General features: G+C 45.1%; 2 protein-coding genes and 2 pseudogenes across 3 annotated transcripts; all 4 read right to left on the bottom strand.

Annotated features, from left to right (window-relative positions):
- The window catches only part of LOC123067881 (tRNA (guanine(26)-N(2))-dimethyltransferase-like), a 17,788-nt pseudogene extending 10,212 nt beyond the window's left edge, over nt 1-7,576 (bottom strand).
- A 3,597-nt stretch (nt 7,577-11,173) lies between these two features.
- On the bottom strand, nt 11,174-13,020 carry LOC123067880 (uncharacterized). Its single transcript, XM_044490480.1, is given in 6 exon segments — nt 11,174-11,281; nt 11,493-11,555; nt 11,646-11,849; nt 12,431-12,604; nt 12,606-12,650; nt 12,946-13,020. Coding segments are annotated over 6 exon segments (669 nt in total).
- An 11,411-nt stretch (nt 13,021-24,431) lies between these two features.
- LOC123067879 (tRNA (guanine(26)-N(2))-dimethyltransferase-like) lies at nt 24,432-29,329 on the bottom strand (annotated as a pseudogene).
- Nucleotides 29,330-56,173: 26,844 nt separating this feature from the next.
- On the bottom strand, nt 56,174-59,240 carry LOC123072361 (tRNA (guanine(26)-N(2))-dimethyltransferase). 2 transcript variants are annotated; one of them, XM_044495922.1, is made up of 6 exons: nt 58,543-59,240; nt 57,816-58,016; nt 57,621-57,720; nt 57,080-57,283; nt 56,925-56,987; nt 56,174-56,692 (listed from the first exon to the last, which is right to left on the bottom strand). In XM_044495922.1, exons 1-6 carry the CDS (start codon nt 59,115-59,117, stop codon nt 56,489-56,491), a joined length of 1,347 nt encoding a protein of 448 aa, XP_044351857.1. In that variant the 5' UTR covers nt 59,118-59,240; the 3' UTR covers nt 56,174-56,488. The 2 variants fall into 2 exon arrangements, with proteins under 2 accessions (XP_044351857.1, XP_044351858.1); XM_044495923.1 differs by having other exon boundaries at nt 56,174-56,712; nt 58,543-59,234.
- Between the last annotated feature and the right edge of the window lie 12,849 nt (nt 59,241-72,089).

Below are 72,089 nucleotides of genomic sequence, written 5' to 3'. Positions count from 1 at the left end.
CTGTTTCGCAGGCAGCCCCACCTAAAAGCATTCGCAAACCGATGTCAGTCCGATATGGCACTGGACGGACATAAGCTCGATATGAGGACAGTGAGCTAAGGGAAACAAAATGTTATGTGGCTGACGTTTACAAACAGAGTTGATTGAGTCTTTCAAAAGGCAAACAAATGTGAGAGTATACAGTTTCGTAAAACAAATTTGCTGAATTTATTTGCCTAATTATAAAAAGAAGCGTGTATATAGAGAGAGAACAAAAAGATGCAACTATAACAATAAAAGTGCAGAGATACTTTCTATGATTTAAAATAGTGGGTGATATACACAACTGGGATTTAGGATAACATAAGCAATCTGTTTGACTTATACTCGGCATGGGATAATCTTATTACAGAACAAGCAACAATGCGAACATCCTGGTTTTGTATTTCAGTAATATACCAAAAATTTAATATGTTAAGGCAAATGTGTCACGAATTTCTTTCAAAAAAAATGTGTCACGAATCTAGGAGCGCCAAAGTTCTCCGGCTCAACATTAAGCAGTCGGAGCACGAGGCAACGGCGGAGGCGGTGGCAAGGCGAAGGCTACCCGGCTGGCCGAGGAGGAGGACCGTGTTGTTGGGTTTCCAAGGAGGAAGGTGGAAGAATACACACACGAACTGGAGCTTGAAGAACACACACACACACACACACACACACACACACACACACACACGAAGTTGGCATCGCACACAACTTGTGCCATTTTCTCGTGTATTCTTTCAACGCAAATGAACTGAGTACATGTCTTTTAAGTACCAGACCTACACAGCACACATGCACCCACTAACCCCACTATGTTGCATGCAGACCCGCCGGCCAAGCCAGCTGCTTGATCCGATTATTACTGTACGTACATGCTTGAGTCAAATCCAAGTTTGCAATAGACATGAGCTTACACACAACGGCACACTTGACGCACGCCTCAACTGATTGCGTCCGCTTCTAGCTCCACGCCGATCTGCAGCACGACTCGGCCGCTTTGACTCCGGTGAGCTGTACTTGCTAACCAACACATCCATGCAAACTACACGTACCTGCATCGTACTCAGCTGATGCTAACTCAACTATCTAACTAGCCACTATTAGCTTGGATGTGTACTCGTCCCCACACTTCTACGAGCACGCTCACTACCGTGCCGTAGCCTCAAGCCTCTAACTCAACAACATGCATGAACGAACTAATGCAACGAAATAAACATGATGAACACCTAGAGAACAAGGTTAACTCTCGCGCGCGTGACCCGGAGGATGACCGGACAAATCTCCTCCAATGACGACTCGGACCTCATCAACGGCTCCAGCTCCGACGACGACTCAGACCTCACCAACGGCTCCAGCTCCAACGACGATGAGGACACCCCCTCCCCCTCCGGCCGTCGACGCCTACATGGAGGGTTACAACCACATCGGCAACCGAAAGGGTAAGGGGCCAACAAGGGAAGTGTGATTTCCTCCGCCCTTTTCCGTCTCTCCATTTTATTTTATTTTTGATGTTTAAGTACTCTTCGGCGATCAAAACAAGTTCTTTTGGTTGTTTGATGAATGCGGCAATGTGAATTATTTCCAATTATATCCGAATTATGTCCATTTGTTGCTAGTTTGTTGATCCATATTAGTTTATTGTTTACATTGCATGAGTTGCATGGATATGCGGTAGACGGCCACGGAGGCAAAAAAAATTTAGGCGTGATCGTTCATGGTCCGTGACGCGCTCGGGCGCGTCCACGGAGATAGAGGGATTGGATTAGGTACTCGCTGCTGTACATACTTTAAGAGAGGTGCCCTTAATGTTGATGTCGATCATCTGCCGGCGTGCTACTTCCCGCACATAACCTCTTCGTCCTGTGATGACAGGGGCTCGGTGGTATTGGCATCCATGAAGAAGAGTCAAACGCGCTTGTGCCGGGGACCGAGAGACTCAACGCGGCAGCTCCGGTTGACGGGGAGGGAGTCTGCTGCAGGCTATCTCCACCAGCACTACTGAGATCTCACCAACAAATCTCATCCAAGAAACACGACCAAGAACTCAGAAAAAAATACTCCTCAAATTTGCGGAAAATACAGGCTCAAAAAGTTTCGCCACTCCTAACCGCGCCGCCAGCCGCCCCTCCCCACTCCTCCCCCGCTTCACCGCCGCCGGAGGGGACACCGGTTGAAGCCCGCGTGGTCCCCGGGGAAGGTGGCGGCGGGGCGTCCTCGTCGTTTCGCCATGGCCTCGCGCAGATCTCGCGGCGACCGGTGGGGCGGCGTCCCTCACGGCGGCGGGGCTGCCCCTAAACGGCGCTTGGTGGTGGCCACTTGGCGGCACGTGGGTGGGCCGGATCTGGGCTGCGGGTCTACGTCCCCGTCTTGGCAGCGCTTGCCGTTGCCCTCGGTCATGGGGCGTGGTCCCGACGGGCCTAGCGCCGGTGGTGCTGGCCAGGACCACGCTGACAACGCCCTACTTAATCTCGCGTCGTCCCGCTGGCCAGTGGTGGTGGTCATCTTCTTCGTCAGAGATGGCCGGCCAGAGGCTTGGTGATCGGATCTCGAGATCCACCATCTAGTCTCGGCTACCAGTTGGGGAGACATAGTTGCTGGTGAAAACCGAGCCGACGGCAGGCGATGGCGGCGTTCTATGATGTTACCTTGATGGAGGCATCGTCGTGAACTATTGTCGACCCACTCGAGCTGCTCCAGGGGACACCCTAGGATCTAGTGTTCCAGATCGGACGATGGCGGCACTGCGGTGTCGTTCCTCTCTTGGGAGCATCGTTTGTGGAGCAGTGCTGGAAGTCAGAGGCAGAAGGTGGAGCGGCTTCGTCTTGCACGGAGCTTCGGTGGAGATGTCAAGTCATGCCTGCCGACAGGTGCTACGCTTTGTCATGCCTGGTCGGTAAGTGTTACGCACGACAGATCTTCCAAAGACTTCAAGATGTGTCGGCTGGTGGTACTTGGCAGCATGGTGCTGAGGTGTATAAATGGCGACCACGACGTGCTCAGCTGTTTGCACGCAGAGAGGAGGTGTCGTTGGGCGCCGTGGTGGCGTCGACGATAGCTAGACCGAGCAAGTTTGATGCATCAGTACAGTTCTGAAGATGGAGCGGTGGCAGTTTGCGGCGGCAGCCTCTGAGAGCACGTCGGACCAGTGTGTGCCCCAGACCCGGCAAGTGGCTAGGTTGGGGTCTCAGGTCTTGGATGTTAGGGTTGGTTGCGAGGTATGTGGTATTAGGCCCGGAATATCAGCATCCCTTCATCAACTGGATAGGAATAGCGACAGATGCTGCATAGACTGTGGCTTCAGACTTACCATTGTATTTCTTTGTAAGGACTTTTATGAATAATTAATAAAGTGGTTGCATGCATCGTCCAGATGCAGAGGCCGGGGGTATTACTCCTTTTCTTTAAAAAAAACAGGCTCAGAAAGTTTTGCCAAACTCCCTTTGCAATACTTGCCAGAATCAGCAAGAATGGTTTTTTTTTCTGGGGTTCAACGCGCCGATCTACTCCCCGAAGTGAACTAGCCCACACTTCAAGAACCATATTAGAAGAAGATGAAGGGGAAGAGTGCGATGAGTGGAAATATATGTTGCTATCTTTCCATCAAATGCGTCCATGAGTGGGTTGAACAGGTTCTCTATGGTGTGTGGGACCAATGTCTGCAGGGAAGTACAACATTATACGAGTCATATATATGTTAAATTGAATTAACAGATATAGAAATTAATCCAAAGCATATACACAATACTTTCCAAATCACGAGGACGTTGCACGGTGGAGATGTGGCTGGGGTGGAGCACATAGGACGTGCACTGCAATTACCCACCAACCATTCATTAAACGTTGATGTCACCCTTATAATGCTCATTGCATACATGTCTACTATGAATGGATATAGTCTCTTCTTCTATTTCTTCTTACCTATCTTAGCTCCTTTAGGCCAGCAGGTAGTAGCAGTACCACTCAAATGAACACGAATGAAACTAGTATTTGGGGTAAAAGAGAGATAGGTACTAGTAATCAACATTTGGACGCATGTAGTGAGTTGGGAATGGGAGGCGCTCGGGCCTCAGGGAGGATGCTATCTATTGAAGCTTAGATCCGACTTTCTCCACTTGTTCTGGCATGCCTGCTAGGTGACAAAGAAGGGAAGACCTATGCCTACTACACACTACGTGTAGAGACTCGACAGGAAAATAGTTGGGGGCATCAGCGCTAAAACTTTATTTTCTCCCTGATGCAGCTCCATTAGAAGCTACTGCATGTCGCAATGCGTTAGCCCTTGCTGCTGATCTGAATGTCACCAGCGTGGAGATTGCCTCTGATTGCCAAGAAGTAATGAATGATATAAATAATGGTACAGGTGGCCTGCGTGAAGCATTATTAAAGAGATTGTTACAACGGCATCTTAGTTTGTTTCTTGCTCTTTCATTTTTGGCAATACGACTTCCAACTTAGAGGCACATGGCCTCACTAAATATGCTCTTAGAGCATCTTCAGCAGGCTTTGCATATTGGATCGCTAAAAACTGATGAGAGAAGGTTTAGCAATCCAAAATGTTTTTTGCTTTGGTAGCTTTTGTATGTTGGATTGTTATATTTGCATGAAACACACAATGACATGTGGGGATAGTTTGTCATAGACACATCGCACACTAGCATACGCATTTATATACATATACTAGCACAACTCGTGTACACTTGGACCAAGAGGTGGCTTGATGCAAGCCCTGAGTTTCTTATTCTGTGCCTACGGGCTGACTGTAACACAATGATTGTTCATTAATAAAGCTCCAGAATTCAATGCAAAAAAAAGGTACACAACACAACAGTACACACACGCACACAACACACTCACACGTACCCAACACATGTGTACACGCACATACACACCACGCACACGTACACAGCGCACGCACAAGACACACTAGTACATGGACCAACCTGTCATTGAGACAAAGTGAAGAAGTGGGCCACGTTTAGGAGGCTTGCTAAAAATTTACAAAATGGCCTTCGAATTGGCAAATATGCAAGGTGGGAGGTAAGATTTGCTAAGCTTTGTAAAAACAATTGGGGAAGGACCACTTATACAAAGGCTGTTAGAGGTGGTTTTTTGGACAAAATTGATAAAATAGCAATTGAGTGCAAATATACAAATGCTGCTGGAGATGCTCCTAGTCTTATTTGAAGGTAAATACTTATGGTTACTTCAGCCTCCTGATCTCCAATGTATTCGGACAAACATTATCATTAGTCAATAAAGTGGAGCATAGTTAGCCAAGAAAAACAATGCCTATTACACTTACATCACGAACAGAGCACCTGAGCAGAGGAAGAAGACAGAAAACAAAAGGCATTGATGTGTGGGTCTGTTGGGCAAGTCACCATGGATGGATTGATCACATAGTCCACTGGGTGGTTGGAGAAAGCAATTTGAGAAAACCACCCGTAATTGTACAGATCCGATCACTCTATAGAAAATCACCCCGAATTACTCGTAAATATATCAGAGTTTGGGTGTAAGAGATTTGATGTGTCATCATTCATCTTCGATCGTTTCAGTTGGTATCAAAGAAACTAGTCTCGCATAAAATTATTTAGATTGCTTGTTTGCAATGGCAGTCCTTAAAGCTCATTGCATACATGCCACTTATTCTTTGCATAGTCTCTTATATTTTCCCTTAACTGTTGTTATGACTTGGGGGGAAATGAGATTATATCAAATGAGCAAGCTAGTTATGCGTACCAATTTGAAGTTAAGCATGTAGTGTGTTGGGAACGGGAGTTCTTCAACACCATAGTTATGCAACTATGCTCTAAACTGCAAATTGTATTGCAGTGCCCAACTCATTTTCAGGTGGCCTAAATCCAGCCTAGCTAGGATTCACAAGACTTTCGTATTTGCAAATTGCCAGCACATGGGCCCGTGATATACACACGTTGATACTTCCAAAATTCAAACCAGGATGCCTCCGTGGGGTGGAAACTTAAAATATAATCGAGATCCAACATGCTTTCTAGAAAATGGGGATATCAGTTGCTGACTCACAAACGAATGATTTTCCGCAAACTAATTCAGACACGATGTCTTCTGACCTCAAGCTCCGATCACCTCTCTGAGCGCCAATTTCTCAAGATGGATCTGTCCCCACTCCCACATGCATCTTATTCTATGAATCATAAATTTCCAAATAAATCCTGAAACTAATAAACTACTCTCTCCATTTATGCGTTCATGAATATAAGATGTTTTGGATATTTCAATATTGACTACATGCAAACTGAAATGAGTGAATTAACTCACTAAAATTCAACATGGACTAACGAACAGAAATGGGCGAACAAACACACTAAAACGTCTCTATATACATCCAATTCAAAAAATAATGTTACTCCCTCCAATCCGTTGTAATTGCCACTGATTTAGTTCAACTTTGTACAAGTTGCGAAAGAATTCCATGATCACTCAGATGTTGGCTAAACTCATCACTTAGATATTCTCCTCCCCGATATGATCGAAGAAATTTTTATCTTTTTAACACGATGATTCTCAACTTCGTGCTGAAATTTTTGAACGTTTTCAACTGTTCCAGACTTATGTTTCATCAAGTAAATATAATCATATCTACTCAAAACATCACTCAAGTTTATGAAGTATAGATATCCTCCACGCCCTGGTGTGGTTATCGAACCACATACATCATTATGTATTATCTCCAATAATTCACTCACCTGATCAAGATGCTCCATGAACGGCGTTTTATTCATTTTACTCATTAGACAAGCCTCACATTTTTCAAATGATTCAAGATCAAAAGAAGTCAACACTCTATCTTTATGAAGCTTTTCCATACGTTACTTTTCGATATGACAAAGATGGCAGTGCCACATGTAAGTGGTATTAACAGTCTTCCGAAGACGTTTAGCATTAATGTAATTGATATCCTTATACTTTCAAGATCCATAATGAATAAAAAGCTGATAATAGAGGCAAATCCAGAACACATATTCTAATAATAAATTGAACAACCATTGTTTTTCAGACTTATAAGAGTAACAGTCGCTTATCAAACATGATCCAAACATAATGTTCTAACACAACTTCGGAACAAAATAACAATTACTAAGTCCTTATGTAAATCATGAAAGTAAATTTAAAGATGTGATCACTCTGACGGCTTGAGCAACAATCTCATCACCATTCCCAACTGGCATCACGACTTCATTCCTTTTCAGCTTGCGATCTTTCTGTAGTCCCTCCATCATAGTGCAAATGTAAGCAGCCAATCGGTATCAAATATCCTTGATTTACATGAACTAACAAAGTAGAATAACATTAACTTTGTGTCACATTTAAGTTTACCAGAAGAACCATTCTTCTTCTTATCCGCCAAGTATTTCTTGCAGTTGCACTTCCAATGTCCCTTTTGTTTGCAGTAGAAACATTCAGTGTCCTTAGTAGCTCCACCGTTGTTCCTATTTTCAGACACGGTCACACCGTTGCCAGGAGATTTCTTCTTGGACTTGCCCTTCTTGAAACTAGCGGTCTTATTGACCATCGACACTTGTTTGTTCTTCTTCATTCCTGCTTCCGTAGTTTTGAGCATAGAAAATAATTCATTTGTATTTTTCTCCATCCCATTCATGTTGTAATTCATGATAAAACCATTGTAAGATGGTAGAGTGAAGCAAGCACAATATCTATATCGAGTGTTTGTGGCATTCTAAATTCCAGAGCAGCAAGTGTCTATCAACATAGCCAGCTAGGTTTACTATATGCTCACTCATTAAGGAACCTTCTTATATCTTGCACCCAATGAAGGACTGGGTTATTTCAAAACGTTCGGTCCTTTGCATGCTTCTTGTACAGAGCACCGGTGACCAAATTATAATATAAAGTGCGCTCCCACTCAAATCAATTTCTCTCATAATTAGAAGTGAATGATTCAAGATCCTTATCTTATTAATAACCATTGATGTGGACATCGCTCATGGCGTAAACTTCAACCGGTAGGCAAACTTGCCGATAGTATCTCCATATGACTATTGTTCATATTTCGATGCTTTGTGCTTCTAGCTCAGAATGATTCTGCTACAACATCAAGATAACCGAGTGTTTTGGCTTGTGAGGTCTAACCTTCACCTACCTTACACCTCACAATCTTTCTGTACTCATGTGGACATAAAGTACTTCGAACAGCTACGTGTTGTAGATGGTTGCTACACTGTGAAGAGCAGTAAGAACTTGATATTTTCTGCGAGAGATCACCCTAGTAAAAACAACTACTATCCAATCAAAATGGTGCAAACGAAAAGGGATAAATATCTCAGGAAATTCATAATAGCATGATATGGTATAGCCCATGGCGTCTGTAACGTCTCCATGAGCCTCCAAGGTCTTCATGGAAGTACTCTGAGGTGTTGTTGTAAGAACATCCATGATCTTTTGCGCCTGTTGAAGCCACCTTGCTCTGGGGTCCTTCGTAGCATGTCTGTCACTCCCCTCGATAAAATAAAATAACGAGGTTTGGCACGCAGGTCATAAAAGTGACAATCCTTTGGCTGCAGCCAACGTGTTGTACTGTGACATGCATGTCACTTAACGTTACATCATATAACCATCTCATACATAAACTAATTATTGCACACATGTGCATAGCCATCTATGACTGTTCCATTTATTTATAGGTTCCATTTATTTATAGAAAATGAGTTACAGTGGGCCTTCCCCACTGTGTTTCCTAAAGAAAACTAATTATCATGACAAAGGCTATACCACATGTCATGCATCCTGCGAAACCAAGTTAGACGTCCTATAATCGGTTTGGCAAATTTTAATTACGTGGCTTCTAGGGTTTGCGGAGAAATCTAGCTATCTAGATCCATCCTTAAGGCTAGATGAATTTTCAGGGTGGGCAATAGTGGGAAAAGGATTATAGGTGAACTCAAATTAGTGGCGGGCGCGACAAGGCACCCGCCACAACTATTCTGGAGAACTAGCAGTGGCGGGTGACAAAAAGGAACCGCCACTGGTAATGTCATAGCAGTGGCGGGCAGTACCCACGCTCGCCACACGTAAACTTTTCCAATTTGCCAACGTGGTGAAATCCACCAGTGGTGGGTTCTAAGGTATCGCCCGCCATTGGTTCATCAGGAAACAGTTGGCGGGCCTATGGTATGCCCGCCATTGATAAATTGTATCCACCCGGGCCAAATTAAATTAAATATATCTAGAAGATAGTTGTGGTGGATCCTAACTAGTGCCCTCCGCTGCTACGTGACATGGCAGGCTTTCGCCAGTGCCCGCCGTTGTTGTTCCGACGGCGAGAGTTCCATTTATGTCCACACTCCAAAAGTCGAACCGCATCTGAAAACTCAACACTCCCCTCACTCTCCCGACCCCCCCCCCCCCTCGCCGCGGCAGCCCTCCTCCAACCTCGCCACCGCCGCTGTCCATGAACGTTGCATCGCCCTCGTCCGCCGGGGCCCTCGTCCTCCGTGCCCCCGTCATGGTCACATCCTTCCTGTGCTCGCCATCTCTCGCGCGCCTTCGTGCTCGGACCTCCAACGCGATGGCCTCCTCCGCCTGTAGCAGGGGGCTGACACCACCGCCGCTGATAGTGAACTGCGCATCTGCCGAGGCTAGTACTGAATCATCCTCGTGCTCAAGTTGTGTACAGGTAAGTATGCACTTATATTTGATTAACATATGTTGATGAATGTTAGGCTCTATTTATAGATTGTAGTTGAATGTTAGTGTTTAGATGCACATTAGCATAGATTCTTATATTTGTAAATTCTAGATGAATGTTAGATGTGTATATTTTCGTGTATTTGTTCTGATAAAAAAATCTTGGAGGGTTTCGTTATTTATAGGAATTTTTGGCGGTGGAATGGAAGAAAAGCGGTGGAGGTCCTCAAATATCAACCTTCCATGAAGTGTATCTAGATGATCACCAACCATCTGTTAAATACAAGGGCAGTCCATAAAAGCACGTTGCATACATGCCTCTATCGTTTGCAGTCTTTTATATAGACCCCCTTAGCAATCTTAGCCCTCTCTACCAGGCAAGTAGCAAGCAAACCAACACAACTGTTGTTATGATTTGGGATCAAAGAGATACCGATATCAAATGAGCATGCTAGTTATAGACATCAATTTGGAGTTACACACGCGTAGTTTGTTGTGAATGTGAGGCATTCGGAACCATAGTTGCACCACTATGTTGTGATCTAGCATGTAGAGGAGCCTGGCACTCCAGCCAGCTGATTGTTGATGAAGTGACATAGAACTTGCTAGTGACACAACTCCTTGGTTTTTCCTGTAGTACGCCATATATCTTTGATGCCAATTTTGGTACGTTTGATATTTATTGGACTCAAGATGGCTGCTGGTTAGGTGAAGGAGCTGCAAATACTAATCAAGTATCTCGCTAGCTCCAGACTAGTTATGATGTACATGACTTTAACATTTGCAAATCGCAATCAGGCTAGCCCGTGGTAGACACATTTGGATTAGTTCCAAAATCCAAACTAGAATGCTGGAAGTCTTCTTCTATCAATCATAAATCTCCGAATAAACTAGAATAAAATTTGCAAGGTTTCAACTTTACTTAATTAAACTTATGGCAACCCTAGCTTTCCACAAACAAACACAGTTTTCACCCATCCTGTTTTTTGTGTTATTTTTTCTTCAGACAAAGGTGCATTAATATGAGAGTAAATAAAAAAATTATAGGTGTTAATAATTTTTTCTGTAAAATAGGTCAAAGTTTAGAGTTTGACATAAGACAAAGCTACAGTAATATGCGGAGTAAATAAAAACAGAGGGAGTAGTAAGGAAGAATCATCAAGAAAAAGGAATGCTACAATTTACAAATAAAGCAGCTGAATCGCTACAATGTCCTATCAAGAACTTTGTAGCGCATGAAACAACCAGTTCCACACGCCAAGATCAAAACTTGCTACTTCTGTAGTGCAGGACAGCAAAATGTGTTCTGATTTCAGACCATTTCCAATGAGCAAGCTCTCTTCTGGTTTTGGATCCGTGTGTTCGCCTAGAACATTGAAGCAATTTGAGCGCGAAGCCACAATTTGTGCAGTTTAACAATACACACATTGTGGAGTTAGCAAACTTCGAAGTGTGTAGTTGGCGGTTAATGCAAATTTCGGGTCTCCCGTGCAACCACAATGCATGAACTGATGGGACAGTTGGTCTTCTCTGCGTTCGCACCTATATGTGATCTACAAGTAGCATAACCTTGCTGTTCACGTTCAGAGTATGATGACATTTTCAGAGTCAATGCTCGCCTATTTTGTAAAATGAAATGGCAACAGAATGTTCCCGAACTGCATACAGGTTAATAAGGAAAGCACAACTATGTCATATAAGAACCTAAATGAAGCACCCTGGTCATTCCTTAGGATTTGGCAAATTAATCATACATGATATAACAAAATGCAGAAGTTGCATACCTTCTGCAATGAATGGATGAGAGTACGAAGTGGTGGAGAGTTGACTTTTGCTCGGCTGGCCATCTGACAATGCATAACAAATTTAGCTTATCCTTACTCAACAATTGTACATCATAGACATCCTAATAAGTACATATTCCAACTGCAAAATACCTCATCAAGTCTTATATATCCAGGCGGTAACCTTGGGTCACTCTCCTCAATCATGGTGCCAAGAAGTTTTTCCAAAGTGACACCATTCTCACTTGTGTGTGCCCATCCCCATTCTATAGCCAAGTCTAGCATTTCTATGATGGAAGAGCGATCATGGAGAGGACCTGTCCAATGTGGGCCTACGACTGTGATTGAAGTGGCATCATGTAAAATAAAATGTTAATTATATGCTACCATAACATCAGTCAAGTATTTAGTGCGAAACATGGGTTAATAAGATCTTTGGCGGTACAGTAATAAACTTATGTAGGAATAACGATCAAGTAATCAGGCAAACAAGATATTGATCGTCTTCAAATAATATAATTTCTCTATGAAAAAGGAGTAGAACAATAAAGGAAAAATAATTTTCAAGTCCTAACATCAGTTCAGTAAAATACATGACCCGACTAAAGTAGTTACATAGTCTGACTATGATAATTTTTTCGCTAGTTATTTAATACCGCCGGATGATTCAATGTACCTACTGTTCTGTCTGCACATCTGCAAGAAATCTTCCCCAATTCGTCAAATTCAAAAGTCTGAGACTGGACGCAACTCTTGCAATGACAAATGAAACCCTAATTGCTGCTAAAAATAGAAGGGACTTCAATAACTTAGCATTCCATCATACACACTAACTGGCTGTAGGTTATTTGGGAACAAAGATTAAAAAAAGGTTATTTGGAAACAAAAGAGCACTGAGGCAACCTGATGCCATCTCCTTTTCCATGGCATAACTGTACCATGGCTCGAAAAATTGGACCGTGGTATACATAATAAGAGAGTACTGGTTTTATGTGAAATCCCAGCATAGCTGCTTCGCAGGCAGCCCCACCTAAAAGCATTCGCAAATCAATCTCATTCGGATATGGCACTGGAAGAACGTATGCTCCTTATGAAGGCAGTGAGCTAAGAGAAACAAAATGTTATGTGGCTGACGTTTACAAACAGACTTGATTGAGCCTTTCCAGAGGGAAACATAACACATCAAAAGTTCACCAGTCTACAATACAAGTCGTGCAGTTTCAAACTCCCCTGGACTTCATGTTGTGGGATGGAAGCAAACCTACTAGCTTTCTGCCCGTGGATACAACAATGCATAGTGCCACGACTCCACATCATGTTTTGAGGTTTAAAAGTGTCTGGCTCTTGTGCTATGCCTGGGGCTGACACTGATATCATGTTTTTAGTTTTAACGTTTTAAGGCTCTGGGACATGACTAAGGATTGGATGCAAATTGGGAACATGGACATCTCACTTCGCCCTTGAAGCATGCCACCAAAGATTGATGGTTTGACATGTCCGGCGCTACTGTCCCCAATAGAAAGGGCATGACCTCCCTCATCATGCTTAACTCATGGACAATTTTGAATGATAGGAATGCTAGAGTTTTCAATGTCAAGAGCAACCCACCTATGATCGTACTTGTCAATATCAAGAATGAAGTGAATCTTCAGGTGTCCGCGGGGGCAACAAAAAAGGGCACAATCATGCTGGAAAGCAATGATCACTATGTAATATGAGACTTTGGAACCTTGTAATACACTCTACTCCTCTTTTAATTAATGGATGAGCCAGATCTTTTGCCTCCGTTCCAACAAAAAATTATTTCACGGAAAAGTACGTATCTAAACTTGTGTCGGTACGTTGAACAAGGAAACCAATCAGCAGGAACTCCACACTGGTAGCTCAGAACTAAGGGGTTTTGGCAGTTGAGCGGACCATCTGTAAACGGGGGGCAGCGCATGGATGCAGACCGGCCTGACGAGAGTGAAGCGGCACTACAGGAGGCGAGGGTGTGTGCGGTGCAACACTGGCGGTGTGACCAGAGGTGCTGGCACGGGTGGAAATACGACCCTACCGCCACAACAACGATTGATGCCGGCAAGTGGGCCAAGAGTATCAATTCAGACGGGCCTCGACTAATTTTCCTCTTGCTGCTCGACTGATCACAGACACTAAACATTAGGCTGATAATACAAAATTACGAAGTTGTCCTTGAGTCAAACTCTGAGTTGAACCATATTAAACCACTGGATCAACTTAATACTATATTTTAAAATATGTAGTACAATGTACTTAGAAAAAAAATCTATTTCTACATGATTGGATGTATGCTAAGTCATACGCAGATCCATTTCACAGATCACAAAGTATTTCAGTAATATTGGACTTGAAAATGTTTAACAATTATACCAGAACAAATAAATGATCAAAATTAGAGATTGAATTATGTGTCGTCTGTCCAAGTATTAACCTTTTCAAGAACAAAATCTAAATGCCCACCAACCTTCTATTAAATACAAGGGCAGTCCTTAAAAGTTCATTGCATACATGCCTCCTATCGTTTGCATAGTCTCTTATATACACCCTTAACAGTCTTGGCCCTCTCTACCAGGCCAGTAGCAACCAAGCCAACATATCTGCTGTTATGATTTGGGGGGAAAAGAGACATCGAACTCAAATGAGCAAACTAGTTATATGTACCACACTCAAAACAAAAAACTAGTTATATGTACCAATTTGGAAGTTTGTTGGGAACGGGAGGCATTTGGAACCATAGTTGCGTCACCATGGTCTGATCTAGCATGCAGAGGAGCCCGGCAGTCCGGCCAGCTGATTGTTGATGAAGTCGCATGGAACTTGAGTGTGAAACAACTCCTTTGTTTTTCCTGTAGTATGGCAAACATCTTTCGTTCTAGCAGTCTAGGTCCAGTCTAGCTCGGTTGTATAGGACTTCTATATTTGCAAATTACATCACAGCTGCTCCTGATATACACATCGGATTACTTCCCAATTCAAACCAGGATACCGTGGGGTGTAAACAACCGAGATACCCACAAATTCAGACAGGATGCCTTCCAACCCCCAGTTGAAGTCTGCTCATAATGGGAGTAACATAAGCATAGGCAAAAAAAATATGATGTGAGAAGTAATTAATGAGGAGAGATGTAAATAGAGTAACATAATATGTTAACATCACATAGTGGTTCACAATGTAACATGACCCTAGGAAGAAATAAATGAATCTGTCTATGTTATCACACCTATGACACGAACCCAGTATGGAGGTACTAACATGCATCTGTGTGCGGTAAGAGCATCTCCAGACGTTCGCCCCCCCCCCCCCCCCCCGAGGCTTGAAATAGCGCCACCTAGGGGCGAGCCAGCGGTAAATTCGGCCCCGCGGGGGGGGGGAGCTATGGTTCCCAGACGCCGCTTTTTGAAAACCAAAGTCGGCCAAAATTCATACAAAACATCACAAATTTGTAGGAAATTCAGTCGGTTTCATTGAAATTTGTACAAACTAAAAACTACTACTACGCCCCCGCCGCCTTAAGCCATCTACATGCCGAGGAGCCTGTAGAAGTTGTTGTCGTCGCCGCCGTTGCCCTGTACGCCGCCGATGTCCTTGTTGCACCGCTCGGAGTTGAGGCGGCCACGGGGCTCGACGCCATTCGTGGGGATGAGCTGGTCGTCGTTGCGGCGGTCAAAGTACACCGTCTACATCGTGTGGCTGTCGAGGGCGTACCTCGACTACCGCCGCGCGTGCTCCGGCAGCAACGACTAGATGCGCGCGATCTCGGTGCGCCGTTCAGCATCAGAGGGCAGCGGTGGCACCGGGACTTCACCGGCGCTGAGCCACCACGAGCCCGGCACCTGCATATCCGGCAGCTGGCCATCGCTCCGTCGCCGAGGTAGCGCTCGGCCATGCTTTTGAGATGGGGAAGAGGGTTGTTAGCGGGGAGAGAGGGGAGAGGGGCGCCGTCGGCGAGAGAGCGAGAGGGGCCTCGGCGGCGAGAGGGGGAGAGGGGGCTGTGGCGAGGAAGTGTGCGGCAACTGTCGAGGGAGGCGTTGTGATTAATTAGTCTATAGTAATTAGAGGGAAATCTGTTAGAACAAATCCGAGGCGCTCCGTTGATCTACCGAGAACCAAGCAATCACACGAGCACGACACCGAGATTTGTTAACGAGGTTCACCGATATGGCTACGTCCCCGGGGCCTGACTACGGGCGCTCCTCCCAATGACACCGCTACAATACCCCACCCCGGCCGCCCGGGCGCCGACACACACCGCCGGCTCCCCCGCGTGCCCGTGCTATTATGTTGGCATTGGTTACATCGTGTGTCTACCCCTGCTATATATGAGAGGTTTAGGATACAAGTGTCCTACTTGGACACGACTCCATATCCTGTCTACACACCGTACGACTCCAAGTCCAACTGTAACCTAACTTGCACAATAATATTCGACACAACTCTAACAAACTCCACCTTGGCGAATATTCTCCACCACCTTGAATTCGTCTGTGCATCGAACCTCCATGTACATTGGACTTGAGATACGCCATGAGCACCGCTGCTACTCCCAGACTCCATGTGACTCCACCTGCAACTGTAGTCCCTTCTTGTCTTCTTCACAGTCAACACTCAAGCAAAATTAAGTTCCTTGTCACTCTAGTTTGTGCTCCCAACTTCCAAAGTATCCGTCCAATGCCATCACACACTGATCACTGACCTGCGTGAAAGTGAACAACTCACACATTGGATGTCACGCATAAGAGTTACCTGAACTCAACATCACCGCTCCTTTCTTGACCACCTGTCTGAAACGTGAAGGAATTTCACCGTCGCCCTGTGTTACCCTGAGTCAAATTCACAGTTGTCTCACCCTTTTCCCGGATAGTCTCTGACATGTCCCACAACTATAGCACTCAGCCTCCTTCTGTATTTGTCATCCGCACTTTGCATGTGCACTGAACACCACAGAATATATGGCCATGTACTCTCTCAGCTTTTGACAATTTCAGACTTCCCGCCACTTTCTCGGATTCTCCACGGTCAACTCCTATCCATCAACTAGCACCGACAGACCCAGTCACCAACTTGAATCTGGTACTCGTCAACACTGCTTCAGCACCCCTGCACAATTTGCCTGACAACATGTCTGACCATCAGTGCCTTGGCCTGTCGCTGTGTCCCGTGCTTACCGCACGCCTCGCCGGTATCACTGCCTCGAGCCTCTGCTGTCCTGGTCGAGTCTCCCGGGTAGCTAGCCCCCACTGCCTCAACCCCCACTGCAGAGAACAATCGATCATCACCAACCGATGCCGAGTATCACGCCTCCATCAGACCAATGGCGCCCAGTCCGATCCACGTGTCTCTCGCTTTACCCGCTGAAATAGGCTTCGACTCTCCGTTAACTTACGTCGTAGCCCCTCCATCAGCACAGAGTGTAGTCATCTGTTAGACTCCAGCTCCACCTTCAACATGAATCTTGGTGGTTGTACGTGCCACCCTCCCGCGCCCTGTCGACTCCAAGCTCTCATGTGCACCGTCTTGAATCAACCTTGTGCAATAGTCTGCCGAAGCCGCACAAGCCCTCAAGCCTGCACCACGTGTTTCCACGCCCCAGAAGTCGGCCACCATCAGCATCACGCTCCTATGTCGTCGTCGCTGAAATCACCGCCATCTTCTGCTTTGACCAACATCCACGTCAGTCCATCAGACAATCCAGTCCGACCCAGCCATGTATGTCCGACTGCAACCATGCTCCATCCTGCATCGTCTTCACCCGCACATCCGTGCATTGCTTGACGTCTTGTGTATGCATGATCCTGCCACGACGCATTCCAGCCTCCTCGGAGCCTTATACGCACGTCGCCAACCTCGCCACCTGCACCACAGACCATCACGCTACCATCCACATACACAACCTGTTTACAAAGAAATAGAGCCAAAAGTCCACCACATGAGCCTTCCTTTATACACTTATACGTGAAGATCAATGGAATAAACTCCCCACTCCACATGTGTTCTGTGTTCCTGTAGGCTGTAGTTCTAGCTTTTCCTATCTCTTCTTCCGATGGATAGCACCGGTCTCCGTTGCGTAGCTTTTTTTTTTATAAACAAATGTCATGCACCTGTACGCAAGCGCCTCCACGTTTCAACTTGCATCGTTCGGCCAGCTCCACCTTGGCCTGCCAGCGCTGACCCATATGGTCCAGTCCACGTCTTGACCACGCTGGCCCCGCCTGGGCTTCAGCCCACCTGCGCTCACGTCTGCACAGCTCGTACCGAACCGATCTCGATCGACTCGATCGATGATCTCGCCAAGACTCCGCTGCCTGGACGCTCCACCGCTGCTGATTCCGATCGATCTAGACTTGCACCAACGCCTCGCGCTGCCACGTGCGCATGCGGCTCGGTTGTATGCTTGCCCGTCGATCCACCGATCGATCGCCGCAAGTCCCGCCTGCCGCTTGCATGATTCTGATTGCTTACTTTCGATCTCGTCGATAGCTTCCGTGCTCCACGACTTACGTGCTCCACGACTTAGGCCGAAGGAATTTTCTCCCGTCGATCAACCTAGGCTTCAACCATTAATTCTTTCGCATGTCGTCACCGAAGCTCCATGACGCAACCAAATCGAACCTTGCTCATGATACCACTTATTAGAATAAATCTGAGGCGCTCCGTTGATCTACCGAGAACCAATCAATCACACGAGCACGACACCGAGATTTGTTAACGAGGTTCACCGATATGGCTACGTCCCCGGGCCCTACTACGGGCGCTCCTTCCCATGACACCGCTACAATACCGCACCCCGGCCGCCCGGGCGCCGGCACACACCGCCGGCTCCCCCGCGTGCCCGTGCTATTATGTTGGCATTGGTTACATCGTGTGTCTACCCCCACTATATATGAGAGGTCTAGGATACAAGTGTCCTACTTGGACACGACTCCATATCCTGTCTACACACCGTACGACTCCAAGTCTAACTGTAACCTAACTTGTATAATAATATACGACACAACTCTAACAAAATCTCCCATTGTCCTGCGGCATGCAGTTGCCTTGTGGCAACCAATGCGTCTCTCTTTCCCCTCTCTTCTAACCGTTGCATCGGTTCCGACCATCATGTATTGTTCGATGTGTCTCTTCCAAACATATATAAGTTGTACTATTTCTATCAATCAATACAAGTTGATCTTTCATTTAAACACATTATCAGCACGCTCTGCCGAGAGCACGGAGAGGCCTCGCCGACGGTGAGATGCCTAACCTTGCTTCTTTCTTCCTCAGCCTCATCCGGCAGGATGGTCGCCATTGCCGTTTCGCCGCCCGTCGCCATCATGGAGTAGGTGGGCGTCGTCGACTTCGCCGGGCCATGCACCGCCTCCGCCGTTTTTGACGCCGTGGCGCTGGACAAGGACACCATGCCGCTGGACGTGGCCTCCGCGCCCCTGGACGCGGCCATCGCGCCGCTGCTCGCGGCGACCACGTGGTGGCCGGCCCCGCACGCGCAGGAGATGGCATCCCTGAGCCTGCGCTCGCGGCTCCCCTTCATATTCCGCCTCCGCCTCCGGCGCCGGCTGATGAGTCGGGGTTCTTCGTCTTTGTGTCGTTCCCCAATGGCGCTATAGTGATGACCCAAGGCGTCGGGCCGACGCTGGTGGCGCCGCCTGCCGATGAGGACACTGGCCCGAGTCGCGTCGTCGCCGAGCCTTTGCGCGCCGACGACGCCGTCTCGGACGAGGCGCTGCCATCTCCGCGTACAGCCACCCGACCACGCGTCTTGGACTCCGCGAGCATGGAGGGTCGTTGCCGCCTCTTTGGTCGCGCTATCGCTGCCATCGACCGTCGCCCAGGTCGCCACTCCGGCCTTGCCTCCGATTTGCCGAACGGCGTCCCTGTCGGTGTCGTCTACATATCTCCCCGTCCGAGGAAGAAGGGGGTACGTCGGCGAGCACTCCATGACCAGCAGCAATGAGGTGTGGGGTGGCGGCACATAGGAGTTGGTCGGGAGGATTGGGATCCCTCGATCCCCAACAAACAGCCGTATAAAGGCCGGCTGACCGCTCCCACTCCACGTGGTTTTTGGGCCTCCCACGCGGTACACAAGGGACAATTGAGGATGCTTTGTTGTATCCCGACTCATCACGTACCCTGATCAGTTATCGAGATATCCGTAAAAATGGCTTTCACATTGAAACCCATGAAGACAACAAAGAGGTGTATCTACTCTTCACCAAAGATCACCGATATGGCAAGCAGGTACATGAAAAACTTCCTTCTCTATTGTCTGGTTTGTACTATACGTACATCAAACCCGTAGAACATGTTGCATACAAATTAATTTTTCAAAATATTGACGCATTTCAAACCTGGCATGATGGCCTAGGCCATCCCGGGATCGGGACGATGACAAAAATTACTAGCAATTCCATTGGTCATAATTTTCTTGAGTCAAAATTTCCTCAATCTTCAAACTTTGTGTGCACATCTTGTGCCACGGGAAAGTTAATTTTGAGGCCCTCTCACCTCAAAATATAAGCCGAACCACTTCAGTTTCTTGAACGTATTCAAGGAGACATTTGTGGTCCCATCCAATCATTATCTGGACCTTTCCGATATTTCATGGTCTTAATTGATGCATCTACACGATGGTCACACGTGTGTCTTCTATCCACGCGAAACCATGCATTTGCCAAGATAGTGAGGCAAGTTATTAAGTTACAAGCCCATGATCCTGAAAGTCGAATTAAGACAATTCGCATGGACAATGCTGCAGAATTCTCCTCACGTGCTTTCAATGATTATTGCATGGCCCTGGGGATTGAAGTTCAACACTTTGTTCCATATGTTCACACACAAAATGGTTTGGCTGAATCATTGATTAAGAGGATCAAACTCATTGCAAGACCTTTGTTATTGAATTGCAACTTGCCAACCTCTTGTTGGGGTCATGCGGTTCTACATGCTGCTGACTTGATACAATTGAGGCCTAATGCATATAACAGTACTTCCCCTCTACAATTGGTATGTGGAAATCCTCCTAGCATTTCCCTTCTGCGTAAGTTCGGATGTTCTGCATGCATCCCGATCTCACCACCACAGTGGACATCCATGGGCCCACATAGGAAACTGGGGATCTATGTGGGGTATAAATCATCGTCGATTATTAAGTACCTAGAAACCCTTACTGGGGACTTGTTCACAGCCCGTCATGCTATTGTATATTTAACGAGGAACACTTTCCGGCACTAGGGGAGATTTTAAGTACCAGAAAGAATGCCCGGAAATTGAATGGAATGCTCAAGCCATTTCGTCCTCTGATCCACGTACCCAAGAGACCGAAGTCCAAGTTCAAAAATCATTAATGTGCATCATCTTGCAAATAACTTGCCAGATTCATTTACTGATCTAAAAGGTGTTACAAAGTCCTATAGATTGGAGGTACCAATAAAAACCACTCAACTCCCTATTCCTAAAAAGAGGGGGAGTCCTACAACCTCTAACCTGAAACAAGCTTCCAGCAAGCAACAAAGGAAAACGAGGAGAAAAACCTCGGAGTCAGAAAATGCAAGTCAGCTCAACATTGACAAACACCTTATGGGTAGTATACACCCAGTGGAAGGGCAACCTCCACAGCCTAGCTTTAGTTTGCACACACTGGCTGGGCCATCGGAACACCCAGACTCATGCGTATTGGGAAATCATGAAGAGTCACTAGGGGTGCAGGAAATTTCCATCAACTATATTGATTCTGGAGAATCTTTCGATCGTAAGTCTATGACTGTCGACATTTATTTTACTCAAAAAATTGCAGATATCCTTCTGACTGATCATGATCCAAAGACTATCATTGAGTGCCAAAAGTGCTTTGACTGGCCTAAATGGAAGGACGCAATACAAGTAGAAATTGCCTCGCTTAACAAAAGAAAGGTATTCACTAAAGCAATACCGAGACCTCCCAATGTTTTCCCTGTCGGATATAAATTGGTTTTTCTACGGAAACGGAATGAGAACAATGAGGTGGTGAGATACAAAGCAAGGCTCGTAGCACAAGGGTCCACGCAAAGACCCGACATTGATTCCAATGAAACATATTCTCCTGTAATGAGTGGAACCACTTTCCGATACCTTATATCTTTGGCAGTGCAAAACCGTCTATCTATGTAGTTGATGGACGTCGTGACCGCATATCTTTATGGGTCACTAGATTCGGACATGTATATGAAGGTTCCTGATGGAATCTATATCCCAAATACAAGCGCAAAATGCAACATGTCTTGTGTAAAACTGAATAAGTCAATATATGGCTTAAGACAGTCGGGACGGATGTGGTACAACCGGCTTAGTGAGTTCCTTATACAAAAAGGCTACTCCAATAGTAGTGATTGTCCATGTGTCTTTATCAAAAAGTCTTCTATAGAATTTGCATCATTTCAGTGTATGTTGATGACCTCAACATCATTGGCAACACACAAGATATTGATGAAGCACGCAATCATCTAAAGATAGAATTTGAGATGAAGGATTTGGGTAAAACCAAATTTTGCTTAGGTATTCAATTTGAGCACCTTCCCTCGGGAATCATGGTACACCAAGCTGCTTATATCCAGAAAATATTGGAGAAATTCAATATGGAAAAATCCTACCCATCTAAAACTCCCATGGTGGTTCGCTCTCTATACGTAAAGAAAGATCCGTTCAAGCCAAGGGACGATGGAGAAGAAATATTGGGACCTGAGGTTCCATATCTCAGTGCCGTTGGAGCGCTCACATATCTTGCAAATTGCACCAGACCTGACCTCGCATTTGCAGTGAATCTACTTGCTAGACATAGCGCAGCTCCCACCAAATGCTATTGGTCTGGAGTTAAGAATATCTTTCGGTATCTCCAAGGCACAAAGGATCTTGGCCTACTTTTCTAGTTCCAGAGCAATCAGGACTCTAATATGATTGGATACGCCGATGCTGGATATTTATCAGATCCCCATAATGCCAGATCACAGTCCGGTTTTGTGTTCCTACATGGTGGAACTACTATATCATGGAAGTCTTCTAAACAGACTCTAGTGGCAACATCTACTAATCATTCTGAAATTATTTCATTATTTGAGGCATCACACGAATGTGTGTGGCTTCGCAGAATGATAAACCACATACAACAGTCATGTGGAATTGGTTCTATAGAATAACCTACTATTATCTATGAAGATAATGCGGCTTGTGTTGCACAGATGCAAACATGCTACATTAAGAGTAATATCAATAAGCATATTTCTCCTAAGTGATTTTTCCCCCATGAACTTTAGAAAAGTGGGGGAATAAACATCTTGCAAGTTAAATCTTGTGAAAACCTTGCTGATTTATTTACCAAGTCTCTACCAAATTCTACATTCTAGAAATATGTTCATGGAATTGGTATGCGACGACTTCGGAACTTGCAAGTATCAGGGGAGCGTCTCCTTGAACTATTCATGTTTAAAACATCATATTGCACTCTTTCTCTTTGTGAGTTTCTGTTTCAGGTTCTCATCAAGGATCCTATTGATGAATTTTTAAAGAAGGGTCTTTTCGAGGTGATGATGCTACAATGGACAATCTTGAAGATGATGATCATACCCAGACAAGCGTATGAAATTCTACATGGACAAGCGTAGATTAGGGGGAGTGTTGTGATTAATCAGTCTGTAGTAATTAGAGGGAAATCTCCCCTTGTCATGCGGCATGCAGTTGCCTTGTGGCAACCAACGCGTCTCTCTTTCCCCTCTCTTCTAACCATTGCATCGGTTCCGACCATCGCGTCTTGTGCGATGTGTCTCTTCCAAACATATATAAGTTGTACTATTTCTATCAATCAATACAAGTTGATCTTTCATTTAAACAGGAGGGGCGGCTTTTATAGCGGCGAGTGGGCGGCAGCCGTGTGTATGCGTGGCGGGAGGGGGCAGGACGCGCATCGGTGCGCCTTCACTGCGTCGTCCTTGAGGAATTAGTGGAAGGCTGACCGGCGGCAGCCTTCGCAATGATTCCCACGGGAAACCGAGGAGATGAGGACGACAAAGGCGCCCAGTCGCTAACTCGGTGGGTTCACATGTTTTCGCGCCAAAATAATTTCCCTCGACGCCTCCGGGCAACGCCCCCCCCCCCCCCCCCTAGCACGCGCGGGTTCGCCCTGGGTCCGCCGGCACCAAATTCGGCCCTAACCTGCCAAAAAATGGGCTTCTGGGCGATAATAAAGGGATTTGGGGGGACCTGCGGGGGCGGGGGGTGGGGGGTGGTAGTGGAGATGCTCTAACATCTCAAGATAGAAGTGTCCCAACACCATCACATGCATCTTCTTGTACGAATTATAAATTTCCAAATAAACATCTGATTCTAAACTATAAATCGGAAAGGTTACAACTAGGCTTGATTAAAGTTGAACTTATGGCTAACTTTCCATTAAGACATGCAGCTTTCACCTATCCTATTTCCGTGTTAATATTTCTCCAGACAAAGCTACAGTTGTATGCAGAGTAAATAAAAATTTATTATAGATGCTAATGAAAATTTCTATAAACTTGGTCAAAGTTTACAAAGTTTGACATAAGACAAAGCTATAGTAATATGCAGAGTAAAAAATGGCGGTACTAGTAAGGAAAAATCATAGAGGAATGATATCATTTGCATACAAAGCAGGTGAATCGCTACAAATTCCTATCAAGAACTTTGTAGCGCGTGAAACAACCAGCTGCACACACCAAGAGCAAAACTTGCTACTTCTGTAGTGGAGGACAACATGTCTTCCTGCTTAAGACCATTGTCGATGAGCGAGCACTCTTCTGGTTTTCGAACCGTACGTTCACCTGGAACATTCAAGGAACTCGAGCGCAAAGCCACAATTTGTGCAGTTTAACAATACACATATTCTGCAGTTAGCAAACTTCGAAGTGTGAGGTTGGCGGTTATCGCAAATTTCGGATCTCCCGTACAACCACAATGCAAGGATTGATGAGACTGTTAGTCTTGACTGCGTTGGCACCTATGTGAGATCTACAAGCAGCATAACCTTCCTGTTCACATTCAGAGTATGATAACATTTTTCAGAGTCATTGCTCATCTACTTCGCAAAATGAAATGGCAACAGAATATTCCCGAACTGCATACAGGATATTAAGGGAGCAAAATTATGTTATATAAGAACCTAAATGAAGCACCCTGGTCATTCCTTAGGATTTAGCAAATTAATCATACTTGATATAACAAAATGCAGAAGTTGCATACCTTCTGCATTGAATGGATGAGAGTACCAAGCGGTGGGGAGTTAACTTTTGCTCGGCTGGCAATCTGACAATGAATAACCAATTTAGCTTATCTTTACTCAACAATTGTACATTATAGACATCCTAATATGTACATATTCCAACTGCAAAATACCTCATCGAGTCTTATATATCCAGGCGGTAACCTTGGGTCACTCTCCTCAATCATGGTGTCAAGAAGTTTTTCCAAAGTGACACCATTCTCACTTGTGTGTGCCCATCCCCATTCTACAGCCAAGTTTAGCATTTCTGTAATAGAAGAGCGATCATGGAGAGGACCTGTCCAAAGTGGGCCTACAACTGTTATTGAAGAGGCATCCTATAAAATAAAATGGTAATTATATACTACCATAACATCAGTCAAGTATTTAGTTATAAACATGGGTTAATAAGATTTTTTTCTGGTACAGTAATCAGCTTATGTAGAAATAATGATTAACTGATCAGTAAAACAGGATATTGATCAGCTTCAAGTAATATCATTTCTCTATGCGAAAAAAGGAAAAGAAGTAAAACACTAAAAGAAAAGTAATATCCAAGTCCTAAAATCAGTTCAGTAAAACACATTACACGACTAAAGTAGTTACATAGTCTGACTATGACAATTTTGTCACTACCTATTTACTACTGCCGCATGATTCAATATACCTACTGTTCTATCTGCACATCCGCAAGAAATCTGCCCCAATTCGTCAAATCCAAAAGTCTCAGAGTGGCCGCAACTCTTGCAATGACAAATGAAACCATAATTGCTGCCAGAAATAGAAGGGACATCAGTAACTTAGCATTCCATTATACATACTAATTGGCTGTGGGTTATTTGGAAATAGAAGAGCACTGAGCAAACCTGATGCCATCTTCTTTTCCATGGCATAACTGTACCATCGCTCGAAAAATTGGACCGTGGTACGCGTAATAAGAGAATACTGGTTTTATGTGCAATCCCAGCATAGCTGCTTCACGGGCAGCCCCACATAAATGCATCCGCAAACCAATCTCATTTGGGTATGGCACTGGAAGAACGTATGCTCCGTATGAATACAGTGAGCTAAGAGAAAGAAAATGTTATGTGGCTGGCGTTTACAAACAGACTTGATTGAGTCTTTAAAAAAAATTGGAGGCATCATACGAGGCTCCATGTTAATCCACATCATGAAAATTAACTAAACTGTTGATATATAAGATTGATCTATCTTAGCCCCACGATTTATGTTACTCTTAAGGTGGAAAATCTACACGTAACACAATCCAAATGAGACCTAACATACACGTCTTGCTTTAAAAAAAAATCCAAATCAGACCTTACTTGCACGGCTTGCTATTTTTGTAAAAAAACAATAATTACACGTCATGCTCTATCCTACAGCCGTTTTGACGAGTAGCCAATGGGAAATACCCAATCTTTCGGGGCTCCTACATCTCAACACCTCCCAATCTCTCAAGACTCCTCCCTTTCTACTCTAGGTCTAAAAACAAATACGACTCATGGCCGCCGTGTCCCTCCTGTTCTTCCATGGCCCAAAGAGGATATTTGGTCCTGCTCTCCTCTCCTCCTAGGTCCACACTGCCCAAGTGGTTCAGTATATTTTAGGTCCATATCAGATGGTCTGGCCAGCGAACAACTCATCCTAGGATGCTTCTATGCGTTGGTCGCCCGACTGACGTACCAGCATGATACAAAGTAGGCACCCGTGCAAAATTTTCATGCTCAGTACGAATCAGTACGAATCGACTAGATGTGCACATATGCATGTTGTTCGACATGTTTAATTGGGGAACACCAACTGTTACTATGGGTGGCGACAGCAGGTGTGTAGTTTTTTGTGAAATCGCCTTCAGCATCAACCCCCAAAGATGACCCTCTATACATAAGAGAACCCGTGGCCGGAATAAACCTAAATAGGGCGTGTCCTGGCATGGACCGGTGATTATAGAATGGTCGGCAGAGATATAACATGGAAGAAGAAGCAAGCTTCAAATGCATCAATGTTGAAACAGAGTGGACAGGTTGCTTCCTCATCTACCCATCAATGTCTCCCATGTTCTTTACGTGCATTATCTCCGTATACATATCTGAACCATCAGTCATGCATGATGCTGAAACAGAGCAACTCCGTCGTGGACAGGTCGCTTCCTTATCTACCCATCAATTTTCTCCCATGTTCTTTACGTGCATTATCTTCGTACATATATCTGAAGTTCTGAACCATCAGTCATGCACATGGATAGATTTCTGCCTCCAATGTCTAACTAAAAGGAGCTACAAGTTTCAACATCGAAAATAAGCAAAGAAATTTTCAGAAATTGTAATTGTGACAATCTCCTCTCTGAACTGAATATGCTAAAGCAGCCATGTGTATGTGCACGCAAAATAAAAATAAATTTCTGAAATATTCTTCAGTCAAGCCATTGCAAGTGAAATACGGATAGTCAAAATCTGACTAGGATGTACATTCACGCCAAATTATAGTAGATGAATATGATATATATTTTTTATTCTAAGTTAACTATGTACACTATTCGCAAAATAAGAAAAAAGTTAACTATGTACACTAGGTTACTACTACGTGCTTTACGTACCAATGGTGCAAACCTGAATTATGTGTTTTCGCAAGTCCAATGAACATGTCATTCTCACACTCGATGATACTGAGATTCATAAGGATTTTGTTACCTATGTCTGTACAAAACCAGTATGTTGGCAAAAGGGTCATATCTGTAAATGCCACAACATTTTATTCTAATTCTTCTTCGATGAATAAAATAATATATTTTCATGATAAAAGGCTAAGATACTGCTTTTGTAAATAAAATTTGTTAGATTCTTGCGCGCTCATGTACATTAGTCCTTTTGCTCCGAATCTTGCAAACAAAATGTCTCATATTGGAAGAACTACCAAAAGTATCAGTTCGGTTTGGCTTAGCTAGCTTTACCTTCGATTTTGCATTGATTGGATGTTACATGGTTCCATATATATGGTACTATATATGTAAATTAATTTGTCATCTGATTTGTGTATTATTGTAAGATTTTTGGTAACATGTTAAGGTCGGCATTTCATCCAGGTTTTGTTACATACAACATATGAACTAAGTTTTTTTGTCTTAGCTTTTATTAAGATTTTTTTTCTATATGTAACCTTTGCATTATCTAGGCGAATAGATCTCATGAAAAGCAAATGGTACCTTAATAAGAGCTAACCAGTCTAAAGCCTCCCTAGCGAGTGATCTTAATGGTATTATCCACATGTGTATTAGATCTTGCTATTATTGTATGCTACTTCCCTTTTCACACCTTTCTGTATGAAGAGAGATATTTTGAGTAAGTTATTTCTTCTTAATTAATGTTATTTTATTGTGTATATGTATATGTACATAGGTCGGACTGTTTATGTTGTAATCTAATAAGTACTTTTTTATGATGTTCATCCATAGCCAATAATTTTATTGACCCACACCCTTCAAGTTAAACATACACAAAATTACTATTCCTTGATGTCTTTCATATATAAGAACCATGCACGATTCCATGCTTTCCTCTCTGGGATAATTACCGAAAAAACTAGGTTCAAACATTCATGACCTTGAACATGTATTACTATTGTGTTCTCTCTTAATTCAACTTGTGGTTCCTTCTAAATTTTCCTTGATAATATATATTTTACTTTCAGTTTCCAGATTGATTATCTCATATTGGCAAAATAATTTTTGGAGATTAGTTTGGAGATTCTCGAATTTCATTTCAATTTATCATACGTTTCAAATTCCTACCATATATATATTAACATCAAAAGTTCTTTAATTCTTTACTATTTATCTATTTTCAAAATGACTAGACCGTGCGGATGCACGAGTTGTCGACTAGTTATATATAACAAAACAAGTGTATACATTACATACAAAGCAAAATTGGCCCAATGTACAGGACAAAAGGAAGCATTCTGTTTGACATTGGATAATCTTATTACAGAACAAGCAACAATGCCAACATCTCACAAGTATGTGTTTAGGATATACATAAGATGACAACAGTACACTTGTACAGCCTAATCTGCGTCACAAGCGCACACCTGAGCAAACTTGTCAGCCTAATCTGATTTTAATAATTTCAGAGTTTTAACTGGATACCAACTGCTACTAGTAATAAGTACGGCAAGAGCTCACCATTTTCCGCCATAACCTCTCGCCGACTGCCAATCGGTGGAGGTGAGCTAGAGAAGGCCCCCAATCTGGAGCGCCAGGAACGCTGCCCGGATGTACTCGGCCTCGCTGCCGAATGAGTCGACATCGATGACGTCAAAGTACTCGCAACGGAGGTACCTCTCGGCGAGCAGCTGCGTGGCGTCGAGGTGCGACACCACCCACCTCGTTTTCCCGTCGGGAGGCAAGGGCTCGAAGCGAGAAGAACCCTATTCGATCTCCAGGGAGCGCCGCTGCCTCGTCTTCCTGAGCAGGAGGCAAACCCTAAACAGACACAAAAAGAGACCAAAAAATGGAGTAGGAGACCTCTTGCCTGCAAGGATGATCCACCTCACCTCCATGGCCGAAGGCCATAGGAGATAGGGTGAACCCTAGTTGCCCTTTAGTAGCTACATTCTATTTTCATGACTCCTTATTTCCTTCTTCTTGATGTGCACTTGCATTGCCAAAAAATGTATAATTGTCAGATTGATTGTTTCACCATAATTTATGCACTTTTATACATTGTTTTCAATTTCATTAAAGTATTTTTATGTTGATTATATTTGCTGGTGTTAGCTGCTATAACTTTGCTCACTTCTGATCCTTGTACAATTTTGTTTTATCAAGAGCCACCTGAACATCTGCCTGTGCATCGAAGGTATCACCTTTTCCCGTGATAAAATGTGAAGTTTCTGCGAGATCCGAGCCACTAACCTGCAACATAACAAACACTTCATCTTGTAAATACGACCATGTGTTCCTGTAGTTATTGATATTATCCCGTGAACACACTTTCTTTTGCAAGTATGTACAGTTGCAGCAAAAATCAGCCTATTTGCCTAATCATGCGATTTGCTGCGCTGTAAAGTTTGCTTGAGAAAATATTTCATGTAGATGGGAGATCGTATGGATTTTATTACATAGTGAACAATTTGGTGACGAAGCAGATACAGACAGTCCACAAACCACACCTGCGACACCACACGCACTGCGACTAACTAAGCACCAAGTATTCCCCGCAACATGTCATTCACAAGTATGTATTTCACTGGGTGCAGAGAACATTGAGTAGAATCTCATCATTGTTGTTGAAACGATTGAAGTGCATGTACGACACGTTAAGTAGCTGACACGTCACTTTTACTAAAAAAGTATGGTCTTGTTGGCCCACTAAACTTTACAAATATGACCTGGCCTGTTTTAAAGTATGGCAGTCCACTGCCTCGGCAGTCTTCCAGCTTGAATACCAACCTCATGCCTACATAAACTGCTTTATCAAGAATGATTGGTGAATCTAGAGGCGCGCGGAAGACACACGATGGCGCGGATGCCCAGGAGACTGGTACTCCAGCATTCTTTAAAATAGTAACGGGTACACATGGCAGATAGTATAGTGCAGGAACAAATGCTCTCGCATCCATTACTAGCCCACATACGGACATACCTACCAGGTAATTTACTCCAAGTATGTTGTAGTTAAATACGGAGTACATATCGAGCTGTCGAATGTTGCTGCCGTCTATGTTTCTAGTCAATTAACTGGCTAGCTAGAACCTGCAGCCAACTCGATTGATTAAGAGATTAAAGACCCAAGCAAAAGAGGGGGAAACACGAGTTGTGGATGCATGAAGGGAATGAGACACATCTGGAAGAAATGTGTTTGCTTGTGCTGTGGAATTAGGAGGGCTCCATATATATTGCCACGGATGGGCACTATACTGATAACGATAACCAGAATGGAGAGTAGACCAAGGAAAACTCCTCGAGGACTCGATCGTGATTTGTCTTGCTTGGCCGCCGAGGCTTGTCGCCAGACAGAAGACTTTCGGCTGTGAGTGCACATGGTTCAAGGCACGGATGGACCTGGAAGGTGTAAACCCAAGAAGACATATAAGGGGCACAAAGCTGTTGGAGTGTGAGTTCAAATATTGGGGTGCTGTCTGTCAAACAGAACCCCACGGACCGGCAATCCATGTCGTCCATCGCTGTCATGCAGCGACACAGTCTCTGTCCACGGACCAACCAGCCTATGTCTTCGACAGGAGCACGAGATACTCAATGACTGCTGAGCTGGTCAAGGAGAATACATCTTCCCAGCCTCACTCGTCGATCTCGGAGCTTGAGAGGTAAATAGACTCGCGCGCCTAGTTCATCTTGTAGATATACATATAAGCACTTCAGTAAGGACGACTATAATATTTCTTCATTCCCCAAACCGCCAAACAAATACTTGCATTGTTTGTAGAAGTGTGTTCCGTCACTAATACAGGACCCCCTCGTTAGCAGTGTTCGGAACTGGCCTCTAGCAGCGTCCAGCGGGAGGGCTGCTACTACCACACTGCTACTACGATACAGCTAGATGCTGCTAGTAGTAACCACCTCAGCAGCGTTTTCACATGAACACAGCCAACTTGTCCGGTTCTAGTAGCGTTTTCTCAGCTCCGTGAGCGCTGCTAACTATGTGCACTAGTTCTGTAGCAAAATTTGCTTTGGTTGTATATATTTTTATTAATTGAGGCAATGCAAGCAAATAAGAATCATATTAATGAATTTAACATCGACTTCAAACAATAATTAGAAGTACTCACGAACATCGACTGGAGTTAACAAATAAATATGTTGCTACTTATTATACTTAACAACACAAAAGTACTCACACACGCCGAAGTACTTAAGACACAGCCAAACATGCATGGCAGATGCTACCAAGGTTTTGGTTACCGGTCGAAATTTCAAGATTTCCCATGGTTACCGCATATTTCGGTGCCCCTCGGTAAATCGCCATACCGGGCAAAAAATATCATTTTTTGAAAATTTTGAATTTAAACAATCGATTTACAGTAAAGTACGTAGTATCTAATTAATGCCATGAGAGTTGGTTCTGGCATGTTGGTAGCAACCTATTTCCTGTTTCGAGAGGTCTCGGGTTCGAATATTCGTTCATTCACTTATTTGAATTCAAAATTTAACTATAAAATTCACTCAAAATATTCTCAGTATTTCTCGGTAACCGTGGTAACCACATTTACCAGTCCCCCTTGGTAAAATTCCCTCATTCGGTAACCAAAACCTTGGATGCTACACAGGAAGTGCTTAACACAAGCAAACACTATTCTCGTCCAATCACATCAAGCTAGCTACTCGTCAATCTCCCACCTAAATATGATACGCGTGAAGAGGACCGGCCCTTGTTGTCCATGGTGGAGCACAATGCTCAACTTGTCGCCTTCCTTGCAGCAGTAGTTCTGATGAATGATCTTCCACCCATTGACGACCAGATTTCCATCTTCTTGTGACATGGAATACGTAGTTGTAAAGTCAACTACGTTAGAGATAAAAGTTTGAATGCCACCACTACACTGAATCTGCATGACTGCATCTGCTGAGGCACCACATCACGCTTGAGTGTCAGCGTCCAGCGTTGTGACAGATTTTCACATTGTTCTGCCCTCAACCGGCGGGCGCACAGTAGGAATGGATTCATATGCTCAACAATGCTACTCTTCAACTCACCCATCGTGAGGGGTTCAGGCATCCATGAATCGCCTGACGCGATATGAATGTGTCTGTCATATTGTTTCCATACAAAAGCTCTTCATCGAACGAGTGCAGTCAAACTATTAAACCATGACTACATTTATTTGTGCAGTCAGTTGGATATGATGCTGGAATTTATTTAATTTGTGAAAAAACCCTCACTTCTATTCATCAGCTTTAGACATTACAAAGAACCTCTTTTAAAGAAATAATTTATGACATAGACATGGGGAACCAACTATCATCTTCCACCGGATCATGCTGATGGTGCGCCGCTGCCGCCCCTTCGTCACTGAAGCCGGGCTGACCTTCTTTGTTTTGGCGGTCGGCAAGTCATGAAGGCAAAGGCCCTGATGGGATAGCGCCCTAAGGAAGAAAACATAGGATATGTCGAAGATGTCAAAGCCGTAGATGTCAAACAGACCCTGTGTCATACCTGCCGGCGTAGAACCACATCCTAAACAGGCAGCAGGCGCTCCCGACGCCACACACAAATCCGCCGCTACACCCTCCACATGAGCTCCACAACAAAGCCAGAGCAAACCCTTTTGCCATGAAGACGGAGTGGGGGGGGGGGCAAAATCCCCACAGCGTAACCGCCGCCTCCACCACGACATCCCTTCCTGGAGCACGAAAGCGTGCCGGATCCGTAGATCCACCGGCACGAGGAACATGCATGTTGCATGGTGGGGTTAAGCTCTAATTCAAACAGGATTATGAATATAATGGGAGCGCCCCAAGGGGGATTGACTACATACATCAATAAAAAAACCTTATCTTTTCATTCTTTTCCTTTGGTCAAAAGTTGGATGTGCATTGTTATTCGCTTTCTTGCATGAGTTATTCTTAGTTAATGATATGTAAAATTGATGGTAGATTGGTGCAATTTAACATAATTAGAATTTCTTTATTTAGAGCTTCTATTTCTCTCATTGTCTTTGATATTTTGGTTGAAACTTGAAATTTTCTATTTATAGATTTGTCTCACAAGTTACTTTTATAGTGTTATAGTTTTCGTTGATAGTATACACACATACTACCATAAAACTAGTGGTAAAAGTTACGTCTTGAAAACCACATCATTTAAAAAGCATCACTTTTTGAACTGCGGGAATATGTAGTAGCACCCCAGACTAGCTAGAAGGCAGTCAAGATGAGAGATAGAACACTAACAAATGGGAATGTAGGTTAATTGGGTGAAGTTGGATGCATGGACAATGTTTTGCCTTGCTTTGACGACGTTGCTTTACTCATTGTAGCACACTCCAGGGACAGTTAGAAGGCCTATCTTCTCATGCTCATCCACGATCATAAGAAGGTACAACACGCAAGGCTACAACCTTCACCAATGCCATCCATAAGACATGGAGGATGGGACGGCTGAAACAAAGCAACGACAAAGATGGAAAGGTATGGCAGCTGCAAAATGAGATGAAATAGAAAAGAGAGAGAAAACAAGTAGTTGTCGTTGACATGGATTGTAGTATTTTCCACTAGGAACATAGCTATTCAGGCGTAATTAAGTCATTTTCTTCTAATAAACAAGACCTAACAATGAAGAATTGGGAACGGGAAATAAAGGTTAACATGCAAGGCATGCACACAAAAAAGGAACAACATATATGAAAAACGACCGTGAACTACAGTGCTTCGTGCACAGGCTCACAATGCTAGACATTTTCCTTTGAGGAATTCATGAAACTAGTTACTCTCACCTCTCATTTTTCCTTCGAAAAAGAGGGAAAGCCCCTTGCATTGTGTCAATTTATTCACGCAACCTGCATCTCCCATTGTGGGCTTTATTCTAAAATTTCGTAGTTGTAGTATGCATATATTTTTTAAACTGTTGGATTAGATGGTTGACGATTATATATGTGGCTTTCATATTATCAAAATGCATTCAATAATACTCCAAGTATTATACAAATGTACAGTGTGGAACACATGATAAATTTACAACCTTAGATGTTGTGTTGTTTGTCGGTAGTATCAAACTTTGAAGAAAATGTGATAGTATGCCCACCAACCATTCATTAAACATTGATGTCGCCCTCATAAAGCTCGTTTCATACATGTCTACAATCATTGTATATAGTCTCTTCTTCTATTTCCTCTTACCCAACTTAGCTCCTTTAGGCCAGTAGACAGTACAATAGCAGTAGCACTCAATCCAACACGAATAAAACTGTGATTTGGGGGAAAAGAGAGACTGGTCTGATATGAGCAAACTTAGTACTGACTAGCATTTGGACGCATAGAGTGAGTTGGGAATGGAAGGCACTCGGGAGCACATCATCTGTTGAAGCTTAGATCCTACTTTCTCCACTTGTTGTGGCAGCAGTTCCAGCGCCAAGACTTGAAGTAGCTGAACCCAGATTCAACGTAGTCCAGGGGCTGGAAGCAGATGGAAGCTGAAGTATGCTATTGTGTGTGTGTGTGTGTGTGTGTGTGTGTGTGTGTGTGTGTGTGTGTGTGTGTGTGTGTGTGTGTGTGTGTGTGTGTGTGTGTGTGTGTGTGTGTGTGTGTTTTCGTGATTTTGTTGTTTTGATTGGCATTATACACTAAGGTTACATCTTGAAACTATGTCAATTAAAAGATGTCTACTTTTTTAACTAGTGGGGATATTTAGAAGCACAAAAGAACACGTAGGGAGTCCAGACAAGTAGAGATTTTTTTTTCGAAAAGGGGGTTTGCCCCGGCCTATGCATCAGATAGATGCATACGGCCATATTATTGAAAAGTAAAAGGTTCAACAAAAGTCTCGTAGTCTCCAACAAAAGAACAGGTGCTCAACAAAGAGCACGAAAGCAGAAACAAGACAGCCACACCGGCAGGCAAGAGACAGATAGGAAACTAAACACCTATCCTATTACATGAGCGCCATCCAAACCGGTTGAAGATAGCCCGTGCAACCGTCTCCCATCGGATAGATCCAGTAATCAAATGCTCCCTGGCCTCCGTCGGAGTGAGTAGCGACCACATACGAATGAGTGTAGTGGCCCTAAAGGTAACCTACAAGAAGTGAATATTTGTTGTTCCGTTAAAAACCAAATCATTTATGCAGTTCCAAATTTCCCATGGTAAAGCACATACTCCTACACGAGTTCTAAAAGATGTAGTTTTTGTGATAGTGATGAATCAAAGTAGGTTAGTTGGGCATCAATTGTGAGTATGTGCTGCAAAACAAATCTCACCAGACAAGTAGAGATAGAGTACTCACAAATGAGCATAGTAGGTTAGTTGGGCAAAGTTGGATGCATGTACTGCACGAGAAATGTGAGGTATCTAGATGTACATGCCTTTCTATTTTTACGAAAATGTTGCTTCTTTCGACTATTTACGACAGAAAATTTGAACATTCAACCTGTTTTACTTAAGTGTTGCTTTAGTTCTGGTAGCATGCAGAAGGGACAAACACAAGGCCTTTCTACTGATCTACGAGAACAAGATACATTAGATGATGCCATAACCACATCACCATTTTGACACCAAAGACATTGAGTACGACTGACTATAGTGAAGCAATGACTAGGAGAGGAAGGGATGGTTGCAATATGATATTAATGAAAAAAGAAAGAACGTTGGTGATCATTCACGATATGTAGCATTCAACTTTTGGAATAAAATTAACTCATGCTTTAGGACATAACAATTAGCAAGATTCATTAAAAGAAGAAAGTGGAGTGAGATTTGTTTTGAGGTACATGCCATCCACAGACTAAAAGAGAAAAGAAAATTATGCTACAACGTGAATGCGAGACCACTTTTAGTGCAAGTCCACAACACTAATTTTTTTCCTGAGATTCTTTCTTGACAAGCTTCCTTCTCCCCTATCTCAAGATATATATGAGCTTCGTCTTAGGTGACTGCAATCATACAATAAGTCAATAGTACAATTCTGAATGGGAGTTGCCTTATTTCAAAACTTGGAATGCGCCCATAATTATTAGGGAAGCACTCGAGTCTCCATTACATTAGAGTGTGCAACCTTTCTTTGAAATGGGAGGCTCCGGGAACACATCGATTGCATCTGTGGGACTGCCAGCTTGTGGTGAGATCAGTTTGAACTTGCCAGAAACATCAGGCGCTTCATGCAGCTGACACTCTTGTCGTTCGTCAACTTTAGACACAAGCCGCGTTGGCTCCAACCACGTTGGATTCTTTTTTGTTTCGTTGCAATTTCCTGAGATGATTATGCCGATGCTGCCCCGCCCCTACTTCACGTTTTGTAGGTCTGGATGTGCCACACTTGTGACGAGCAAGTGCAAAAGGCTGGATACTGCTGATCAGCTACTGACTGGTGAACTGAAACTTACGTAGGGCGCTGGCTCCCAGAAAGAACCAATGTTGTCTAGTTATCCTGGTTAAGATATCACACAACAAAAATAGTAACTGCTCTCAATCTTTGACTGTGTGCAACTAATGTTTCTACTATCACCCTGTAGGAGAGACTAAACGGTCCTAGCTAGCCTTGCTCGGCCATGCTATGTCTGCCAATTCTTCGAGTGAGATGCACCACTCTTCGTACCATGATTCTCCCGGTCACCATCCAGAAGAATTATGATGTACCATCGCAATCCAACTATCCAAGTTTAGCCATCACGTATGTGTCTTCCGTAGTTCCATGGCAAATTACTGAATGCTTCCATTTCGCCTACTGCTACATCGTCCATCCCAGTTGTTGCTAGAAGTTCATATCCTACTAGCACTTTCTATTATTCTGTGGACGTATTGCACTAACCGGAGCAACAATGTTATAGGAAATTGCAAGGGATGTGTTTTCAAATGTCTTCAAACTATAGGGTAGATACGTACTCCCTCCGTCCCAAAACTCTTGTCATAGATTTGTCTTGATACGGATGTATCTAATACTAAGAAGTGACTTGATACATCCGTATTTAGACAAATCTAAGACGAGAATTTTGAGACGGAGGGAGTACAACCCACACAGCACAATAGCGACATCACCACATATCACACCCAACTCCATGAACACTTCATGTTGGAATACACCAAACCCTTCATCTTGTATGTATCGTTTGTGTGTTCATGTGGTTACTGCTATGATCCAATTAATACACTTTTTTCGTGAGTACACTCTTTGCAGCAAAACTCAACCTTCTTGCATAATCATGTGATCTGAGGTAGTACACTTTGTCAAGTTTGCTTGATAATACTTTTCATGTAGCTGGCACAATTATATAAAGAGTTTTTTTACATGGACTTTTGATGATGCAGTAGCAAAAGTGATTGTCTTTTTTTTCTCGTGTAAGGTAGATACATACAATCCACAAACCACAATAGTGACACCACCACGACTGTGATAACAACCAGACACGATATATCCCACTCATTTCTCATGCCTCATTCATGCCATTTATGAGATATCTCATTTATATATTTTGATTGGGTGCAGATAGTATACAATTGGAGCAGATTCTAACTCGATTGAAGTGCATCTATGGTTGTTAAGATGTCACAGATATATGGGCATAAGTTTGGGTTGATCTGTCTCAACAGGCACCTACCATAAGTACCAGCTTCATGCCTATATTAGCTTTGCTTTATAAAGACAGACTTGAGAATCCAGAGAGAACAATGTCGATTCACTACTAGGAAAAGGCCTACTAGTGGCGCACCAATTTTGCCTACTAATGGCGCACTACTGGTGCGCCACTAGTACCATGCCACTAGTATTTTTTACTAATGGCGCACCACTGATGCGCCATTAGTATACCAGATACTAATGGCACACCTGTAGTGCGCCATTAGTAACAATTTTTTTTCAAAAAAAAATTCAATTTTTTTATTTTTTCCTTAATCTTGAGTCACTATGGCTTAATCTTGGGTCAATATGCTTAATCTCTGGACAAACTTCCCGAAAGGTCACCCATCCTCACACTACTCCAGCCAAAGCCCGCTTAACTTCAAAGTTCTATCCAACCCCAGCACCAGCTCACTTCACAAGCACTTGTTGATATATCTAGCATATCAATCCTATTAAACCTTGTTGATGTTTAGGACTTTGTTCATGTTCATGATTGTGATAAAATTTTGAAAAATTATTTCAAACTTCTGTTCATATTACGTATCATATTTTGAAAGAAAAAAAATCAAAACTAATTTTTTTTCTGTTATTAGTGGCGCACCTAGCAAACTGTGCCCCACTAGTAAGTTTGAAAATTTTTGATTTTTTTGCCTCCAGATCTTAAAAGCCCCGTAACTTTTTCTGTTAGGTTTTTGAGGATTTCAAAAATGTTTAACGGGGTTCCCCTGGTTAAATTCGGATGTAACTTTTCGAGTAGATGATTTTTCATATAAAAAACTTTTTCATTCGAGTTAGTATGCAAAAGTTATGCCCATTTTACAAAAGTTATGCAAAAGTTATGCAAAAGTTATGCCCAACACATGGTGCGTCATTAGTATATAGTAGTGGCGCACCACATGTCTGGTGCGCCATTAGTGTCCAAATCATCTATAGCCCTTTTCCTAGTAGTGTATTAGGAATTAGTTGGATGTGCGCCACTTTCTAGGAATGTGAGGTATTGAGGAACACATCCCCTGTAGCTACCATCGTCAGCATTGCATCGATGGGAAAGGTTGTCTTGGTTGCGGAGGAGGCTGACAAGTTACCTTTGTGGGTGATACATGATATTTTGCCAAGCTTCCTACAATATTTTAGTTGCCGTCCTTAATAATTGGGTTGAAACTTGAAAATTCATATGTTTATCAGAAAATTGTTTACATATTGTCATAGATTTCAATGGTATTACATCTTACGAACTAGTTTTTTTTTGTCCGGAAAAGGAGCTTTTGTTACTAATACTACAACGGTAATCCTTGCTGAATGACACGACAATATCCTAGGAATAGTTACGAAGCTAGACCGAAGTGTGGGTGTGGCTCATCCCCATATGAGAGAGTACATGACTGATTACAACTAATGCATATTTCTTCTAAATGATCCATGACTAAGAAACCAATTTTAAGCTCGAAGAATTATGTAACAGCACCCAATTCAACACAAAAGGGACTTCAAGACCCGGTAGAGATAGAGCACTAACAAATGAGCAAGTCGGGTAATCACTTAATTTGATGAATTCGGATGCATGCACTGTAAGAAATGGGTAGTGTTTTGATGTACATCACTTACCTTTCTTTATGAAGACATTTCTTTGGTTATGATAGAAATGAACAGCTGGGTTCATTTCCATAGATGGTAGAGTGGCTCCTCCCCTAGTTACTGAAAGTTTGATTATTATTTTGGTATGAGTGTATTGAAACTTCTCAATTTTGATGATGTACATATTTCTAGGGTCCTTTTAGTACATGAAATTAATTTGGACCCGTCTAATTTTGTGATAGTATGGTCCAGATCGATGTTGCAATATACATCGAAATTCCTAGTGTATTCAAGTGTTTAAAAAAATTCTGTGGCTTGATTGCATGGGAAGGAAGCACCCACCATTTGATAAACAATTTTCCGTCATAGTTCATTCTGATGTGCACTTTTCTAATCTCTTGGAAGAGCACGTACCTACACATGCATTGGTATGTCGAACAAGGAAATCAATTGGCAGGGAGTTCACACTGTCGGTGTCAAAACCGGCGGATCTCGGGTAGGGGGTCCCGATCTGTGCGTCTTAGGCTGATCGTAACAGGAAGCGAGGGACACAATATTTACCCAGGTTAGGGCCCTCTCGATGGAGGTAGAACCCTATTTCATGCTTGATTAATATTGAAGATATGTGGAATACAAGAGTGGATCTACCACGAGATCGTAGAGGCTAAACCCTATGAGCTAGCCTATGATGGTATGATTGTAATTGTGATCGGCCTTCTAAGGACCATCCTCTCCGGTTTATATAGACATTGGAGAGTTAGGGTTTACATGGAGTCGGTTACAAGGAAGGAAATATAATATTCGGATTGCCAAGCTTGTCTTCCACGCAAAGGAGAGTCCCGTCCGGACACGAGCCGAAGTCTTGAGTCTTGTATCTTGACGCTTCTATAGTCCGGACGATGTATATAGTCCGGCTGTCCGGATACCCCCTTATCCAGGACTCCCTCAGTAGCCCCTGAACCAGACTTCAATGACGATGAGTCCGGCGCGCAGTCTTGTCTTCGGCATTGCAAGGCGGGTTCCTCCTCCGAATACTCCAAGGTTCCCATCACGATGAACAGTGTCCGGCGTCTTCATCAATGTTATACTCCTCGGCTTCTGTGTATCTATAATGACCATTTCCACGTGTCGAATGAATGTTAGGAGTCGAGGCATTTTTGCATTTGCCACCCTTGGTCCTTCGGGCTAGCCGCCTATTTGAAGAGATGGGGATTCCCAGATCCAAACCTCACTCTCCCTCCTTGATCAAGCATCCAATAGAGCGCCTAGAAAAAGCCATTCCAGCATGGCCAATCGTCGCAACTCTTCTGCTCGCTCCCCTTGCCCCAAGCCGGGAGATTGGGGAGAGTGTTCAGTTTCTCATAGCCGCTTGGTAAAGTTACAAACCCAAGGGCTCCTCCCGCCGGCATTCATGGTCCCTGTGCGAGCCGGAGTGGCCACCTATAACGGCGGAGAACAAGCGGGGAGATCCCCCAATCCATCTCCAGAGAAGTGAATATGCTTAATTCCGCATCTGTTAAGGGGCGTCGGGTTTCCTATTCATCCATTCCTTCGCGGGCTTCTGGAGTTCTACGGCCTCCAGCTGCACAATCTTACCCCAGCCTCCATACTGCATATAGCAGGGTACGTCGCCCTTTGTGAGCTATTCCTAGGCTGTGAGGCTCATTTCGGATTGTGGAAGAAGTTGTTCTGCCTTGTCCCCCGCAACCAGGGAGAATCCCTATGTCAAGTGGGCGGGGCCGAAGTATGGCTTATTGCTGAGACCGGATACCTTTCCGGTACTCCCAAGAAGGCTCCAGACAACTGGGCTTCAGAGTGGTTTTATATTGACGACGCTCCTCTTCCGGATTCAATACGGACAGGACTCCCCAAGTTCAGTAACTCCCCGCCGAGGGCGCGTCTAAGCTGGCACCCCCGAGGCCCCCAAGAAGAGGATTATAGGGAAGTAAATTTCCTGATGAACAGGATAAAGTTACTGGCCAAATCCGGACTGACGATAGTCGAGGTGATGGCAATATGTATAATGCGGGGAGTGCAGCCGCTTCAATATCGGAGCAATCCCATGTGGCACTACAACGGGACTAACGATGCCACCCGCTGCGACCGAAAGGGTCTGGACTCCCCCACCGCTCTGACAAGGATACTGTCCGAGCTATACAAAGAAGAAGAGGAGGAATTCCTCCATATCAAACCGCGAGACGGATTCTCCATGTACAATCCCCCAAACTAGGTGAGTCATTATTTATTTTATCGCTTCACTCATTGTGGCATTCTTTGCTAAAGTTCACCTGCGTTGATATTTCCAATCAGGAACTGAGGAAGGACGTGGAAGGAATTACCAGCCCTTCTCCGCAGCCAGAGGACCCCGAAAAGGCCCTGGATCCAGGACTCGAAGAACACCCGGATGCGGCCCTGGAGCTTGTCGACGGGATATTTTATCGAGCGAGCCATGACGGCGCCCCAGTGGCTATTACTGCCGATTATCCCGGACTGTTACCCTCGTCGCATGTAAGCCAAGCCAAAAACTCGATCCTCCAAAGAGAATTCTCTCCTGATGTCACACCTTATCCCCAATATGTCGTGCTTTTGCAGAAGCGACGTTCGGAGCGCAGGGCCGAGCCCCTAGGGACCCGTCAGCCACAGCCGTCTGGATCGGATAGGCTCAAGAGGAAGGCGATTAGAACCGACATGCCTCTACAGAGGTGAGAAAACAACCTGTCATGCAATTTTGTTGTCGTCTGAAGTATAACAGCGTCCTTCGTACATTTTGGCAGAAAGAGGAGTTTCCGGACTGTATCTGGAGATCCTGCCAACCACGCCTCCACCAGTCGGGCTCCAAGACCAATTTCAAGAGAGGAGACGGACGTAGGGCCGACGCCGCATAGTCCTCCGACAGAGGACGCAGATATGCTCTCCGCCACCAATTTGGAGGTAGAGAGCGCCATGGATCATCGGCGTCGACGGGTCGTGCTTCGCAACAACATCTTCTCCGAAGAGGCGTTTAATGCCTTTAATTCGGGAGACGCATACATCCGAGCTGCTCAAAGCGGACTTGCCCGGGCGACAGTCCAGTATACCAAAGATATACGGGTAAGAAAGCTTGAAGAGCATATATATAGTAGTAGCCCGTGAGACTTGAAACGGTTGAAACAACAGTTTTAAGTATCAATTCATGCATAGATTCTTGTTGATAAGAATGAGCAATTGGCTCGGGAGCTAGAGGAGTGCAAGACTCAGCTGAGTGCCACAGTTGCCAAGCTAGAGGAATCCCGGAAGGCCTCCTATGGTAATATTTATCTGAATTATTATGAAAATGCACCAATTGGCAACCGTCTAGAATGACAAACTTAACAGAGAGTTCTGTAGACAACCCCGGAGTAAATCCGGAGGGCGGCGGGGAGGAAGAGTCGCATCTCCAGAGGCAACTAAAGGCCGGTGAGCGCATCCTGACGCAAGTGAAGCATGATAAGAATGTGCTCCAAGATGCCAATGTTCGGCTGGACGTGGAATTAAAAGACGTCCGTGCACAGCTGGCGAACTCCGTGAAGGAGAACAAAAGGCTTCGCCGCGGCATTTATCGTAAGTGCCTAAATGAACTGTTGTATAGTTCGGTGAGGAAGCATATTGAAAAAGTTATGTTTACAGGAATGCTGACGGGTTGCCCTGAGGAGGATATACCCGCATCTGCAGGTGATTTACTGCAGGACCTCTCACAACTGCATGAGCGAGCTCGGCAGGTGATGCAGGGCATTGCACGGTCTTTGTGGCCATCAAGCTCCCTGCCGAAGGGCATGGGGGGGGGGGCTTGTGGACATGCTTCAGCCCCCTAGCCGGATTAAAATCGTTTGTCTTGGCGGACCTTTTCGCTTCAGCCCCCGGATCCTAAAAGTCCGGGGTGTGTCCGAATACCCACTCGGTTATACAAAACCGGAGTATGCGTGGAGACCAGGCGTAGGGGTCATAAGTGCTTGAACAGACAAGTACCCAACTAGTTATGTTATATTGCATGGTTAGCAAGAAACATCTTCCAGGGAGAATAGTTCCGTTAAGGGTTCCTTTCCCTGGGTAAGCATGTGTCAAGGCACATGTCCGGACTGCGAACCAAAGCGCAGGACACAAAACTTCTGGGGATTAAAGTTATAATAAACGAAGACATCTTTTGTTCACCGACCGAATATTCTCTTAAGGAAACTAGCTTTCGGCTTCACCCAGTCTGAGGTACATATCCGGCTCAACCGGCAGTAACAATCGCAGAGGTGCTCCCCTTATGCCCTAGCCGAATTAACGGGAACGTAGGGCATAAACACAGGAGCCAGGCAACCTAGCTTGCCACGTCTTAAGTCATATCGATGCATATAATGGTGAAGAAAAGGCACACATGGAAAAATAAATGCATGTGTGATGGGCAAGAAGCCCCTAAAGTAATTTATATTAAGCTTTCGTATAGGAAGCCCCCAGGTAAAGTTTACACACATAGTGCGGCCGGAGTAATCCAGGAATCCGTATTGTATGAGATACTTGTGTGAAAAGAAAGATATAGAGAAAGGAAAAAGGGAGGGAGCATAATTGAAAAAAGGAGGGTTAAGGAGACGAACACTGAGTTCAGCACTAGGCGTAGAATCTCCGGAGTCTGTCCGCGTTCCATGGGTTCGGCTCGAGTCTGTTATTGGATGCATTACGTAGGCGGTACGCTCCTCCAGTGAGAACTTTGTCGATGATGAAGGGGCCTTCCCACTTGGGTTTGAGCTTGCCCTTCTTCTTCTCTGGTAAGCGTAGAACGAGTTCGCCAATATTATAAGTTTCGGTCCGCACTCCTCTGCTTTGGTATCGTCGAGCCTGTTGCTGATAGAATGCGGAACGGGCCTTAGCGACATCGTGCTCCTCCTCTAGGGCATCCAAATTATCCTGCCGATCTAACTCGGCTTCCTTCTCTTCGTACATGCGTACGCGTGGCGAATCATGTATTATGTCGCATGGTAGTACTGCTTCCGCGCCGTACACCATAAAAAGGGTGTGTATCCGGTGGTGCGATTCGGCGTGGTCCGCAGCCCCCAGAGTATGGAGTCGAGCTCCTCGACCCACTGAGTATCCGACTCTGTCAAGGATCGCACTAGTCTGGGTTTGATGCCGCTCATAATAAGACCATTTGCCCGTTCGACCTGGCCATTTGTTTGAGGATGGTAGACGGAAGCATAGTCGAGCTTAATGCCCATTTTGCCGCACCAAGATTTCACCTCATCGGCCGTGAAATTCGAGCCATTATCGGTGATGATGCTGTGGGGGACACCGTATCGGTGTATGACCCCGGACATAAAGTCTATGACTGATCCGGATTCAGCCGTTTTCACTGGTTTGGCTTCTATCCATTTGGTGAATTTGTCAACCATGACCAATAAGTATTTTTTTCTTATGGCTTCCCCCTTTTAGGGGTCCAACCATATCCAACCCCCAGACCGCAAAGGGCCAGGTTATGGGGATTGTTTGGAGAGCAGTAGGGGGCATATGGCTCTGATTGGCGAAGAGCTGGCAACCAACACGGTGTTGGACAAGGTCATGTGCGTCTGCTCGGGCCGTCAGCCAATAGAAACCTGTATGGAAGGCCTTGCTTACTAGAGCTCGAGCCGCAGCGTGGTGCCCGCCGAGTCCGGTGTGGATTTCAACCAAGAGCTGCCACCCTTCCTCTTCGGAGATGCACCTTTGGAGCACTCCGATAGTACTTTTCTTATAGAGATTTCCTTCATGGACTTTGTAAGCTTTAGAGCGCCGGACAATGCAGTGTGCTTCATTTTGGTCTTCAGAGAGCTCCTGCCTATTTAGGTAGGCCAAGAAAGGTTCAGTCCATGAGGCGATGACAGGCATTATTTCGTGGCTGACGATGGTATTTCGGTGGTAGAACCTCCGACTATGTCTGATAGTTCGGAATCTCGGGATGTATTCGGATCCGTGCTGGTATTGCCGGACTCCCCTTCTGTCACACCCCTAGCCTTGCTATGCACTAGGACTAGCTTGGTTGTTGCATCATGTCTAATTTATTTGAAAGTTGAAATGGGGGTTGCTCAAACCGTAGCACCACATCAAATCAACTAGGTTCAAATAAAAATATTCTCAATGAACCCAAAATGCCCTTCAGAAAAGTTCATCATTTTTGGATTAGTCTAGAACCTTTCCCAAAAATGGTGCACATTTTTCTAGGCCATTCTGGATTTTTTTAATTAAATCATATGTTATTTGCATTTGGGCATTTAATTGCTAAATAATATTTTAAATGCTCAAATAATCACAAACTGAAATGTTTGTTGTTGGTAATATTCCAAACAGTGACATTGAGCAGTTTCATGATTTTTGGAAATACCCTGGCATTTTTATTAAAGCCAAACACAATTACAGAAAATAGAAAACAGAAACAATTTAGAAAAGAGAGAGAGAACGCTTACCTGGGCACCTACCTGTGCAGCCCACCAAAGCCGGCCCAGCCCGCCACCGCAGCCTCCTCTGTCGTCTTCCTCCTCACGCCAGTAGGCAGGGCGTGTGGTCGCCCCGCGCGCGCCAGCTCCTGCTTCCACCGCGATGCCCCGGCTCTTCTGGATGCGCCACGGAGACGCCCCGCACCTCTCTCACTCTCTCTCGTTCCTTTCCCTTCTCTCCCTCGTTCTCTCCCTCCCGCGACCGAACGGAGATCGTCGCCGCCGTTCACCATAGCCGCTGCCACCGCCACTGCCTCGCCCCTCCGACGAGCCCATTAGCTCCGCGCTGCCGTCCCCGACCTCTATGACGACTCACGCAAGCCGGGATGCCCTGCAGAGCTGCCCTCGACGTCGTCCTCCTCGTCGGTGCCGCGGATCGCCGCCGTCAAATTCATCGCCGTTCGGCCTTCCCCGAGCTCGCCGTCCACCTCTACGGGATCCACGTGAGCTCACCGTCCGTTTCCCCCTCTCCGTTCCTTTGCTTGCACGCCGTAGCCTGCTACCTGTCGAATCCGCGAGCACCTCGCCGCCGTCCATGGCGCCACCGTGACCAGAACCCGAGCCAGCCGCTCCCGCGCACGTCACCGTGCTCCTGGTGACGCCAGGAGGCCGTAGAGGCCCTCCGCAGCCCCTGCCGTGCCCTGCAGCCACATCCCGCCCGGAGCCGTGTTTCGGCCGTCGCCCCGAGCTCCGCTCCGGCGAGCTCCAGCGACCCCGCGTCCTCCCGTCACCTCCCCTGGATGCGCGAGAGCCCGGGCTACGCCCCGGTGCCCTTAGCCGCCGCCCCCGTGGCCTGTAACCCGGACACCGCCGTGTCATGTGGTCCCCGGCGACGACCTCGCCGGCCTGGCAGGTGAACCCCACTGGCCAGGAGTTAGTTAGCACTAACACCCCCCCCACCTATGACACTGACAGTGGGCCCCGGAGCCCTAATCTTTTAATTAGATTAGCAATAACCCATGTTTAATTAGCTGTGTCACTGACGTGTGGACCCCACACGTCAGGTTTGACCCGGACCGGCCTGTTGACCTGCTGACGTCACAATGACGTGGTGCTGACGCCATAAATCATTTTCTGGATTTATTCTTTTTAGCAAATTCCAGAAAATAGTATAAACTTCTAAAAATCATAGAAATTCAACCGTAACTCCAAATGAAATAATTTATATATGAAAAATTATCAGAAAAATCCAATCTATCCATCTGTACCATTTTCATGCATGTTAGAACAACTTATTACTACTGTTTAGGACAAATGGTATGAATGGCATTTAAATAACCACATATGGAGTTTGAATTTGAACCCTTGGTTCAAACCAACTTCATTTAATCTGGTCTTAGCTGCATTAGCACAAACCACAACATATTGCCATGTCATGATCATGCATCATATTGTTGCATTGCATTGATTGTGTTTCTTCCTTGTTTGTCGGTGTTGTCCCCTCTCGATAGACGTGGTTCCGACGATGTGATCAATGACACCGATGAAGAGCTATATTATCTTCAGAAGTGCCAGGCAAGCAAAACCCCCTTGTTCATTCCGATACAATCCCACTCTCTCGCTCCTGCTCTCTTTTACTGCATTAGGACAACAACGATTCATCTGTTACATGCTGCGGTAGTTGAACCCCTTTCCTCTGCATGACCTGTCATTGCCACAGTAAATAGATGAAACCCACTAGAATGAGTAGGAGTTGTTTGAGCCCTGATGTGCCTACTCATTCATGCTTGTTTGTCATGCCTTCTACTGCTTAGAGTTGAGTCAGGTCTGATTCATCGGGGATGAATTGGAGGTGTGTGAACATGTCCTACTGTGTGTGAGCTAAGTGTGTGAACACGATTTGGTAAAGGTAGCGGTGAGAGGCCATGTAGGAGTACATGGTGGGTTGTCTCATTGCAGCCGTCCTCAGGAACTGAGTTCTGTGTTTGTGATCCATGACCAGCTACTACCACGCATTGGAATGCTTAAGTGCCCCTCTCGACTTATTAATCAACTTGATCTCTGTCCAGGAGTTGCAACTAGTTTCTGGTGTTTGTAGGTAGTGTTAGTAGTCTACCAAGTGGCACCCGGTACAGGTGGGCTTGGGACAGACTAGGCACAGTAGCACGGTGTACCAAGTGGCACCCGGATGGTGGGCTTGGGAACCCTGCACACATCGTTTGGGGCCGTGAGCGACACCCCGGCCGGATCTCCTTGCGGATGGAACCCGAATAGGCGATAAACCTGGACGAGAGACTTGTGTGGTTAGTCAGGTCGTGGCCGACACCCTCGCTGGGCTTCCGCTTGAAGGCTGCCGAGTACATGTCGTGTAAACGGCGGTAAGTGGTGAGAGCGTGTGTGAAGAAGTACACCCCTGCAGGGTTAATATCATCTATTCGAATAGCCGTGTCCGCGGTAAAGGACTTCTGGGTTGCTTGTACAGTTCATAGACAAGTGAAAGTGGATACTCTAAAATACGCAAGATAAGCGTGAGTGCTATGGATGGCGTTCTCGTAGGGAGACGGGAGCAGATCCATAGTGATGTATTGATATGGTGAATATGTGGACTCTTGTGCGCCACCTCAAAAGAGTTACTTGCAGTCATAGTTCAGGATAGCCACCGAGTCAAAGCTGGCTTGCTGCAGTTAAACCCCACCATCCCCTTGTTGATAATGATGTATATGTAGTTAGATCTGATGTAAGTCTTGCTGGGTACATTTGTACTCACGTTGCTTAATTTCAACTAGTTTCTGGTGTTTGTAGGTAGTGTTAGTAGTCTACCAAGTGGCACCCGGTACAGGTGGGCTTGGGACAGACTAGGCACAGTGGCACGGTGTACCAAGTGGCACCCGGATGGTGGGCTTGGGAACCCTGCACACATCGTTTGGGGCCGTGAGCGACACCCCGGCCGGTTCTCCTTGCGGATGGAACCCGAATAGGCGATAAACCTGGACGAGAGACTTGTGTGGTTAGTCAGGTCGTGGCCGACACCCTCGCTGGGCTTCCGCTTGAAGGTTGCCGAGTACATGTCGTGTAAACGGCGGTAAGTGGTGAGAGCGTGTGTGAAGAAGTACACCCCTGCAGGGTTAATATCATCTATTCGAATAGCCATGTCCGCGGTAAATGGGTTGCCTGTACAGTTCATAGACAAGTGAAAGTGGATACTCTAAAATACGCAAGATAAGCGTGAGTGCTATGGATGGCGTTCTCGTAGGGAGACGGGAGCGGATCCATAGTGGTGTATTGATATGGTGAATATGTGGACTCGTGTGCGTCACCTCAAAAGAGTTACTTGCAGTCATAGTTCAGGATAGCCACCGAGTCAAAGCTGGCTTGCTGCAGTTAAACCCCACCATCCCCTTGTTGATAATGATGCATATGTAGTTAGATCTGATGTAAGTCTTGCTGGGTACATTTGTACTCACGTTGCTTAATTTATGTTTTTGCAGAGAGACTTCACTCTCGCTAGTAGTACCGCGTGGACTTCGACGTTTAGCTTGTTACCTCAGCTACGATCTTGTGCCCTCGGCAGGATCTGATAGACAGTCAGGCTTCTCAGCCTTTTTCTTTTGTAGATGTCTGTACTCAGACATGTTAAGCTTCCGCTTGTGCTTGACTTGTTTGCTCTGAATGTTGGGTCATGAGACCCATGATGGTAATATCTCGCTCCTCGGAGCCTATTGAATAAAATGCTTGAGTTGTAGAGTCATGTTATGATGCCATGTTGTATTTGCACATATCGAGCATATTGTGTGTATGTTATTGAAATGCTTGGTATGTGTGGGATCTGACTATCTAGTTGTTTATCCTTAGTAGCCTCTCTTACCGGGAAATGTCTCCTAGTGTTTCCACTGAGCCATGGTAGCTTGCTACTGCTCCGGAACACTTAGACTGGCCGGCATGTGTCCTTCTTCGTTCCTATGTCTGTCCCCTCGGGGAAATGTCACGCGATGAATTCCGGAGTCCTGTTAGCCCGCTACAGCCCGGTTCGCCGGAGTCCTGTTAGCCCAGTGCTACAGCCTGGATTCACTCGCTGATGACCGACACGTTCGTTGTTGGGTCATTTATGCCTGTCCCTGTAAGTTAGTGCCACTTTGGGTTCACGACTAGCCATGTCAGCCCGGGTTCTTTGTCATATGGATGCTAGCGGCACTATCATATACGTGAGCCAAAAGGCACAAACGGTCCCGGGCCAGGTAAGGTGGCACCCGTGGGAATACCGTGCGTGAGGCCGCAAAGTGATATGATGTGTTACATGCTAGATCGGTGTGACTTAGGATCGGGGTCCTGACACCTTCCCATACCACGGATGGCTTGAACAGCCTTTCCAGGAATATGTTAGGTGGGACGGGGTCGCGTTTAGCACCAATGCATGCAAGGACATCTGCCGCTTGATTGTTTTCTCGAGCCACATGGTGGAATTCGAGCCCCTCAAACCGAGCTGACATTTTAAGGACGGCATTGTGATAGGCCGCCATTTTCGGATCCTTGGCATCAAAGTCTCCATTTATTTGTGATATTGCAAGGTTTGAATCCCCGCGCACCTCTAGGCGTTGAATGCCCATAGAGAGTGTCATCCGGAGACCGTGCAACAGAGCCTCGTATTCGGCTACATTGTTGGAGTCTGTGTATAATATGTGGAGGATGTACTGGACCGTGTCCCCGATGGGAGAAGTCAGGACTACACCTGCTCCCCATCCGGCCAGCATTTTAGAGCCGTCAAAGTGCATGATCCAGTTAGAGTACGCGTCGTACTCTTTAGGGAGTTCGACTTCCGTCCATTCGGTGACGAAGTCGGCTAATACTTGCGACTTGATAGCCCGCTGGGGCTTGTATGTTATGTCAAACGGAAGGAGTTCGATGGCCCATTTAGCAATCCGGCCCGTGGCATTATTTATTATATCATTGAGTGGTACTTCGGAGGCCACCATAATCGAACACTCTTGAAAGTAGTGTCGTAGCTTTCGGGATACCATGAAGACTGCATATGCAATTTTTCGATAGTGTGGGTATCGGGATTTGCATGGGGTGAGGACCGTAGATACGTAATAAACTGGCTTCTGTAGCGGGAATTTGTATCCGACAACCTCTCGTTCGACGACGAGGGCTGCACTTACAACTTGATGTGTTGCAACTATGTACAGCAGCATAGGTTCGTCGATAGTTGGCGCTGTTAGGACTGGATTACTGGCCAATAAGGTCTTTATTTCATCTAGTCCGGCCGCGGCAGCATCCGTCCACATGAAGTGTTCGGTGCGCCAAAGGAGGCGATAAAGAGGCAATACCTTTTTTCCTAACCTGGAGATAAAGCGGCTCAAAGTAGCCACGCATCCAGCTAATTTCTGGATGTGCTTGAGGTCTGTTGGTATAGCCAACTGTGACAAAGCTCGGATTTTTGCCGGATTAGCTTCAATTCCTCTATTGGAAACGATGAAGCCCAGCAGTTTTCCAGAGGGGACGCCGAAAACGCATTTCTCCGGATTCAGCTTGATGTCGTATGTTCGTAAGTTTTCGAATGTAAGCCTCAAGTCATCAATTAGGGTTTCGACGTGTCTTGTTTTAACGACTACGTCGTCCATGTATGCCTCCACTGTTTTGCCGATTTTCTTTTCCAGGCATATTTGAATCATGCGTTGATAGGTTGCTCCGGCGTTCTTGAGCCTGAAAGGCATAGTGTTGAAGAGAAAGGGCCGTATGGCGTTATGAAAGCTGTTGCAGCTTGGTCGGACTCTGCCATCTTTATTTGATGATATCTAGAGTATGCGTCGAGGAAACACAGCGAGTCGTGTCCAGTTGTGGCATCGATGATTTGAACGATGCGAGGGAGGGGAAAGGGATCCTTGGGGCAAGCCTTGTTAAGGTCTTTGAAGTCGACGCACAGGCGCCAGGATTTTCCCTTCTTTGGTACCATTACCAGGTTCGCCAGCCAATCCGGATGTTTGATATCTCTGATGAATCCGACCTTAAGTAACTTGGCTAGCTCCTCCCCCATGGCTTGTCGTTTGGGCTCCGAAAATCTCCTTAGGGTCTGTTTAACAGGTTTGTATCCCTTTAGTATGTTAAGGTTGTGTTCGCCAATCCATGTGGGATGCCCGGCATGTCCGATGGATGCCAGGCGAAGATATCTCAATTCTCGCGTAAGAAGTCACGCAGTGCGGCGTCCATAGCGGGGTTCAACTGTGTCCCGATGGAAGCTGTCTTCATGGGGTCCGTTGGGTGGACTTGGAATTTGACTATCTCATCTGCGGGTTTGAATGAGGTGGACTTGGGTCGCTTGTCGAGTATCACGTTGTCCCTATCCATGGTGACGTGTAGCGTGGTTAATTCTTCTGCCGCTAGGGCTTCGGATAATGCTTCCAAGGCCAGCATTGCGGTTTTGTTTTCAGCGCAGAGTGCGACGTCCGGGTCACTAGCTAGAGTGATGATTCCATTGGGTCCGGGCATTTTAAGCTTCATGTACCCGTAATGGGGTATGGCTTGAAAGCTCGCAAACGCGTCTCGCCCTAGAAGGGCGTGGTATCCGCTGTTGAAAGGAGCCACTTGGAATGTGGTTTCTTCGGACCTATAATTCTCTGGTGTGCCGAATACCACGTCGAGTGTGATTTTTCCCGCACACCGAGCCTCCCGACTAGGGATAATTCCCCTGAAGGTCGTGCCACTTTGTTCAATGCGGCTTTTGTCAATACCCATCTTTTTGAGGGTTTCTTCATAGATTAGGTTTAATCCGCTTCCGTCCTCCATGAGTACTTTAGTGAGCCGAAAGCGATCCACTATTGGGCTGAGGACCAGAGCAGCCGGCGCCTGGACGGACTGGAATTGGGGTTCGTCATTGGCATTGAAGGTTATAGCAGTGTCGTTCCACGGATTTAATTTTGCCACATGACAAATTTTAACGGAGCTTCGATGCGCTTGCTTGCGCCTATTGTTTGAGGCGAAGGTCTCGAAGACTTTCAGCACCGTATTGTGTTCTTTGGCGGGATGTGGTTCTGCTTTATGGCTCTCAAGGAGATCCTCGCCACTCTTAGCTACCTGCCGGAGTATCCAACATGCTCTAAGGCTATGGGTCAGCATAGCGTCCGGCGTGCCGTGAAGCTTACACGGCCCGTTGAGCCATCCTTCCAATACGATTCCACGCCCTGGGGCGGGCTTTGGTTTCTTGGGAATTGAGTTCGTCGACTTACGAGAGTTCGGCCGTTTAGTTCAGACAAAGGTTTCGGTGAGGGCCGTGCTATCCCAAAATTTTGTCTGGGTTTTCCAGGCGCTTTCCATCGCACAGTACTTTTGTACAATGGTTTCCAAGTCTGTAAGACGCTCTATGTCACGGCGACTTATAGCATTAAGGAGTCCTTTGTTCGTGCAGTTTCTGCAGAAAAGAGAGACTACGTCCTCCTCGTGGCAGTCCTTGACCTTATTAAGAGCAAGGAGAAATCTGGCCCAGTAACGATGTACCGTCTCCTGGGGCTCCTGCCGGACACGGGAGAGACGGATTAAGTCCGAGCGAGCGTCATTGGCTGAAGCCGGATTTTGATCCGATCTGACAGCCGGGGGCACGGGAAGTACCGAGCCTGTCAGTTCGGGATCTAGAGTATTACCTGATCCCTTTGGCCCAGCGCCCGATTCTAAGTCCGGGACCGGGGTCATGTAGACCTTTGGGGGGGTGTTCGGCTCACTGAATTCGGTGATCCAAACATAATTCGTCCTCAAAGTTGAGGGGCGACCCACGTGTGATTCCTCCACTACCGCTATCTCATGGGTGGCCGGCGGGGATCTAATGTCCGTCTGGTCGGGTTTAAGCCCAATCCGGTCATAGTCCGTAGCGACTCCCAAGGCGGCGATGCGATCCAAGAGCTCGTTAAGAGAGGAGAGCTCCATCGGACCCATCTGTTCGGAAAGCTCCAAACCAATGCAAAGGTTATGCGTGATGACCCGAGAGGCCATCGTCGGCGCGACAGCCGATGGGGCAGTCATAATGAAGCCGCCAAGCCGGAGAGTCTGGCCTACAGCCAGGGCTCCCCCAGAAGTGATATCGTCCTTGACAACGAGACGAGCCATCAAGCCCTTGCAGCGGCGACACAGAGGAGCTCTCAATGAAAGCACCAATGTTGGTGTCAAAACCGGCGGATCTCGGGTAGGGGATCCCGATCTGTGGGTTTTAGGCTGATGGTAACAGGAAGCGAGGGACACAACATTTACCCAGGTTCGGGCCCTCTCGATGGAGGTAGAACCTTACTTCCTGCTTGATTAATATTGAAGATATGTGGAATACAAGAGTAGATCTACCACGAGATCGTAGAGGCTAAACCCTATGAGCTAGCCTATGATGGTATGATTGTAATTGTGATCGGCCTTCTAAGGACCATCCTCTTCGGTTTATATAGACACCAGAGAGTTAGGGTTTACATGGAGTCGGTTAGAAGGAAGGAAATATAATATTCGAATCGCCAAGCTTGTCTTCCATGCAAAGGAGAGTCTCATCCGGACACGAGCCGAAGTCTTGAGTCTTGTATCTTGACGCTTCTATAGTCCAGACGATGTATATAGTACGGCTGTCCGGATACCCCCTTATGCAGGCCCTCACACACGCTGCGGAGTCGGCTCCGAACTGCAGTGTTTTGGCCGGTGTTGGCTGGCTGAACCGGCGATCTGTAGACACCGAGCAGCGCATGGATGCGGACCGGCCTGATGACGGTGGAGAGGCACTAGAAGTGGCCAGGGTATGTGCTGGTGCAGAGAGGGCAGTTTGACCAGAGGTGCTGGTGCGAGGGTAGACGCGACCGGGGAGCAGCAACAATGGTCGATGTCAGCAAATGAGCATGCAAAGTGCATATCAATTCAGGTGGGCCTCGACTAATTTTCCTCCTCCTGCTCAACTGATCGCAGACACAAGACATTACCCTGATATAGAAAATTACGAAGTTGTCCTCAAATCAAACTCTGAATTGACCCACATTAACCACCGGATCAACTTAATACTATATCTTATACTCCCTTCGTCCCAAAATAAGTGTCTCAACCTTAATACAAATTGGGACGGAGGGAGTATTATGTAGTTTAATGTACCTAAAAACTTTATATTTCCATATGGTTTGTTAGACGTTAAGTCATACGCAGATCCGTTTCACAAGTCACAAAGTATTCCAGTAATATTAAACCTTACAATGTCAAATAAATATACCACAACAAATAGATGATCAAAATTAGAGATTGAATGATGTGTCATCTTTTCAGATATCAACCTTTCAAGAACCGTAGATATCAACCTTTCAAGAACCGTATCTAGAGGATCACCAACCATCTATTAATACAAGGGCAGTGCTTAAAAGCTCGTTGCATACATGCCTCCTATCGTTTGCAGTCTCTTATATATATCCCCTTAGCAATCTTGGCCCTCTCTACCAGGCCAGTAGCAAGCAAACCAACTCAACTGATATTACGATTTGGGGGCAAAGAGATACCAATATCAAATAAGCACGTGGCACTAGTTATACATATCAATTTGGAGTTACACACGCGTAGTTTGTTGTGAATGGGAGGCATTCGGAAGATTAGTTGCACCACTATGTTGTGATCTAGCATGTAGAGGAGCCTGGCACTCCAGCCAGCTGATTGTTGATGAAGTGACATAAAACTTAACAGTGACTCAAGAGGGCTACGTTCTTCCAGAAGTCTACTAGCCTGTATCTTTGTTTTTCCTGTAGTATGCCATATACCTTTGATGCCAATTCTGGTACGTTTGCTATTTATTGGACTCAAGAGGGCTACTGGTAAGGTGCAGGGGCTGAAAATACTAACCAAGTATCTCGCTAGCTCCAGTCTGGTTATGATGTACAAGACTTTCATATTTGCAAATTGCAATCACGCCAGCCCGTGGTAGACACACGTGGATTAGTTCCAAAATCCAAATTAGAATGCTGGAAGTCTTCTTCTATCAATCATAAATATCCAAATAAACTAGTATAAAATTTGCAAGGTTTCAACATTACTTAAGTAAACTTAAACTTATGGCGACCCTAGCTTTCCACAAAAAGCACAGTTTTCACTTATCCTGTTTTCTGTGTTATTATTTTCTTCAGACAAAGGTGCATTAATATGAGAGCAAATAAAAAAAATTATAGGTGTTCATATTTTTTCTGTAAACTTGGTCAAAGTTTAGAGTTTGACATAAGACAAAGCTACAGTAATATGCGGAGAAAATAAAAACAGAGGGAGTAGTAAGGAAGAATCATCAAGAAAAAGGAACACTACAGTTTACAAACAAAGCAGCTGAATCGCTACAATGTCCTATCAACAACTTTGTAGCGCATGAAACAACCAGCTGCACATGCCAAGATCAAAACTTGCTGCTTCTGTAGTGCAGGACAGCAAAATGTGTTCTGATTTCAGACCATTGCCAATGAGCAAGCTCTCTTCTGGTTTTAGAACCGTGTGTTAGCCTGGAACATTGAAGCAATTTGAGCGCGAAGCCACAATTTGTGCAGTTTATCATACACACATTGTGGAGTTAGCAAACTTCGAAGTGCGTAGTTGGCGGTTAACGCAAATTTCGGATCTCCCGTGCAACCACAATGCATGAACTGATGGGACAGTTGGTCTTGACTGCGTTGGCACCTATATGAGATCTACAAGCAGCATAACCTTCCTGTTCACATTCAGAGTATGATAACATTTTCAGAGTCAATGTTCATCTACTTTATAAAATGAAATGGCAACAGAATGTCCCCGAACTGCATACAGGTTATTAAGGAAAGCACAAGTATGTCATATAAGAACCTAAATGAAGCACCCTGGTCATTCCTTAGGATTTAGCAAATTAATCATACTTGACATAACAAAAAGGCAAAAGTTGCATACCTTCTGCAACGAATGGATGAGAGTACCAAGCGGTGGAGAGTTAACTTTTGCTCGGCTGGCAATCTGACATTGCATAACAAATTTAGCTTGACTTTACTCAACAATTGTACATCACAGACATCTTAATAAGTACATATTCCAACTGCAAGACATACCTCATCAAGTCTTATATATCCAGGCGGTAACCTTGGGTCACTCTCCTCAATCATTGTGCCAAGAAGTTTTTCCAAAGTGACACCATTCTCACTTGTGTGTGCCCATCCCCATTCTACAGCCAAGTTTAGCATTTCTGTAATGGAAGAGCGATCATGGAGAGGACCTGTCCAAAGTGGGCCTACAACTGTGATTGAAGTGGCATCCTGTAAAATAAAATGGTAATTATATACTACCATAACATCAGTCAAGTATTTAGTCCTAAACATGGGTTAATAAGATCTTTTGTGGTACAGTAATCAGCTTATGTAGAAATAACGATTAACTGATTAGTAAAACAGGATATTGATCAGCTTCAAATAATATAATTTCTCTATGCAAAAAAAAAAAAGGAAAAGGAGTAAAACACTAAAGGAAAAGTAATTTCCAAGTCCTAAAATCAGTTCAGTAAAACACATGACACGACTAGAATTGTTACACAGTCTGACTATGAAAATTTTGTCGCTAGGTATTTACTACTGCCGCATGATTCAATGTACCTACTGTTCTATCTGCACATCCACAAGAAATCTGCCCCAATTCGTCAAATCCAAAAGTCTGAGACTGGCCGCAACTCTTGCAATGACAAATGAAACCATAATTGCTGCCAAAAATAGAAGGGACATCAGTAACTTAACATTCCATTATACATACTAATTGGCTGTAGGATATTTAGAAATAAAATAGCAGTGAGCTAACCTGATGCCATCTTCTTTTCCATGGCATAATCGTACCATTGCTCGAAAAATTGGACCGTGGTACGCGTAATAAGAGAATACTGGTTCTATGTGAAATCCAAGCATAGCTGCTTCGCGGGCAGCCCCACCTAAAAGCATTCGCAAACCAATCTCATTCGGATATGGCACTGGAAGAACGTATGCTCCATATGAAGACAGTGAGCTAAGAGAAACAAACTGTTATGTGGCTGGCGTTTACAAACAGACTTGATTGAGCCTTTCAAAAGGGAAACATATGTGAGAGTATACAGTTGCCTCAAAAGAAAATGCTGAATTTATTTGCCTAATTATAAAAAAGAGAGTATAGAACGCAAAATCAGCCCAATATACAGAACAAAGCAAGTAACTATACTTTCCACAGTCTGGCACAACAGTAATATACACAACTGAGAGTTACTAAATATGTAAGCAATCTTTTTGACTTATGTTCATCATTGGACAATCTTATATTACAGAAAAAACAGCAATTCTAAGATCCTAGTTTCTGATTCGCCACTCTGAGTATACATTGTACGCCACGTGGTATAATCAGAGAGTATACATTGTACTCCAGATGTGTTTAGGATATATGACAACAGTACATTGAGACTACAACTGAGCAAGCTTGTACAGCCTAATCTGATTTTAATAATTTCAGACTTTTAACTGGATACCAACTGCTACTAGTAATAAGAACGGTAAGAGCTCACCATTTTCCGCCATAACCTCTGGCCGACCGCCAATCGGTGGAGGTGAGGTAGAGAAGGCCCCCAATCTTGAGCGCCAAGAAGGCCGCCCGGATGTACTCGGCCTCGCTGCCGAACGAGTCGACGTCGATGACGTCGAAGTACTCGCGGCGGAGGTACCTCTCGGCGAGCAGCCGGGTGGCGTCGAGGTGCGACACCACCCACCGCCTCTGCCCGTCGGGAGGCACGGGCTCGAAGCGAGAGAGGTTGCCGACGATGACGGGGTGGAGCGCGTCGGAGGCGTCGTTGGCCCAGACGAAGTCGGCGCCAGCCTGCGCGAGATAGCGGAGCGCGCGGACGCCGGATCCGCACATCGCGTCGAGGCACAGGAAAGGGGCGGAGGGGTCGGGGCGGCGCCGGCGGTGGAGGGTGGCGGCGAGCACGGCGAGGTCGCGGCCCGGGGCGCTGTCGCTGCGGTAGAAGGCGGCGCCGGGGTCGAAGGAGACGCCGCGCTCGGAATGCGTGCAGCGGGGCGGTGGCGGGGCGCGCCGGCCGGGCTGGAAGGAGACGGCAGGGGCGGCGGCGGAGGCGGACGCCATGGTGGCGACAGGGGAAATGCTCTTGTGCTTTGGATTAGGTTCGGGCCCACTGCACAGCTGCACGTACTAGTTTGTTTTTAGAAAAAGAGGAAAAGTACAGTTTTCACCTCAAATTCATCTTTTTTTGTATTTTTGAATGAACTGGCCCCCAAATCTTCTTTAGGCCTTGTTTGACAGCAAGGGATTGTGGAGGTTTTGGGCGGAGGGGATTTCAGGGGATTTGGTGAATCCCCTCCTTCCACCCAATCCCCTCAGTTCCCCTCACTTCCCCAAGTCTCCAATCCCCTTCCATTAAACTCATTTGGTAGACAGGGTTTGTCATATTAAACTGAGATGGTGCAAAATAGAATAGTACTGTTAAAAATCCAATCTTTGAAACTTTAACAACTTGTATAGAAAAAAATGCTATAGAATTTCACCGGTAGTTGCTACCAGATCATGCAAAGTATCCAAATAATCTCATACAATCAGCTACAAGTTCACGGTTCACATAAAGAAAAAAAACACTCCATGGACCAGATATCAGGGGGTTAGTTAGCGATTCGTTATCACAAAGCCGACAACAGGCTAAGCAAGGGTGTGATATTCTTTGTGACGGTCCTCTGAGTCAAGATAGAGAGAGAACAAGAGCGCGTAGACCAGGTAGATGATGCCAAAGTCTAGCCGTTGATGATGAGCAGCAAGCAGATGCAAAACTCCACCCGTTCAAGACCAAACTAACAAAGATGATTCAAACTCTTCACATGCAACTTCAAACATAAAGTGAAGAAACTACAAACATTATATGTTGACAAATAATTCTGAATGTTGACAAATAACTTGAGCACATCAACCATGTATAGATGTGTGTATGAGTATATGAAAGACAGACTGGAAGATAATACCCTAGCAATTTTTTTATAACGAATCATCACAATCTGTAGGTGACACAGAAAAAATATGACGTCTCCCTCGAATGGGCTCATTTTTCATTGTTGTACATTACTGTTGGCCTGAGGAACTGCTGAAAACAAATTGTAGTGCCTCTCAAGTTTGTTGTCATTGCACTAGAAAACAACATTTACATTACTTTCTAAAAAGCACTAGCATGGATCGATGACATAACACTAACGTCATCGAAACGATAAACAGAAAAAGAACATTTTCTCATTGGTAGCAAACAAACAACAACATACACACATGTACATTAAAGCAATAAACAGAAAAGAAACCAAAGCGGTAAGAACTGTGTGCCGCTCAGGTGTGATGTTGGGTCATATCCCAGAACCAAAGCGGTAAATACTAGATAGAACAACACTGATTGTCTATCTAGGAAAAATAAAATATCCCAACCATTTGAGCTGCATTTCCAGAGCTAAGAAGAAACAACTATGTAAGCTGCAGTTTGAGAGCTAAAGAAAAAAAATGCGGTTCGTACTGAAGAAAAAGAAAAAGTGCTCAGCTACAACACCGACTGTCATCTAAAAGAGATATAGATCCCAACTATGTGAGGTACAATTTTCAGATCTAAGAACAGAAATATGTAATGGTGATCCGACTACTCACCACAGAAATCACATATAACATCCATAAAAAAATCATGACCAAATTATACTGAAAATCAGCGAGGCATCCATCCAAATATATTATACAAATTACATTGTAATCAGGGTAGTAATTCTAATACAATTCTCAGGAGGGAACTTAAATGTACTATGCTATCTGTAGTAAATCAAACCTGGCAATGCAGATAATCAAATTAACAACAACAAACAGTTTCAACTTTATAGATTAAATGAATAAATGACAGGTTGCCACTTTATAGATTACATGATTTAAAGGTAAATGTCAATTACAAGCCCAGAGATATTAATTAGGCTAAGATATTACACTGTTGTGATTGTTAGAGAAGAATAGCGAGCAGAAAATTTTAATGCATACAAATTGTTTGCACTAGCACTCTGTATCCTCTATGATCATGAAAAAAATTGTATTGTGTAAGAACACTCTTCCACAGAAAAGTGCAGTGGCTGAACCTTGCAGTTACCTCACTACACAAAAGTGCAACTAAGATTCATTTCACGGGCTTTCAGAGAGTACTACCCCTCGAGCAATGATCCCAGTACCATCCTGGAGTGTGTATAGGTGAAAGCAAACCCTGGAGGGTGAGTGTCCATACAATTCACTGCATGTTGATAAAAAACAACTAAGTAGCCACCTAAATTACAACCAATATTTGAAGGCTACTTGAGCTACAATTAGAAGAGACAGGCAGACAAACAAACTCCACGATAGAGCCAACTAGGAGAAGAGAAGGATGGCCATGGAGGCACCCAGCCTCATCGATGGACGCAGCGAACTGCTGCAAAACGGAGCAATGGCCACTGGGTGTGGGACGAGGAGCAAGAAGAGTCGGCCCTAGGGTTTGCAGGGGAGGAGATGGAGAAGTGGAGAAGAGGGTAGGAATCACCTCGAACCGGCGGAGGAGGACGTCGATGTTCTCGCGGCGGTGGGGCGTTGAAGATCTGGCGGCGAGGTTCCTCCTCTCGGTGGCGGCGGGGCTCCTCCCCTCGGTGGTGGCGGTGGCCTCTTCCCCTCGGTGGCGGCGGCGGGGCTCCTCCTCTCCTTGTGGAGGCGGGGCGTTGATCCGGCGGCAGGGCTCCTCCTCTCGGTGGCGTGGAGGAGGTTGGCGGCATGCGCTGGGATGCGCGTTTCCCTCAGTCCTTCGACAAGGGTTCTGAGTCGCGTGGATTGGGGAGGATCGAAGGGGATTGGAGAGGATCGGCCCATGCAAACCCCCTGTACCAAATGGGCTGACGGGGTTTTGGGGGGCTTCTGGCCCACGCGAGGAAAATCCTCTGGAAACCCCTTCAATCCACTCGCGTCAAACGAAGCCTTAAGTTTTTGCTTCACGGTGACTGAAGTGTGGGCCTCCCAAGGGTCCAGCCTTTGCAAGCGTTTTTTGGATTTGATTAACGAATTATTTGCTTGTGTAGTGCATAGACCGGGAGCGCTCTTCTGGGCTGGCCCATGTACGGGCATGTACAATGGGGGCAGCGGTATGGTGATGCCCCCAAGATCCACATAGGAGCAAGTAGATTAAGCATCATATTTAAAAAAAAGTAGATTAAACATCACCTTCATTCACCTTGTGGTCCCTCCAATATTCTCTCTCTCGTCATCTTCTTTTCCCTCTAAATCCATGGCTGCACATGTTTGTTGTGGTCCTCTGCTACCCTTTGCATATGATTTTGCCTCTTTCCTCTTCTTTTCTTCTTCTTTTTGGTTGAAGCACCAGCCTCCTCTGCAAGAGACGTTTGGCTCTGCAGGTAACACTCTTTTCTCTCTGTCCCCTTTCCATCCAACGTGGACTGCAGGGCAGCACTCCAGCATGGAGCGTTGGCCATGCCCTAACAATCACGGGTGTGGTCTCCCGCTCGTGGAAAAATTAACCATTCGCTCTGAAGAATATCGGCCGAGGAAATATCCACTGCTCTTGGTTATGGAAAACAGATTATCTAATTTTGTTTTCAAACAATGTATTATGTAAGAAAAAAAATCAAACTTTGAAAAATGTTCATGAAATTTTAAAAAGTGTTCAAAAAATGTGAAAGATGACCGAATTTATAAAACATCCATGGATTTCTAAAATGGTTACAATTTCTAATGCTCACTAATAATCATCACAAATAACTACTAGTATTCAAAATTCTTGCTTAGATCTGACTGGATTTGCATGCTATAATATATTCCTTTTTCCGAATGATGATATAATATATTCCTTTTTCCGAATGATGATATAATATATTTTAACTATGCAACTTATAAAAATAACCTAATCACTTTACCTTCCTTGAATCCTTTTGCTTTAGTTTATACTTTTTTATACTATTGATTTCTTTTTATCCATAACGGATTTACATGGACCAATACCTGAGATTAGACGATGAACATGAGTACCAACACGCTCCCCTAAAATAACCCAGTACCAACATGCGCACCTTATGTAAACGCCCACTGAGTTCACATATGACCAGACCTATGCATATAGGACCCGCCACCCACATCTAACCACACAACAGTATGGTGTTCATGTTTGACCATGCCAGTGAAAAAAAAAACTAAAAAAAGTAGGACACGAAAATGGCATATGGACTACGTGTCTATAGCCGACTGCGGTGAAGCACGCTGTCCCCTCTAGGTGACTTGATGGATCCATCTCATCTTCTGTGCCAATGACGCCTACGACATGCATGACGGGATGACCGGATGGAGCGCGTCAGAGTCATGCTATTTTAAGACTCTTGGATGGCTTTTTTACAATATGTCCATGACCGTTGTATTTAAGATCCAACGCTCGGGAGCCTATATCACGGTATCATCTAAGATCTGGTAGCACCTAATATTTTCGCCTGCCATACAATCCAACCGATGATATCCATTGTTCTATCACATTAGATAGTCCCGCGGATGTCCCATCCCGTGATTTTTGCGACATCCCGTTGTCTCTTTTCCTAAATTCAAGGCACAAATTTCGAGTGATTTTGTTTTTCCTCTCACGTGTGATGGAGATTAACTGATGACCCTACATGTAAAGAGATCATTAAAAGCTTGAGACGTTAACGGAGCCATGCATGCAGCGCAACCCTCCCATCCAAAAAGCCAGAGCACATGATGCACCATGCCCAAAAATGCTAGACTAACGGGGTCCTACATGCCTCTATGGGCTACTTCCTAACAAACTAAACATGCCCCCCCTCTGGTTTTCAGGTGGGTGGGGCCTCTCCCTGCCCTTAGTCCAATCACAAATTGGCAGCTCAAACTCACCGTGTAAAACTCTGTAAATGTCTGTCGATGGCGCATTGCTACATCATGTCTGTTGCTTCTTCTCTAATGGATGAGAGCGTGGGCCATCAAAGGCCGCCCACCACTACCACCCGGCCCTACACCCACCAAGCTTAAAAAATGCCCCCACATCATGTTCGGCCTAGTCGCATGCACCCTATCGCCTTTTCGGTGCCTCCTCCGCCTCCCCCATGTGAACCAACCCTATTTGTCACCCCCATCCTAGCTGGCTAGAGGAACGCGGGAGCTGCCGCGACCTCTAGGGAACTGGGGCTAGCAGCTTACGAAAAGTAATGCCTTGCACTATTATTACTAGTAGATGATTGGCGCCTTTACTTACAACATGCATATATTCTAGTTTACACAGATCAGAAGAGTCTTTTCAACTTGAAAAATCAATGAATCAACACACCTATTCACTAGTGAGCGTTTAGAAGCTAATCGGGCTGCAATATGTGATCCAATAAGGCAGGCTTAGTTAACAGGGTTGCTAACACAGAAACACAGTCTCGAGATGCGAACATGCAGAATAAGCAGAGATGGTAACGAACTCTCTCTGTAAACCTACCTCGCTAGAAGAAGTCCAAAGCAACTGCCAACAATATGCAACTGCTACAGAATGCATGAGTAAGCTAGCATTTGCCCCTGATAGTGAACCTCGATTTACTCTTCAAGATGGGGTCATCAGGTTCAGAGGATGCGCGTGGATCGCAGGCAATACGAAGATACAATAGTATTCTCATTCGTGCTCTGCATGAAAGTGCTGGAGGGGATATTGAGGGTTCCATGCAACCTACAACCATGTTAAAAGGTTGTCTGTTTGGTAAGGGGTGAACTAGCAGGTGAAGGTAATGCTGCGTAACTGTATGACCTATCAGCAAGCCTAGACGTAGCGCGTTTCGCCAGCCAGACTACCACAACCACTACCTCTACCTTAGAACTCTGGTATGCTCCACTTTATTGAAGGCTTGCAACACTCGAGAGGATATGACACGGTGCTCGTTATCATATGGACAAGTTTGACAAATATGTACATTTCGTGTCGTCGACAATACCTATTTAAACCTTTACAAGTGGCCAGGGTATTTATGAAGGAGATCTTCCGTGTACGTGGACTATTTGTGCCAATTATCTTGGATTGTGACAGGATATTCACAAGCAGTGTGTGGCGGGAACTATTTTGGCTGTGTCGCACAGATCTGAGGCTTTGCTTATCTTGTCACCCACAAACTGATGGACAGAAGGAAATAGTCAATCAATGCCTGGAAATATACCTTAGGGAGCCGAGGAAGCGGTGGTACCTGTGAGTTCAGACTTCCCCCTTGATAATGCTATCTTGTAGACAAAGCAGTGTCACTGTTTACATGGGAAGACCAGGCGACTCTCCAACAATGCTTTCCCACATTGCCGCCTTGGGGAGAAGTCATCATGCAAGAGGGGAAGGATGTCACAACTGACATGATGATCCAACACATCAGTGAAGAGGAGGCATATGTGGGTCCGTGAACCGGGTGGAGTAGTGGTGTGTTTATCTAGAAAGTGGGGCTAGGGCCGCAGAGTCAGTGAGGAGTGGTTGTGTGCCGCTGTGTGTGTTAAAGGAGGTTGATCCTTGTGTGACTGGGCATAGAGAATTATCACAAATCAAAAACAGAGAAGAGAGAAGTTGTTCTTTCTCCTTCATATTCCCGACCCCCTTTATCTCTTCCCAACTACTCCACTTCCCTCCTCTCAGATCCATCATGTTCCCATTACAAGCGCCCGGGAATTCAGCAATATAGGCCAGAAGACACCGATGATAGTGATCTACGTAGCACATCCCCACCTCGAAGAAGAAAACGGCGAAAATAACCCACAAATGTTCAAAAGACAAGCATTGTTGGTCGAATCAAGATGGATCCAGTGAAGACCAAATAGGAAGATCTGACAGGGACACACCTTCACATGGCATCCACAGTACTAGGTGCACTGACAGAACAAAGCTAGATTAGGAAGGACATTTTTTCAACATCGGGATGACACCCAGTCTCACCGCCCCAACCGAGACACTGAGATTACGTAAAGCCCATTGCCACCTAGGATCGCATCTCGGCGTCGATTGTCCAATGACCAGGAGGTCCGGTCACCGCCGAAGGTTGCCGACACGCTGCATCTGAGCTGCCAACCCGGACCCGCCTCTCTATACCCGGATGAGAGCGATATTTTGTTATATGCTTATGCTATAAACTGTGATGATCGACTATCCACCTCTATGCACATGTTTCACTCAACTTCCTAATAACTGATTAAATCTTAGCCATAAATTAGGGATCTAACGATCAAAATAATTTTGTTGATCTTGATTAACTGGTGCCTTGAAATGGTCCCGTATTGTGATTTTAGTATATACTCCCTCTATAAACTAATATAAGATCGTTTAGATTACTAAAGTAATGATCTAAACTATCTTATAGTAGTTTAAATAGTGACTAATAGATAATATAAATTTCCAATCACAAATCAATACTCTAGATGACAACGATGTTGTCCGTGTATGTGTGTGGGCCACCGTAAAAAATAAAGTGAAAAGAAAAAAATTCCTAGTTATCAGGCATAGCATATACTGATTGGAGTATACTTCACTTTAGTAATTTACTCACTCCCTTCTCAAATACTACTTGTCATAGTTTTATTTTCAAAATTATTATTAATTAATATTGTAGATAATAGCAAGATCCGTTGAAGAAAAAACTGGAGTGACAGACAAATTTGATGCGCACGAGAAGCAGAGACCAACAACAAAATATACTGAATGAATGCGGCTGCTTTCTGTGCACGCTCACATGCACAACTTTTTCTTTCTGTTTTTCTTTACTAGTCTCTCATGCTATATATACTACAACTTCCTTGTCACGCCGACACAGATATATATGCAAGCTTCGTCTTCCATAACAGCACTCAAACAATAAGCCAGAAGCACAATTCGGTCTTGGAGCCAGTAACAGTCGTTTGAAACATGGAAAGCAATTGTAATCATGAGGGATGCACTCGAGTCCCCATGTAAGGAGAGAAATGGCACGGGAAATTAGAGCGTGCAACATTTCCTGGAAATGAGAGGCATATGGGAACGCAACCCTTGTGCCTGTGGGAAATCAAGTGGTGAGATCGATTTGAAGTTGCCAGAAACATCGGGCCCTTGATGCGGCCATTTTCCGGTTCATCAGTTTACATGGCGTCAGCCAGCAAGGCCATTGTCGCCTTCCTCGTTGGAAGCTGGGCACGGTTCACTTTTGGATGTAGCACACACCAGCATGCAAGGCCTGCTTATTGAACTAATACGCTAGCCAAGTTTTTTAAAAGTCCGAACTGATAGAAAGGACTAGTCACCGTATTTAACACTGCTTAACTCCAAATCGTTGCAGCCGAAGCCAGTCCACTATTCCCTTCGAGCACCTTGCTAACACGCGGGTTGGCTGGTGCTTAACTCCCACTAAAATTCTCTCATCACAGCAGCGCCTTCCTTGTTACAGTGGGAAGGTCGAGCAAAAGGTTCCTTCAAAGTTGTTGTGCACTGGGTCTAGGCAGGTACCACAGCTAAAACTGACGGCCATCATCCATTGTCCAAGATGCATTTTCTTTTTTTGAGAAAGGACCCAACTCAATCATGAAGGTTTATGTCACAAGCTACCTTTGCTAGTTAGTGTGTCTCGGCATGTGCAGACCATGTGCAAACATCCTTCCGTTGTGACCGAAGTAACGCGAAACACCACTTTATGTCTAATGTAAGAGATGTGCTTGTAGTTGAATTGTTAAAAGCATTGTATAGCCTTGATTGTAAAGGAGCTAGACTTAATGACATCGATCGTGAATTGTTCTTTTAAGGCACCGCTGCAGAAGAAAAAGTCTTGGTCATATGCAGAGCACGCGCCGGGCGCGGTGAGAGAGAGAGAGAGAGAGAGAGAGGGAGAGGGAGAGAGAGAGGGAGAGAGAGAGAGAGAGAGAGAGAGAGAGAGAGAGAGTGGAGGTGTTTCACTGGAAGGAGCCATGGCCGGCCGTGGAGGCGGACACCATGGTGGGAATGCTTCTCGTGCTCTGGATTGGGTCCAGACCTACTTGCATAGTTGCACGTAGTCTTTTTTTGGGAATATTAGTGAAACAAAATTCATAAGAATACTGATAATGTCAGATAGGCGAAAAAGAAAGCCATAGATGACAGCCAACATCCAATGCCGAAGGTGTTTGAGCTAGTCAGTGTGTCTCAACGTGTGCTGACCGTGCGCAAATCTGCTTCCTTTATGTTTGAACTGAATAAAACACTATTTTATGTGGAAAGTAATGAAAATGTGCTCTAGTCTTCTTGGTTGGAATAACAACATGCGACATATTTGTATATTTACATTGTTGAAGGCAGTGTCTTCATGTTGATGTTATGGCTTCGATTGTACAAGAGGTTTGACTTGACGATATCAGTTAATTCATTTTCTTTAAGGCACCACTTCAGAAGAAAAAGTCTTAGTCATATGGTTTCATATATTGTCAAGGTTTTTGTCCTTGCTCCGTGTTTCAACTTTCAAGCACTCTGCTCTTTCCCGAAAGGAGGGTGAGAAGACTGATGCCTATGCACTTTCTTGTTGGTGCTTTAGCCACGTTACCTTGCATCAGTTTAAATGAAATTACGTCTATGCGCATGTGCTAACGTAGAGGCAGGGAGGTTTATTTCTTCTCGAAATAAATATACAGCTTGGATATTGTATCATTTATTTGGTTTATTTATGTGGGTTTTTCGAAGAACCTGTGAATGCCCACCGACCTTCCATTAGATACAGACAAGGAGACACCGCCCTTAGAAAGCCCATTGCACAAATGCCCACTATTGGTCGCTATACAATCTCTTCTATATGCTCTTACCTATTGTAGCTCCCTTTACGAGATCAGTAGGCACCGGGCAGTAGAACTAGCACTAAAGCCGACAAACTGAACTTGTGACATGGGGGGAAGGAGCGATAGATTTGTAATGAGAAGTCTAAACTTGAACTTAGACAACGTTTGTGTTGTCTTGAGAATGGGAGGCATGCAGAAGCACATCATGAGTGTAACCTGGGTAGTTCGTTGGTCCACTAGTTGTAGCCTGCATGCATTGGACAAATGCGCAAGGGCCGGCTGCTTGGAAGGGAGCTGGATGAGTTATTTCAGCGCCCAGAAAGTGTGCTGCAGCCTCTCGAGACAGGTGCAAGATCGACTAGATTTTGTCTACTCAAAATCAAACAAGATCCACGGGATTTTGATGCGATGGCTACGGGACATTGTACATCCTTTTCTTTCGTGCAACGTATACAAGTGGTGTACAACCAGCAGAAGCAGCTCCACTTGGACGGAGGGAGTAATTATTTAGATCATGATGTTTATTCAATAAATAAATAAAAAAGAGCAAAGGATATGTATAAAAAGCGCAAAACAGCTGATCCGTGGAGACACACATGGCCACACCCGAGCAGCATTTACAATTCATGCAGTAAGGTAATCTTCTCTTTATTTTTGATTACCTAAATGAAAAGGCAGATCGTTTGTCTATTCAACTAATCATTTACTCACTCATTTGTGTGGCTTAGAGAATCTCCACCGGATGGACTGTTGTGTCTAAGAGCTCACCCTCTTCATCAGATAGTCTATATTAACACCCTCTGTATTATCTCGTCTAAATGTTAATAATATATTATATGACTATTTTTTAATGGTTCTAATTCAATGACTATTTCTAAGGTTCACGTGTTCTAATTTTGCGAATTTCTAGTGCAAGATAATTTTGTTATTGTACTCTATGCTAATTCAAGATTGTGGTAAATTAGCATGATATTTTTTTACTATTTCCAACAAGAATATCTTTTTTTTTAAAGAAGGATTACCCTGGCCTCTACATCGAGCGATACATACATCCATCTTTATTGCATTATTCAAGAAAGGTCTCACAAAATAAATACATAAATCAACCCAAAGCCACCTTCATGACCAAAATTGTTGCCCTACCTACAAGATTAATGATGTGCCCTGACCGCACGTCATGCACACCAAGAAATCCGATGGCCTCACCATACCGCCCGACAGCTAGCTGGGAGAACCAACAAGTCCAGCAGACCCTCAGCATGCACTGCATGCACACATTATAGAATCGGTCGTCATCTTCTTCCGCGGTCTCATCTTTCAGGAGCAATCAATGCATTGATCTTGCCAAACCCATCTTGTGTCAACGCTAGCACGACACCAAACAACGCATGCCTTCTGTGTGCGCCCATCTAACGGTATCTAGCGCCAAGACCCCGATGCACCGAGCCGCCATGACTCGTTGTCGTCAAAACTATAGATGGCACGCCGCTCCACCTTGGTCACCGCACGGCAAGCAAATGGAGACCTTGGCCCAGCCACCAAGCCACACACTTGTCCCTCTAGCAGGTGTACAACCACAAAGATGATGCCCCGTGAGGGTGATGACGCAGGAACCTCGCCATCATCTGATCCAGAAAATCCCAAATACGAGGTTTCCCCCAGGGCACACATGGAACATGAATTGCTCCATAATGCCTCCAAATAAGTAATGACGCTCACGGGCGCCTCCATCGATAGTTCTAGCTGAGGCCGAACCAAACTTTCGCTAGCAAATTTGCGTCCATTCCTGGTTGGACCACTAGATCGACCTCCTCAGTCATCTAGCACACCCATGGGTGACATCTGCCAATGGGATACCACACAACCGGAGCTGCACCACCGCCCAAAAACACTGCCCCGCCTAAGTGTGCTATCCATGGCGGAGGGGCCCTCATTGTTGCGCCGTTGACACCGGGAAACACAAAGGTCCAGGACACGTGCGTGGATCTCCACCGCAACTGCATCCCGGAGCCGCGCCGGAGAAAGGCCTTGCCACCACCATCATCCCCACCTGGGCTTTGCTCAGTGGAGCTCCAAAGAGCGGAAGCGGCGGCTTGAAGCCCTAGATCAGATTGGGAGGGGATCGGGAGGGAGGAGATTGAGAGGGAGGGGGTCGAGGAGAGGGTTGGCGGCGGCTTGAGGAGGGAGGAGATCGGGAGCCCAGGTCGATCTCACCCCAAGGAGATTGGGAGCCCCCTGGTTTTCGCTATATTGCGCAAGAATATCATTTTATTGAGTATATGAGCATGTAGACCAGGCACTAGATATAAACAAAATATACTTTAGTATGGTCATAAAGTTTGTACTAATTTTATTGTTCTTTATCATATGAAACACTTCAGCTTTTCCTATCACGAAAATAAAACATTCAATCCGATGGTCGTCAATTGTGTCAACCTTGCCAATTTTCGTCATGATCTTAATCTTTTTCTGCTGTCCGATACATACACTTAATCCGATTGATGTGCATATGCCTTGTAGAACTTCTCCATGGATTCAGGTGTCCAACCTGAATCCTTCAAATATCTTACCCACTTTAGGCTTCAAATGCTCATCACATTCAGGTGTAGAAGTCGAAGACTGCAATGTGCAGAATAAACCGAAATAAGCACCTTCATGCATAGTTTTTTTGCGAATGCATGCAGAGTTCCAGTTGTTAGTGCAAACTGAACTTACGAAGAGAGGTATGTCTGTGTTCTTTTTGGGTGTACTAAATCCAGCTTGGGTCATATGCATTTGAATGTTGTTGATTGGATCCATACTACACTCTGTATACACAAGGATTCAACTTGTCAGTTGTTTTACCACAAAAGTTTGATGCGCTCATGTCTCTGATTTCATGTGGTACTTGCTAGTTGTTCGTCTATAGTCGTCGCTGCAGCAGAGTATTCAAGTTATACAGGATATAGAACCTAGATCGGTGAAGTAAATTCATGCGGGAGCTTGCCGGTTCGTGGCAACATGGGAGCAGATGAGCACGTACAAAATTGGGACGCTTCATGCATGGGGGTGGCCGGATTGGTGCCGGTGGATGTCGGGATCAAGTCGATGGAAATCGGAGGCGCCTGCAGTTTGACGGCCGCGGCACACGATGCACACACGAAGTCGCGGTGTTTTTTCTAACCTGATGTCGGGGTGTTGTTCCAAAATTAATTGCTACTTTTAGTTGGAGGGTGGGCGTGCTAGTGTAAAATTACCACAAACTCTGATAATTCATAGGATTCAGATCGTGGGGATGAGAAGGAAGGGACA

Source organism: Triticum aestivum, chromosome 3B, assembly GCF_018294505.1.
Source record: "Triticum aestivum cultivar Chinese Spring chromosome 3B, IWGSC CS RefSeq v2.1, whole genome shotgun sequence".
Taxonomy (NCBI): domain Eukaryota; kingdom Viridiplantae; phylum Streptophyta; class Magnoliopsida; order Poales; family Poaceae; genus Triticum; species Triticum aestivum.
This window is presented reverse-complemented; position numbering and strand designations above follow the sequence as displayed.

Coding starts and splice junctions, on each gene's coding strand:
- LOC123072361 (XM_044495922.1), bottom strand. CDS start 59,117: ATGGCGTCCGCCTCCGCCGCCGCCCCTGCCGTCTCCTTCCAGCCCGGC. Junction 57,721..57,815: donor GGAAAAGAAGATGGCATCAG/GTTAGCTCACTG, acceptor TATTTTTGGCAG/CAATTATGGTTTCATTTGTC. Junction 56,988..57,079: donor GATATATAAGACTTGATGAG/GTATGTCTTGCA, acceptor ATGCAATGTCAG/ATTGCCAGCCGAGCAAAAGT.